This window comes from Schistocerca gregaria, chromosome 7 (assembly GCF_023897955.1).
Source record: "Schistocerca gregaria isolate iqSchGreg1 chromosome 7, iqSchGreg1.2, whole genome shotgun sequence".
Taxonomy (NCBI): domain Eukaryota; kingdom Metazoa; phylum Arthropoda; class Insecta; order Orthoptera; family Acrididae; genus Schistocerca; species Schistocerca gregaria.
Window position 1 is genome coordinate 200,212,660 of NC_064926.1, and position 72,089 is coordinate 200,284,748.

At 39.7% G+C, this 72,089-nt stretch overlaps 1 protein-coding gene across 1 annotated transcript; it reads right to left on the reverse strand.

Moving 5' to 3' along the window:
* Nucleotides 1-12,022: 12,022 nt before the first annotated feature.
* LOC126281355 (asparagine--tRNA ligase, cytoplasmic) lies at nt 12,023-47,234 on the reverse strand. The gene is made up of 11 exons (XM_049980264.1): nt 46,151-47,234; nt 45,933-46,029; nt 45,699-45,847; nt 44,058-44,319; nt 40,148-40,305; nt 33,742-34,034; nt 31,606-31,734; nt 31,314-31,449; nt 21,421-21,534; nt 17,827-17,999; nt 12,023-13,253 (listed from the first exon to the last, which is right to left on the reverse strand). The coding sequence occupies exons 2-11, from the start codon at nt 45,970-45,972 to the stop codon at nt 13,031-13,033; spliced, it is 1,677 nt and encodes a 558-aa protein (XP_049836221.1). The 5' UTR covers nt 45,973-46,029; nt 46,151-47,234; the 3' UTR covers nt 12,023-13,030.
* Between the last annotated feature and the right edge of the window lie 24,855 nt (nt 47,235-72,089).

The following is a 72,089-nucleotide window of genomic DNA, read 5'->3' on the forward strand; positions in this document are numbered from 1 at the left end:
ACCACTGAAGCACTTCTTCCTCAAACATGGTAGAAGTGCTCCAAATGGTCAGTCACCTCATGCTGAATCTTGAAATAATTTACACTCAGTTTGGAAACTAGTTAAAGGCAGTTTGTGGTAGACAAGGTCTGCAGGAAGATGGTGGCAAAATGTCTCTCACAGAGAATTCAAGTTTGTGTGTTCTACTTATTATTTATTCTCAGGAGTTTGGCAAGCAAGCCCATCCAGTCAAATTTGCACATCTTGTCCGGTGCAGTCCCCAACAATCAGTCTTTCCTTCTCATCCCTATGGTAAGTCTCCCTTGACCTGCGGTTCCGAACAATTTTTCAGAACTCTGCCCCTTTTCCTAAACCTCACCATTCCTTTTCCATAATCCTGCTTCCTTCCCTTTCAACCCTTCTGCCAGAAGTAACCAATGGCTCCGAAAGATTGCAAACTTTATTACTTTTTACATGTGTGTTTTCCTGTTGCTGCTGCTGCTTAGTGAGGTAGATATTTTTACCCATCCAGTTACATTATATTTTCAAAAATTGATTATTTTCGTTGAGTTATATGATTACTTTGGAATTCACACTTAACTGGTGGGCAGAGGGTTCCAATCACTTTCCAATTAGTTCTTGATGGTTCCACTCTCGAATAGCACATGGTAGAAATGAACATAAAAATCTTTTTGAGCATAATCATATTTTACTACAGGTATTATTTCTCCCAATGTAAGGTGGAAGTCAAGAAAATATTTTCACATTAGGAAAGTTGGTAATAGAAATTTCACGAAAAAATCCTGGTGGAACAAAAACACTTTTTTTTACTGATTGCAAAACCAACTCTTGCATATATCTGTGACACACACTCCCCTATTTCATGATCATACGGAACAACCTACCTTTCTTTGAACTTTTCCAATGTCCTCTGTCAGTCCTGTCTAACAAGGATACCATACCACACTCTAATATTCCAGAAGAGGACAGTTAAGTGTAGTGTTGGCAGGCTATTTAGTAGATTTGATGCAGCTTCCAAGTTTACTGCCAATATAGCAGTCTTTGGTTCACCTTCCTAGCATGTGTTGGTTTCAATTTAAGTTGTTCATAATTGGAATGTAATGGGTTGGGTTGTTTTTGGGTTACAATATGGTCCACTCCATGTATGATGTGTCACTTAGCTGATATGTGTGCAAAAGATTACCTTACAAATATTTTTCAGTTGCTTTTCTTGAAGCTAATTGCAGTAATGGAACTGCTCTGCAGTACCATCAGACTGTTCAGTGTACCTTCTTCACTACTTTTGCAGTGGAAGCTCCAATCTATTCAAGCTCCGAAATGATTTAAAACATTCTGTGACAACACTTCTGTATTGTAATCACAATGTCTTCACTGTACAATCAATTTTACAATTACGAGTGACACAGAGATTTTATAAAATTGGTAGCTCACAATATATCATAACCTGTACTACTGTTCTACTTTGACATTAGAGAGAGAGAGAGAGAGAGAGAGAGGGGAGGGGGAGGGAGAGGGAGAGGGAGAGGGAGAGGGAGAGGGAGAGGGAGAGGGAGAGGGAGAGGGAGAGGGAGAGGGAGAGGGAGAGGGAGAGGGAGAGGGAGAGGGAGAGGGAGAGGGAGAGGGAGAGGGAGAGGGAGAGGGAGAGGGAGAGGGAGAGGGAGAGGGAGAGGGAGAGGGAGAGGGAGAGGGAGAGGGAGAGGGAGAGGGAGAGGGAGAGGGAGAACATAAAAATCTTTTTGAGCATAATCATATTTTACTACAGGTATTATTTCTCCCAATGTAAGGTGGAAGTCAAGAAAATATTTTCACATTAGGAAAGTTGGTAATAGAAATTTCACGAAAAAATCCTGGTGGAACAAAAACACTTTTTTTTACTGATTGCAAAACCAACTCTTGCATATATCTGTGACACACACTCCCCTATTTCATGATCATACGGAACAACCTACCTTTCTTTGAACTTTTCCAATGTCCTCTGTCAGTCCTGTCTAACAAGGATACCATACCACACTCTAATATTCCAGAAGAGGACAGTTAAGTGTAGTGTTGGCAGGCTATTTAGTAGATTTGATGCAGCTTCCAAGTTTACTGCCAATATAGCAGTCTTTGGTTCACCTTCCTAGCATGTGTTGGTTTCAATTTAAGTTGTTCATAATTGGAATGTAATGGGTTGGGTTGTTTTTGGGTTACAATATGGTCCACTCCATGTATGATGTGTCACTTAGCTGATATGTGTGCAAAAGATTACCTTACAAATATTTTTCAGTTGCTTTTCTTGAAGCTAATTGCAGTAATGGAACTGCTCTGCAGTACCATCAGACTGTTCAGTGTACCTTCTTCACTACTTTTGCAGTGGAAGCTCCAATCTATTCAAGCTCCGAAATGATTTAAAACATTCTGTGACAACACTTCTGTATTGTAATCACAATGTCTTCACTGTACAATCAATTTTACAATTACGAGTGACACAGAGATTTTATAAAATTGGTAGCTCACAATATATCATAACCTGTACTACTGTTCTACTTTGACATTAGAGAGAGAGAGAGAGAGAGAGAGAGGGGAGGGGGAGGGAGAGGGAGAGGGAGAGAGGGAGAGGGAGAGAGGGAGAGGGAGAGAGGGGGAGAGGGAGAGGGAGAGAGGGAGAGGGAGAGGGAGAGGGAGAGGGAGAGGGAGAGGGAGAGAGAGGGGGGAGTGAGTTAGTTCTCATTTACTCTTCATTTGTTCTCCCTTTTCCCCATGACTTTCAAGGTACCGCCATGCTGCAATGCCAAAGCCTAAGAGGGTCTTCATAGCAGGTGGAGACTTGCATTTGCCATAGCACCTTGTCAATATGATGAGATGACTTCTTTTTCAACAATCTGTAACTACCTAAACAACATTTTCGATTTTCACAAACATCTTTCGCCAGCCTAAGTGGTTACAGGTGGAACATGCTTTTCTGCAGAATCACCGTGTTACACACAGCAGTTGAATCGACAACCTTTAAATTTATTCAATTTATCATGTAACCAATATTTAATGTTTTTTGTGCTCTACTGAAGGGCTTCACTTTTTACTGTTAGGATCAGTTGCCACTTTTGTCGCCATACAGATATCTTGTCTAATCAATTTGCAATTCATTTGGACCCTCTAATCACTTTACTAGATAATTGACAATAGCATTATCTTCAAAAAATCCTGGAGGGCTGCTCCAACTGTCTCTTAAATCTTTTACAGTGAAACCTCCACGTATATCATTGTTGAAGAGATGAAGAACTCTGAACACTGTATGTAGGAAAATATTATAAAGACGACGACTTCCAATTCATAAGCACGAAACTTGAGTCAAATTTTACTGAGGATGTATTACAGAAAACACAGTAAACGGTACAAATTAAAAAAAATAAAATTAAAAAAAGCATTAAGTGCAAAAAATTACTGTAATAATTAAATTGTAAAATGCAACTTTAGTCAAATTTTCACGAAATCTATGAATTGACAACTTGACATCACACACCTATCATTTTTTGTGATAGTTAAACAAGCATGTTTTCTACCTATTTCTTCTGGATTGCAACAGATCTACTTCTTGCTCCAAATTAGAAAGTTGTGGTACTGTTGTGTCTTCAAGTTTACGGGCAGTCATAAACCTGAATGTTTCAATGCCTTCAGCTGCCTTAGTGTATGTGAGAGGCACAGGGTTGTCTTCTGTGTCACTATCACTTTCATTTTCATTTTCCATGCTTCAGTCACCAGACAATTCCTCAACACTCAGCATTCTTGTGGTTGTCACACTATCATCTAAGATCACAAAGTCTTCAAAACGACCGAATTATTACCTGCTAATTCACAGAACTCCTGCAATTTATGTCCAACTTCTTCCAAAGGAGCAACCATCTTGATCACACGGTTTGATAGTTTCAGCACTCACTTTGCTCCATGAATACATATTCCAGTTTATAGCTTGGTAAACATTTAGCTTCAACTGTGAGTGAAATGGGCTTCCTGGCTTTCTTTGACCCATGGCATCAAAGGCCTTTCATTCCAGAGCTGTCCTGTATTTAACCTTAAAGATACATATTACACCCACATCCAGACATTGCAGGTGACTGGTGCAACTGATGGCCACTTTTACATTTTTCAGAAATTAAATATGCGGGGGATGTGCTACAAATCTATCTACAAACTACTGCACTCTCATTGCAGCACTCCCCATTTTGGCATCAAATTCTCTAAGAAAATGTAAAAATATTTTGTTAGTCATCCATGACTTGGTACTGTCCGTGTACTTGCATTGAGAGAGAGAAATGTGCTTGAAGCATTTTGGAAGTTTAGGCTTCTCGATGACCAATTACTTTAATTTCTTGTTGCCATTGACATTTGTGTACAACAAAATGTTAAGGCACTACTCACTTTTTGTACTGCCATGGAAATTTTCACCATGAAAAGAAATGTCATGTCCAGCATTAAATTAAAGAATATGCTGTTTTTGTCAACATTAAAAATGTTTAGCAGCTCATAGGCAGGTTTTACAGTATTTCTACCTTAGACAGTCTGCATCCCCTGAGCTACAGTGTGCTGGTATTAGGACTGTTGATAAAATATTGATACTTTTTGCAAAAACTAATATCAGTGATATTCTTTGAAATTGTAGCAGAACATAATTTTACTTTCACTGTGTAAAGGAATCTTAGTACTTTTTGAGCTTTCATCACATCAGTCTCTCTCTCTGACTGTGTGAATCAAGTACAGATGGCACAAAGAAGTAGTCCGATTGCCCTAGTGGGTGGCAGTGTGAATGGAATAATAGGATATCCAATGTGAAGAAATAGCACACCATTTGCATTAAAAACAATTTTTAATGCAACTAGTGTGCCATTTCTTCACATTGGCATTCTCCAAAAACAGTTGCTGAAACTGATGAACAAAAATCTAAATGACAAGATTGGTCTTTGCAGTGAGTGGAGACGTGTGAGGGAAATGCTGACATAATCAGCACTCACTGCTACCAACAGAAACTGCAGCATCGAACTTCACCATGCAATTTTGACACTACAACTGCTAGTTTGCTGGCATTTGCAGGGGGGGAACAAGGAAGTCGGCATGAAGTGTTCCAGATAAATCCGATGTGTGACAAAACTGAACAACAGACCCATCGGACACCTTTTATTGTGTCACTTCCGTGCATCGTTTTCATTTCAGTTCTTGCTCTAAGAAGGATAAGCAGGCTGCTACCTTGTTGATGTAAAGAATGTTTAATGATAAATCAATACTTAAATATACAGCTCTAAAACTGGCAGCATATTTACAATGTGCGGCCAATATTTTTTTTGCCGGTACATCGATATTTTTCCAGCAATATATTGATAATTTATTTCGATTTATCAGGGGCCAATAATGATACTTTTTTTTTAAACACGGATAGATTGGATTCCCAATATTTTTAAAAATATCACCAGTCCTAGCTTTTATACACCTTCACTCTGCCCACATTCTGCTTAGCACACAATGCCATGCCAGTGTCAAAATTCATCAATACAACCACTGGAAGCCTTAAAATTTTCAACCCCTAATTGTAAAGCTATTCGTACTGCCTTCTCCTTCAAAGTAGTTTCATTTATGGGGATATTTGTAGCATGTTCTTGTTAAAGCCACATTTTAATATTTGCACCATTTGTCCTAGGTTGAAGGAAATTCAAACTGTATGCAGATGAAACCACATTTCTCAGTGTTGAGAGGGGCTAATTGAAGTGATGCTTCATAGGCACAGAATTTGTTTGTAAATTGGTTGTGAGGGACAGTGTTAAAAACCATTTTAAATTACAAATATGGAATTAACCTGAGACTCCCAGTCAATAGCACTAATTATGTTGTGTGAATAAAGAGCCAACTTGCCTCTTAAAAAATGTACTGTCCAGATATGACACTAAGTACCATCTCCGTTTTCCTACATGCAGTCCAGCAAACTTTAAAGAGTGTTGCATGCCAGGTTGTGGTGATAAATAATTGCTAAGAAAAAATTCGGTACATAGTGTCATTTTTGAGTTAATTACCATTTAAGTTCACCATTCAGGCCATTGCACACAGGTTCAAATACACCAATATATACACTCCTGGAAATGGAAAAAAGAACACATTGACACCGGTGTGTCAGACCCACCATACTTGCTCTGGACACTGCGAGAGGGCTGTACAAGCAATGATCACACGCATGGCACAGCGGACACACCAGGAACCGCGGTGTTGGCCGTCGAATGGCACTAGCTGCGCAGCATTTGTGCACCGCCGCCGTCAGTGTCAGCCAGTTTTCCGTGGCATACGGAGCTCCATCGCAGTCTTTAACACTGGTAGCATGCCGCGACAGCGTGGACGTGAACCGTATGTGCAGTTGACGGACTTTGAGCGAGGGCGTATAGTGGGCATGCGGGAGGCTGGGTGGACGTACCGCCGAATTGCTCAACACGTGGGGCGTGAGGTCTCCACAGTACATCGATGTTGTCGCCAGTGGTCGGCGGAAGGTGCACGTGCCTGTCGACCTGGGACCGGACCGCAGCGACGCACGGATGCACGCCAAGACCGTAGGATCCTACGCAGTGCAGTAGGGGACCGCACTGCCACTTCCCAGCAAATTAGGGACATTGTTGCTCCTGGGGTATCGGCGAGGACCATTCGCAACCGTCTCCATGAAGCTGGGCTACGGTCCCGCACACCGTTAGGCCGTCTTCCGCTCACGCCCCAACATCGTGCAGCCCGCCTCCAGTGGTGTCGCGACAGGCGTGAATGGAGGGACGAATGGAGACGTGTCGTCTTCAGCGATGAGAGTCGCTTCTGCCTTGGTGCCAATGATGGTCGTATGCGTGTTTGCCGTCGTGCAGGTGAGCGCCACAATCAGGACTGCATATGACCAAGGCACACAGGACCAACACCCGGCATCATGGTGTGGGGAGCGATCTACACTGCCCGTACACCTCTGGTGATCGTCGAGGGGACACTGAATAGTGCACGGTACATCCAAACCATCATCGAACCCATCATTCTACCATTCCTAGACCGGCAAGGGAACTTGCTGTTCCAACAGGACAATGCACGTCCGCTTGTATCCCGTGCCACCCAACGTGCTCTAGAAGGTGTAAGTCAACTACCCAGGCCAGCAAGATCTCCGGATCTGTCCCCCGCTGAGCATGTTTGGGACTGGATGAAGCGTCGTCTCACGCGGTCTGCACGTCCAGCACGAACGCTGGTCCAACTGAGGCGCCAGGTGGAAATGGCATGGCAAGCCGTTCCACAGGACTACATCCAGCATCTCTACGATCGTCTCCATGGGAGAACAGCAGCCTGGATTGCTGCGAAAGGTGGATATACACTGTACTAGTGCCGACATTGTGCATGCCCTGTTGCCTGTGTCTATGTGCCTGTGGTTCTGTCAGTGTGATCATGTGATGTATCTGACCCCAGGAATGTGTCAATAAAGTTTCCCCTTCCTGGGACAATGAATTCACGGTGTTCTTATTTCAATTTCCAGGAGTGTATGTCTGCTTGTGACTGTGTATGTGCGGATGGATATGCGCGTGCGCACGTGTGTGTGTGTGTGTGTGTGTGTGTGTGTGTGTGTGTGTGTGTGTGTGTGTGTGCGTGCGTGCGTGCGTGTGTGTGCGTGCGTGCGTGCGTGTGCGCGCACGCACGCACGCACGCACGAGTGTACACCTGTCCTTTTTTCCCCCTAAGGTAAGTCTTTCCACTCCCGGGATTGGAATGACTCCTTACCCTCTCCCTTAAAACCCACATCCTTTCGTCTTTCCCTCTTTCCTGATGAAGCAACCGTTGGTTGCGAAAGCTTGAATTTTGTGTGTATGTTTGTGTATCTATCAACCTGACAGTGCTTTCGTTTGGTAAGTCACATCATCTTTGATTTTAAATGTATATAGTTAGTGTAACTTGTTCTCACAGCATAGATGATAGCATATGAGATTGACAATCTTAAATTGATATGGCCAAATGAGCCTTTCATTTCCACCACTACCGTATCACAAATTATGTCTACTGAACTGTGGAATGTCATGCTGCCAATAGAGGATATGGCAGTGGAACCTATTATGAAAAAAATAAATCTTCCAATTTCATTTACCGAGGTTTTGGCACCTCAAAAGATGTCTTCACCAGAATGAAAATTTAAAAGTCTTAAGTTACATTGCCAGAAGCCAATAGTCTAAGTCCTGAGCAAACATGCTCAAGTCAAAAATCAAAAGCATTCCAGCCTCTGGTACATACACCTTGCAAGGTGTATCAGACTTTTAAATATTCATTCTGATGAAGACATCTTTAGGTGTTGAAAACTAGGCAACTGTATTAAATAACTATTTACAGCCAGTTGGCTGTGTGATTTCTCCACTGAGAAATAAATCTTCCCTTTTTTATGGACTGGCATGGATACTTTAAGCATGATCCTGGATTTTATTACACTCTGTTCATTGTATATTTAACATGGAAGTAAACCTTGCACTATGTATTCCTCCACATTTGTTGTTACCTCATTGGAGTCTCCTAAACAACACCTTGTCAAGTACAGTTGCATGTGATCTTCACGCAGTTCACACATCACCTTACTGGCACACTGAACTTGCAACTGTGCTGCCCTCCCCACTCTGGGATCCATACCATGCAATGATTACACTGCAGCTAGAGCATTAGCAGAGCTTAACAGCTGAACAACAGAAGTCAAATACCCTGCACATCTGAGCCAGCACAGGATGCCTCTCCTATTGGGGCAGCAGCTGCCTAGTCCAGAGAAGTACAGAGGGTGGGCGTGCTTGTCATTGGGAGGTCCAATGTTAGGCAGATGATGGAGCCTCTCATGGAAATAGCAGGCAAGGCGGGAAAGAATGCCAGTGTGCACTTGGTATATCTCTGGGGTCTCATCTGTGATTTGGAGGAGGCCCTGCTGGCAGTTATTGAATGCATTGGGTCCAACTGGCTGCCCACAGTGACACATGTTGGCAAAAATGATATCTGTCACTTGGGTTCTGAGGGCATCCTTGGCTCCTTTCAGTAGATGGCTGGATTTGGTGAAGGCAATGAGCATCACCTGCTGGGTGCAGGCTAAGCTATATGTATATATCACAGTCTTGGTTGTGGTCCTTTGGTTTGGAGCAGAGTGCGACAGTATTTGATGTGAATTTCTCTACTACTGCTACCAAGTGCAGTATTGTAAGGTTCCCCTTAACACGTTAGGTATGCACTACATGCAGGAAGGGGCTCCTACGATAGGTTAGGGAAACTCTCCCTTGGGATCAAAGGTGATTCACATGATAAATTAGCCACAATGTCCTTAGAGAATATTCGTATTTGCAGAGCGGAGAGAGAAAAGAATAATATGATTTCAGTAAACTGCAGGAGCATCCAATCAAATGTCCTCAAATTAGCATAACTTACTGGAGGTCAAATGCACAGATAGTATTAGGAACAGAAAGACAGTTGGAACCAGATGTTAATGACAACAAAATCCTAAGTTCAGAATGGAATATTTATTGTAATAATGGGTTAGTCATCACGGGTGGTAGAGTGTGTATTGCAGAAAAAGACTTTGAAAAAAATCTAGCAACGTTATCAATACTGTTAACAATTTTCCTTATGCCGTTGTAATAGGGAGTGACTTCAACTTGGCAGGTATAGATTGGGAGTGTCATGCTATCAAAACTGGTGCCAGAGATAGGGAATTCATGTGACATTGTTCTGGACGTCTTGCCTGAAAATTACTTTGAGCACATATTTCGAGAACCAGCTTGTGAGGGGTAATGTCATTGACCTGGCAACAAACAGACCTGAACTTATTCCACCAGTTAATGGCGAGAAAGGTATCAGTGGTCATAAGGCTGTAATGGCATCTATGACAACTTGTACTACAAAGAATGTTAAGAAAGGAAGTAAAATATTTTCACTTAGCACGAGTGACAGGAAACAAATTTCAGAGTCAGCATAAAATATTCAGTGATAACAATGAAGATGTGGAGAACAAATGGAAAAAATTCAAAGGCATTATGCTCTACACAAGTGTGTTTCGAGTAAGATCTTAAGAGATGGGAAAGACCCACCATGTTTAATAGCCATGTTAGAAAATTGCTACATAAACAAAGATAACTTCATATCAGATTCAAGGAAAGTAAAAACTTGGCTGACAAACAAAAGCTGAACGAAGCAAAAATGAGCGTAAAGAGAGGAATGAGAGAAGGGGTCAATGATTTTGAAAGTAAAATTTTGTCAACTAGTCTGAGTAAAAATATACAGTAATGGGGTTTTGGTTATATGTAAAATAAATAAGTGGTCAAAATCATGTATTCATTCATTCAGTGAACATACTGCACTGAAACAGAAAATAACAGATGGAGGGCTGAAATACTGAATTCGGTCTTCCAAAATTGTTGCACCACAGAAGACTGTAATACAGTCCCTTCTTTCAATCGTCGTATCATTGTCGAAATGGCAGATATTGAGATAACTGATTGCAGAACAGAAAAACAAATGCAATCGCTTAGTAAGGAAAAGGCATCAGGACCAGATGAGATACCAATAAGATTCTACAAAGATTATGCGAAAGAACTTGCTCCCTTCTTTTAGTAATTTATTATAGATCATTGGGCAATTAAGGGTACCTAACAACTGGAAGAAAACCCAGGTCAGGTCATTCTCATTTTTAAGAAGTACTGGAGGACATATGCACACAACTATAGACCCATGTTGTTGACATCAAATTGTTTTAGACTTTTTTGAAAACGGAAATGTTATAAAAATCAATATGGATTCCCTGAACAGAGATCCTGCGAAACTCAGCTCGCTCCGTTCCTTCATGAGAGCCACAGCACTGCACACAATGATGCTCACGTCAATGTCGCGTTCTTTAGGAAGGCATCTGACACCACACTGCTATTCAGTGAAAAAAAAATACAAGCTTATCAAGTATTGGAGCAGATTTGTGACTGGATTCAAGACTTCCTTGCAGACAGAACTCAACACATTGCTCTTAATGGAACAAAACTGACAGAAGTGAATGTAATTTCTGGAATACTCCAAAAAAGTATAATTGCACCGTTACTGTTTACGATGTATATAAATGATCTAGTAGAAAGCACTGGATGCTCTTTAAGGCTGTTTGCAGATGATGCAATTGTCTATAACACACTAGTAACAAGAGAAGATAGTAACAATTTGTGTAATGAACTCCAGAGAATTAGTGAATTGCACAGGTTCTGACAGTTGACCCTGGACATAAATAAATGTAGCACACTGTGCATTCATAGGAAAAGAAATCCACTACTGGACAGCTACACTATTGACGACAAACTGCTGGAAACATTATCTACTGTAAATTATCTATGAGCAACTATCCAGAGCGACCTTAAGTAGAATGATTACTTAAAGCAAAAAGTTGGGAAAGTACATGCCAGGATGGTTCATAGGAAGAATCTTAAGGAAATGTAACTCACACACAAAGGGAGTGGCTTACAAGGCCTTATTCGACTGATTCTTGAGCACTGTTCATCCATCTGGGGTCACTACCAGACCGTCAGGTGGCTTGCGGAGTATGGATGTAGATGTAGATGTAGAAGAGCTCGAGAAGATCCAAAGAAAAGCAGTATGTTTTGTCGCAGGATCACTTAGCTGGCACGAGTGTGTTACAGAGATGCCCAACAAACTTCATTGGCAGATGCATTGTGCATCAGCGAGATTTACAGAAATTTCAAGAGAACACTCCAGGAAGAGTCAGACAACATCTTACAACCCCCCCCCCCCCCCCCACAATTTTCTCAGTGAAACAGAGACCACAACACTCTCTTTGTGTACTGTCAAATCTGAGTCATCATCTTTCTTGTTCAAGGTGAGAATTCTGTTCAAGTTGCCCAATTTAGTAGCTGCTTTGACAAGAAAATGGTGATTCATACAATTTCATATTGAGGGTACTTAACCAAAATAGGAGGTGGAAGATGTAATAACTGATTCATGTTCACAATAATGAGACAAATTAACACATGAAGTGAAACAATTTAAAGTCATTTAATAAACATTTTTATTATTGCCATAAAGCACATTTTTTGATTTTGGTGCAATTTGCATTGAAGCTGCTGTCAACAAGCCTTCACAATCCTTTCAGTTTTACACCTCCCTTAATAACATCCCACATTTGTCAGCTCTGTTACAAATGTTACTTAATCACATCACCCTAAGAGAGCTTTTATTTTCATCTTGGTATGGTTGTACCTGAATAAAACACTTTAATCACGGAAAATTATTTTCACCAATGTTATAGTTTCTGTATAAGTTGTTGATAAGATCTGATGTTCCTTCTACACAAAACACAGTACAGTTAAAAGCACTACTGCAGAACTGCAACAGATGTAAACAGTAACAGCCATTGTAACAATAATTACAGAATTCAGCCAGAAATTATAACCACTTTTTTCCAGCATTCACTCCTTGTGCTCATTAAAATTTCAGACATTCTGTTTTGTATTGAACTTTTTCACTTACAAATGCTATGTCAGACCACTTTAAAAAACAGATTCACACTCCTGTGACCCTGAACTGCCTCAATGCACAAAACTGCCTATGTTACATGCAACAGTGAAACTGCAAAGCCCATTATCACAAGCTGGTTTTTCAATTGCAGTACACTTTGCCAGAAAAAAAGTACATTTTATGGATGAAACCTTGCATAGATTTAACAACACACCAAGACGAGAAATAATTGCCCTGAAGAACATCAAGAGCTTGCAAGGAAAGTAAGTAGGAATGAGGCATGAACTAACTGTATGCTATAAGAATTCTGTAATAGCTTTACTGTTCACTGTCAATTATTTCTTCTGATGCCAAAGAACTTCACTTTCAAGGCCAGTTCAGAGCAATCATGTGTTTAATTACAGCCACAAAAGTTCTTAGCCCTTGAAACTCCTATTGCTTTCTTTTTATAACACAATGTAACTATAATCCAAGTAACTATGAACAGTTAACAATGTGTGGAATGACCAACTGTGAAAGGCCCATATAAATTAGAAATAGTTTATGGCTTACAGCGCTCAAGAAATCTTGGATAAAGGCAAACTTCACGAATATGTTGTCTTGCAAGTAACCAGCACAGGAACCGTTCAAGACCTAACCCATAACCACCATGTGGGCAGCTGCCATACTGTCGTTGATCAGTATACCAATAGTATGGTGTAGGGTCAATTCCTTCACGGGCATAACCCTGCAGAAGAGGTTCCAACTGCCAAATACGCATGGATCTGTGAACAGAATATTAACAGAATTTTTTTAAAAAAATACAAGATTTCATATTACAAATGCTTTTCTGTATCACAAAATTAGAAGACAATAGTAAATTTAGAAATAACTATAATGAAAGCAAAATAACTGCCATTTATGACCAACTGATTTTCAGTTTTAATCCATTGATCGATGTTTTTAAACATTGTGGATAGAGAATTAATTAAAATTAAGAAACAACGTAACACTAGCATATTACATACACTAGGGCAACCTCCCCCCCCCCCCCCCCTTTCTCTCTCTTTCTTTCTGTCAAGAGAATGTTTATTAAAATTTAATATTTTGTAATCTTTCATATGCATGATGCATTTTCTATTGGTTTATGCTCAATTTCAATCCTTGTCCTATACAATCCCTTATATATACATGTGTGTGTGTGTGTGTGTGTGTGTGTGTGTGTGTTCACAATCTTCGAACAGTCAACTGCAACATAGGCATAATTAACTACTCTTAAGTCTGAACCTCGTTTAAATTCCCCTATTGTATGTGTTCAGTGATATTATCTTGTACATCTATTTGATCAGCAGTTTTAGAGGACTAAACCTCATGCTACACTCACCCTGTTTGCAGATAGTCATCAGTTTTTTCATATCTACTGACAGAAATATAATAATAATTTAGCTACCTTACTTCTTCATTAGATTGTTTTTGGTGAACAGTGCTATGCCCTTGATTTGGTCATAATGGGAAAACTCTAAATGTGTGCCCTAATCTTAGAAGGCCTTCTAAGATTAGGGCACTACTTGGCTCTGTAAAAGATGATCTGGGGCTTAGGAAACCCGGTGTATACAAAATTCCGTGTCAGTGTGGGAAAACTTACATTGGTCGTTTGATTCGCACAGTTCATGACAGGTGTGTGGAACACCGACGCCATACGAGGCTACAACAGCCGGAAAAATCGGCAGTAGCAGAACACTGTTTAAATGAGGGACACGGCATGAAATATGACGAAACGGTGGTAGTTGCCAACATTTCCAGTTTTTGGAATAGTGCTTATAAAGAGGCAATTGAAATTAGGTTGGCGGATAATTTAATCAATAGGGACAATGGGTTTCCTCTTAGCAGGACGTGGAATCCGGTACTATCCCGCATCAAAATTGAACGTTCTTCCGTGCGACCATGAGTGCGATATATCGTTGCCGCAAAGTTCTACCAGGGGCGGCGCCCCTTCCCTGTCTTGGAGGGCAGCAACTGTGACGGGCGGAGCACGTGCCACGTACTGCACGGTGGGCTATATAGGACGTCGTTTTGCAGCCAGGCGTTAGTTCTCAGTGGGACTCATCAGCAAGCAGCATTCTCCTGAAGATGGGGACCAGTTGGATCGCCGAAATATAGAGTCAAGTTGATTTTAGGATCCGGCAGCAAACCCGAAGAGATTTTCAATGAATCTAAAAGTGATTGAAATAGAATAAAGAGGGATGAAAGAGTAACCTTGTCAAGGATGTATGGTCGACGATCTATTCTCCAGTGGGAGTAGCCCCATCCCCCAACCACTCTGCACCTGCTATGGAAATACAGCAAAACCTTGAAACTTAGAATGAAAACCACTTTCATAGAGAAAACTGAGAAGCAAGTGAACCATCCATGAATGTGGCTGTCTGTGACAACCACAATATGGGGGTGGCCCCATTTCACGAAACTATGGGTTAATCTGGTATGACCAATGCCGAGATGTCTTAGGACTGTGGATTCCTTCTGGGCATAGGGGAAAGAAGACCGCCATGCTGCAGGAACCATGTTTATTGTGTGGAATTTATTAGATAGGGCAGTAGCCCACCAGATGATGTTCCATTTCTGAGTGAGCAGAGATCTCAGATGCATCAATAAATCTGCATCTGGGATTGGCAAACTGAATGGGGAGCAAGTAAACACTCCTCTAGCCAAATGGTTGACCAATTCATTCCATGGGATACCCACATGACTTGGCATCCAAAGATTAGAAAGAAGGTCATCAATAGCAGAGATCAAAGTGTGGCAAGAACAGCATTGGTCAATAGCCTGGAGACTGCTCATTGAGCCATTACATATTAAATCATGGTCAATGGAGGGCTTTGCTAAAGCTGTCAGCTCTGCCACAAACACAACACATGTTCCCAGCAGCGAACAGCGTTCCATAGCGGCAGTTGATGTAAATGCATATCTCTTCTGATCCACATTTTTAGTCAGCGTAAAAGACAGTAGCATCACAGAACACTTGAAGAAATGGACCTAACAGGTGCCAAAAGGTCATGGGGGCAACTGAAACTTTAGGGCCTTGGAAGTGACTGGTCCTAATACGTGGCCTGGGCACCACCCAAAGCGGTGTGTGCAAGGAAAAATGGGTAGCACAGTCCACGGAAGGGTGATGGATATCTTGGCAGATGGAAGCTACATGCATTCCAACTGGTAATCCCAACTGATGGCAGGTATGAAGAGGACAACAGCCCTCGTATGCTAAGACAATGGCATAGGTGGTATGATCAGGGAATTGTCAAATGCCAATTGCATAGCAGACCAAGAGCTAGTACTATTTAAACTGAAGAGGGAAGATCACTGCTTTGGCAAGGAGACTGCCTATGGAACTGGTCCAAAAGACACCAGTGGCCAGTCACTGATGGACTGGGTCTAACAGTTTCAAAACTGAAGGAGCCAGCAAACCATAAACCTGGCAACCATTGTCCAATTGGGACGAAATGAGGGCCCATTAGATATGTATAACAGTAGCAAGATCCAAAACCCAAAATGTGTGCGCAAGGAAGCACTCAGCACGAGCTTCTGCATGTAGGTAGTCTTCAGGTGATGAATATGGGTCAGCCAAGTCCCCTTTTATCACAAAGGAGGCCCAACAAAAAGGACTACACTACAATGTCCAGCTGCTGGACACCTATGTAGAGTTCTGGGTCAGGATGGGACGTGGTAGGACAGCAGAAATGCATGACCCACTTTTTGTAGGTGAGAATTGGAAACCATGGGAAAGAGCAGAGGCCCACCAGATGGCACATTGGAGCTAGCGTTTAGCTGGCTATACTGCAATAGCAATGTTGCAATACCAGTCCTACATAGACGATACAGTAAATGTAAGCTACTGAGTGAATAATTGTATATATAAGAATTCATTTTTGACATGCTATCATGATTATAGCAAATAAACAATTGCATAACAATGTAGATATAATCATAACAAAGCAAATGCTTTTGATAATGAAGTTTTTGATAATGGAGCAAAGAAATACAGAAAATAAGCATTTGGTGGTGATCTGTATCTTGAAAACAATACAGTGCATAGTTTACAAAATAAGTAATAAACTGAGATTCCAACTTCTCACTATACATTTCATAATGACAATCATGGACGAAGTAACCAATATTCGTAGCTTTTCATTCACCATTTTACGGCGACTGGTGCAATTTCATCTAGATTCCCATTGTTACTGTAGTCTGAATTAGTGCCACAACCATCTTCATAGTTGTCATCACAAACACAAACCGAATGAATGTCTTTGCCCAAAACTGTGTACAAGAATATGCTTAGAGCCGTAACACTATGCACCTTTTCTAACAGGATTGTGTGTTCGTCCACTGCTTTGTAATGTAAATCTGTACTTTTCAGCACAATTTTTAGTGACATTTTCCCACCCCTGAAAAATTCACTTTCTTTTATGGACACTGATAACTTTGCTATGGTAGGATACCCTTTCCTGCTCCTGTAAGCATAAATATGCCTGCAAATTGCACTAGTCGTGAAGAATTTCAGTTTGTGACAGGGTGAGGCTGCTCTCTCTTATTTCAGGGGATGCTAAAAATAAATTATCTGATCCAGAAAGGTTGGAATCATAATGGCTCACATCTATGTCTTTGAACTTTTGGAATAACACACCTTTGCTTACTGTTCTTGCACTAATTGCAACAGTTTTTGATGTTCATTTCATGTTACCGGTAGAACTGACAGCAACCCTTGAATACTTGCATATTCTTTTTCCTTTTTGTAAAAATCACAAGTTCTCGATAGTAACTTCAGTGGCTTGCTGTCTAGTGGCACACCTTGATGCAAAGGAAGAACGAAGTTTTTTCGAGTATCAGAATTTTCTAAACCACAGTGAAACAAAGCACAGGACAATGCAAGCACATTGTAGAAACCATATACAACACACATTGTTGATGTTCACATCAAACAGAGCTGGCAATGCAGGAGCTTTGACGTCATGACCAGTAATGCTTACCAGGCTGGGATTGGTTCACACCACATGGCTAGCACCTTGTGCTTCTCATTCTTAACTTGTTAAGCTGTGCTGCCAACTTGAAATGCATTTGTCAAGTGCAACTTTTCAGCAGCTTGGGTATACACAATTTGCATCCTAAAAATAAGTACTGGCCAGCAGTTGTGTCTCATAATTTACGTTGGTGTGTTTCTGTGTTTGATATATTGTAGCATGCATCAGGACAAGATATGAAAGTTCAAGACGAAATTCCCAAGCAACATGCTACGAAGGTAACAGACAGAAACTGTGTCTATAGTTTACTTTTGAGAGACAATATGATAGCATTAATACTCACCCGCCAATGACTTCACCCACACCTGGCAGCAAAATATCAACAGACTCTGTCAGTCTGTTGTCTTCTGGGCACAACGACATATAAAATGATTTGATGTGAGCTGGGAAGCGTGTCAGCATTATAGGTTTCCCAATTGCATCTGTCATGCGCCGCTCAGGCATTTCAGGGATGTCCTAGTGCCAACAATAAATGACAGCAACATAAAATTCCAGGTAACCAACTTTGTTATGCTGATTCACATATAGCATATTTTTAAGTAAACTTTATAGTGCATTCTATTCTTGGCACTCCACAAATTATATAAAAGAATAGTGTTTCAATCCACTTACTGTTCTGTGGAATTATGCAGTAAACTAACGTAACAATGATCTGGTTAGACTATCTGGATAAAAAGGATAATGCAGGAATTCATGAAATGAAGTATGGATTTTGCTGCCACTTTATAATTATATATATACATATACCAAGCAGGAAAGCGCCGGCAGACAGGCACATGAACAGAACACACAAACACACACACAGAATTACGAGCTTTCGCAACTGGCAGTTGCTTCGTCAGGAAAGAGGGAGGGAGAGGGAAAAATGAAAGGATGTGGGTTTTAAGGGAGAGGGTAAGGAGTCATTCCAATCCCGGGAGCGGAAAGACTTCCCTTAGGGGAAAAAAAGGACAGGTGTACACTCGCACGCACACACACACACACACACACACACACACACACACACACACACACATATCCATCCGCACATACACAGACACAAGCAGACATATTTAAAGGCAAAGAGTTAAGGGCAGAGATGTCAGTCGAGGCAGAAGTACAGAGGCAAAGAAGTTGTTGAAAGACAGTTGAGGTATGAGCGGCGGCAACTTGAAATTAGCGGAGGTTGAGGCCTAGCGGATATTGAGAAGAGAGGATATACTGAAGGGCGAGTTCCCATCTCCAGAGTTCGGATAGGTTGGTGTTGGTGGGAAGTATCCAGATAACTCGGACGGTGTAACACTGTGCCAAGATGTGCTGGCCGTGCATCAAGGCATGTTTAGCCACAGGGTGATCCTCATTACCAACAAACACTGTCTGCCTGTGTCCATTCATGCGAATGGACAGTTTGTTGCTGGTCATTCCCACATAGAAAGCATCACAGTGCAGGCAGGTCAGTTGGTAAATCACGTGGGTGCTTTCACATGTAGCTCTCCCTTTGATCGTGTACACCTGTGTCTGTGTATGTGCGGATGGATATGTGTGTGTGTGTGTGTGTGTGCGCGCGAGTGTACACCTGTCCTTTTTTTCCCCTAAGGGAAGTCTTTCCGCTCCCGGGATTGGAATGACTCCTTACCCTCTCCCTTAAAACCCACATCCTTTCATTTTTCCCTCTCCTTCCCTCTTTCCTGACGAAGCAACTGCCAGTTGCGAAAGCTCGTAATTCTGTGTGTGTGTTTGTGTGTTTTGTTCATGTGCCTGTCTGCCGGCGCTTTCCCGCTTGGTAAGTCTTGGAATCTTTGTTTTTAATATATTTTTCCCATGTGGAAGTTTCTTTCTGTTTTATTTATATATACACACACACACACACACACACATGAAATCAAGTATGGATTTTGCTGCCACTTTAAAATTATATATAATATCCTTTCGTCTTTCCCTCTCCTTGCCTCTTTCCTGAAGAAGCAACAGTCGGTTGCGAAAGCTAGAAATTCTCTGTGTGTGTTTTATTTTTGTGCCTATCTACCGGCGCTTTCCCGCTTGGTAAGTCTTGGAATCTTTATATATATCCTAAGTTCAGCACAGGATCAACTAGCTCATCTCAAACCAACATTTTTTCGACTTTTTTCACACCTTTATCTCTCCCTATATATATATATATATATATATATATATATATATATATATATATATATATATATATATATATATATGTATATATATATATATATATATATATATATATATTCACTTTAACCTCATATTACCCTTTCCACCTAAAAACCAATGGCCAGCTTCACACATCTGTCCACATCAAACCCACCAACAAGCAACAGTACCTCCATTATGACAGCTGCCACCCATTCCATATCAAACGGTCCCTTCCCTACAGCCTAGGCCTTCGTGGCAAACGAATCTGCTCCAGTCCTGAATCCCAGGACCATTACACCAACAACCTGAAAACAGCTTTCGCATCCCGCAACTACCCTCCCAACCTGGTACAGAAGCAGATAACCAGAGCCACTTCCTCATCCCCTCAAACCCAGAACCTCTCACAGAAGAACCCCAAAAGTGCACCACTTGTGACAGGATACTTCCCGGGACTGGATCAGACTCTGAATGTAGCTCTCCAGCAGGGATACGACTTCCTAAAATCCTTCCCCGAATTGAGATCCATCATTCATGAAATCCTCCCCACTCCACCAAGAGTGTCTTTCCGCCGTCCACCTAACCTTCGTAACCTCTTGGTTCATCCCTATGAAATCCCCAAACCACCTTCCCTACCCTCTGGCTCCTACCATTGCAACCGCCCTCGGTGTAAAACCTGTCCTATGCACCCTCCCACCACCACCTACTCAAGTCCTGTAACCCGGAAGGTGTACACGATCAAAGGCAGAGCCACGTGTGGAAGCACCCATGTGATTTACCAACTGACCTGCCTACACTGTGACGCTTTCTATGTGGGAATGACCAGCAACAAACTGTCCATTCGCATGAATGGACACAGGCAGACAGTGTTTGTTGGTAATGAGGATCACCCTGTGGCTAAACATGCCTTGGTGCACGGCCAGCACATCTTGGCACAGTGTTACACCGTCCGAGTTATCTGGATACTTCCTACCAACACCAACCTATCCGAACTCCGGAGATGGGAACTTGCCCTTCAATATATCCTCTCTTCTCGTTATCCACCAGGCCTCAATCTCCGCTAATTTCAAGTTGCCGCCACTCATACCTCACCTGTCTTTCAACAACATCTTTGCCTCCACACTTCCGCCTCGACTTACATCTCTGCCCTTACTCTTTGCCTTTAAATATGTCTGCTTGTGTCTGTGTATGTATGTATGGATGGATATGTCTGTCTGTCTGTGTGTGTGTGTGTGTGTGTGTGTGTGTGTGTGTGTGTGGGCGCGCGCGAGTATATACCTATCCTTTTTTCCCCCCTAAGGTAAGTCTTTCCGCTCCCGGGATTGGAATGATTCCTTACCCTCTCCCTTAAAACCCACATCCTTTCATCTTTCCTTTTCCTTCCCTCTTTCCTGACGAAGCAGCCGCCGGTTGAGAAAGCTTGAAATTCTGTGTGTGTGTTTGTGTGTTTCATTCTTTGTGCCTATCTACCGGCGCTTTCCCGCTTGGTAAGTCATGGAATCTTTGTTTTTAATATATTTTTCCCATGTGGAAGTTTCTTTCTATTTAAGTCTGAATAGAACACAGCACAAAATGTTAACAGTGTAACTTAAGGAACCACACACAAAAATTAGATACAGGATAAGCAATGAATAAGAAACATTGTTATAACACCATACATTTCCATGCTGAGCTCAATTCACATGCTATTCTGAGTAATACCTGAAATTACATATTAAAGGGATTATTAAATTTTTATTACATTACTTACCTCTCCAAATTCATAAAAACTGCCATCTTCTTTTTTAATGTTATTTTTACGTAGATATTCAATGGCTTCACCGTAATCCATGCGCAGAAAAGGTCGCGACGGGGGCTTGAAATCCTGTAACAAATTATAATGATCAGAATTAAGAACAAAATTATTAATCAAAAAGAACCGCAGCTGTTGTGTTAAGATTAGGCGATGGTTATCATATACCACCTCAGTTTATGTCTAGGTCCCTTATTTTCTGATTTACATTGCTGACTTTCCTGCTATGTGTCTGAAAAGTTAGCAATGACAGACACTAGTAACATTCTGTCTACAAATCTCCACTGTTTACACGTCAACTCTCCTTCAGCCAACCGAATCAGCATCTACTTCATTCAATTTAGTCTAGTCTTAAAGTGCGAGAGAAATTCACAGTAATATTTAGTAACCAGCAGCTTCAGGGAGTAGAAAGAGCCAAGTTAATGCGATTTAGATGGGGAATGCTACATACTTCAGACATTTATAAACATATTCACTGCTTTTGTATTAAGAATGCTCTCTCTCTCTCATTGGTTACTAGATGATGCACTTCATTATGCAAAAAGAATTAACTTTTGCAGGAACTCTTCCTTTCCCAAAAGAAAGGGGTGATTAGAACCATTTGTAGAACATGTCCGAAAACCTCTTGCAAAAAATTATTTGTGTTGGTGGTGCTAATCACAAGTACACATTCCCTCTGCCTAATTCTTTGTTATGAAGGACCACACTCCCGACCAAAGTAACACAAAAGTTGCACATGCGAGACACTAGACATAAGGGCAACATACACTGCAAATTAAAAAGATCTGTCATTGGTTCAAAGAGGTGTTATGCAGGTTGTTGCCAAAATTTTCAACTAGCTTTCTATATACTAAAAATCTCAAGAGTCAGGGATTCAGTTTTTAAACTTTAATTTTTGATAGAGGGCTTATTTTTTCTTTTCTACTGACGAGTTTCTGAATGTGAACATACCGAATGAGTGACTACCTAAAACAGTTTTCACAATTCCCATGTGCTGATGGAAGAAGTGTGTGTGCCATTGTCATCATTGAGTCACTGCGTAGTCTGTGTATGAATGATCATCGTAATCTGGACTGACAGTGCAGTATATGACAATTGGGCCAGTTAAACTATTCTGACCATGTCACCTTGTAGGGGTGAGGGTGCTTTTTTGTGTGTGTGTGTGTGTGTGTGTGTGTGTGTGTGTGTGTGTGTGTGTGTGTGTGTGTGTGTGTGTGTGTGTATTTTAATTGCTGGGATAAGGGAATAGACAGTGAGGTCACCAGTCCCTTGACTAGCAAAATACACAAAGCAATCACTCATATAAATACATCAGCTACATCACTGCAATTTCATAACCACTTCTACAACCCTTTAGATCACATAACATCAACAGATACAAAGAAAGTAAATTGGAAAAAGAAAACACTACATGGCAAGCACCCGTATCATCTAACACAGCCACACATCGACCAAGACGCATCCAACACATGGCTAAGAAAAGGCAATATATACAGTGAGACGGAAGGATTCACGATTGCAATTCAGGATCAAACAATAAACACAAGATATTACAGCAAGCATATTATTAAAGATCCCAATACTACAACAGATAAATGCAGACTTTGCAAACAACTACAGTGAAACCTCTTTATAACGTTCCTCCATATAATGTTTTCCTCTATGTTACGTCCGTTTTTTTCGGTCCCGACTAAAGGCCCATATAAACAATGTTAAATTTTCCTCTTTACTACGACTCTTCTACATTACAGTTTCCTCCATGTAACACTCATATTTTTGGAACCCTGGTCAATTATTTACCTCTTTATAACATTTAAGTGACTGGATGTAGACGCATCGTTTTCCGTTATGTGGTTTCAGTTTGCACTGGCTCAGAAAGCTCGTGCTCAGCGTATTTCATATGTCAGCGGCAAAACCTGGTCACGTGACATGTGACGCACATTCTGCTTGCGATCTTTTTGGCGCCATTTCAGTCGATGCTTTGTATTAGTGCTTAGTAGCGTGTTGTCTGAGCTGAGCAGCAAATAGTTCGTGTGCCTAGTAAGTGTGTGTCTTCGATATAACGTTTTTTTTTAAAGCTTTCATCAGTGGACATGGGTGAAAAGCAGAAGAATATTTCTCTGGAAGAGAAGGTTTCTATTATTAAAAAAGTGGAGGCATCTCCTGGCGTGAGTTGCGTGGAGCTAGCGAAGCAATTGGGACTGGCCCCTTCAACACTCAACACTATTATGAAAAACAGATCGTCGATAATGGAAGGGTTTGAGAATTGTGGAAATTCGAAACGTATGCGTTTGAAACAATCGACTTACGACGAAATGGAGAAAGTTTCATTAACTTGGTTTCAGCAAGCACATGCTGCAAACATTCCTATAAACGAAACTATTTTGAAGGAGAAGGCACTTCAAATATCACTTCAGTTAGGAATGGACAATTTTATGGCATCCAATGGAGGGATTGATAAATTTCGACAGCGTCATGGTGTTGTGTACAAATCAGAATGTGGAGAAAGTAAAAGTGTAGACAAACCAACTGTAGCTCAAATTGATACAGACTCTTCCCTAATCTGATACAGGGCTACAAACTGCGTGTTTTTCAATTTAATGCCGGATAAGACATTTACTTTACGTGGGGAAAATTGCCATGGCGGTAAGAAGAGCAAGGAACGTCTTACCGTTTTGTTGTGTACAAACGCTGATGGCAGTGAAAAACTGAAACCTTTGGTTATCGGGAAGCCAAAAAATCCGAGGTCCTTCAAAAACATTTCCATGTTTCCGTGCAAATATACAAACAATGCCAAGGCATGGATGGCGAGTGAAATATTTCTACGTTTTCTAAGAGAATTTGACGCCAAAATGGGGAGTGCTGCAAGAAAAGTGCTGCTGTTTGTGGATAGATGTGCGGCACATCCACCAGACGTACCCTTTCTGAGAAATGTTAAAGTAATTTTCCTGCCACCCAACTGCACCAGCCGTCTGCAACCTATGGACTTAGGCATAATACACGCCCTTAAGGTTAAATATAGGACAGCCCTTGTAAAAAAGGCCTTGAATTTGATGGACCAAAGAAAACCGGGAAGCCAGCAAAGATCACAACTGAAACTGAACATTTTACAGGCAATAAATTTAATTATGTACTCGTGGATGGAAGTAAGTGCTGAAACTATTAAAAACTGTTTCACAGAAGCGGGATTCTGTGAGAATGAGATGGCAGCCCTCGTGGAAGAAGTTGCAAGTGATTTGCAAGAGTTTCACCAATTAATAGGCAGTGATTCTGTAACTTTTGAGGACTTTGTGGCTGTGGATGACAACGTGGCAACCACAGGAGTACAAAGTATTGAGGAGCTGACTGCAGAGAGAAGCTTGGAGAGTAATAGTGAAAGTGACAGTGACAAGGAAGATGACCCTGTGTCCTCATATACTAAGGCAGCTGAAGCCTTTGAAACATTCAGGAGGTACATGATGGCCCATAGACTTGAGGACAGAACAGTAGTTTAACTTGCTCATTTGGAGCAAGAAATGATTGCCATAGAGTCTAGGAGAAACAGAAAACAAGCAAGCCTGCTTGAATATTTAATAAAATCATAAGTATGTTATTTCAGATTGCTTAGGTTCCTAGAGTTTTGTGAAAATTTAAGTTTCATTTGATAATTTAATTATTGAAGTAATTTTTTTTAATCTGTCCCATTTACTGTGTTTTTATGTAATATGTTCAGTAAATATAAACAAAATTTGGCTCATATTCTATAATTGGGTCAACTGAAGAATGGGATACCATCTGTCATCTTTGGAGAATGATGTGAAATAAGAATCTGTTATAACTTTTTACTGTACAAACTGATCCATTTACTTTCACCCATCCACCTACTGAGCCCCACGTTTTAATTTAAAAAAACTAATGAGTTGATACATTGATCATTTGCAATGAATATCATATGTTGTGAAAATTTAAAATGTCATCTATGGCACCATTTGTCAAAGCTGATTAGTGGTATCCTGATCTTCAGTAATGCCCTATAATTATTATTTGGAAGCCTTCCTCTTTATACTGTTTTCCTCTATACAGTGTTCAGAATTTGTGGTCCCTTGAAAAACGTTATATAGAGGTTTCACTGTAATAGAAACAGTAGATCACATCACAGGCGGATGTACAATACTAGCAAATATAGAATACCCCAGAAGACATGACAATGTAGCAAAAATAATACATCAACAACTTGCCGTACAACATGAACTAATAAAACAACACGTTCCCACATACAAGTATTCACCACAAAATGTACTGGAGAATGATGAATATAAATTAGACTGGAACAGAACCATTATAACAGATAAAACAACACCACATAACAAACCTGACATCATACTCACCAATAAAGAGAAGAAATTAACACAACTAATCGAAATATCCATACCCAATACAACAAGTATACAGAAGAAGACAGGAGAAAAAATTGAAAAATACATCCAACTGGCTGAGGAAGTCAAGGACATGTGACATCAGGATAAAGTTGACATTATACCAATTATAATATTAACTACAGGAGTCATACCACACAATATCCACCAGTACATCAACGCAATACAGCTACATCCAAACTTATATTACAACTACAGAAATCTGTAATTATTGATACATGTTCAATTACCCGAAAGTTCCTAAATGCAATGTAACATATACCGTACAGTGAAAAAGAAGTCACTCTTGATCAAGGTCCGTGTCACTTTCCATTTTTAACCAGACATAATGTCCGAGACAGGAAAGAGAAATAATAATAATAATAATAATAATAATAATAATAATATGTTATCAAGGATACGTAAAGTGTTATAGTGCCAAACAGTGCATTACGCCTTATGAAGGTCAGGATGGTCAGAAAGACTGCAATGAGATGTTGGCATTTACAAAAGCGCTGTCTAATTGTGGTTTCCAACCTAACCAGATGGTCTGTTGCAGATTGTTCCTTCCAGAAAACACTGATAGGTAGAAGAAACATTGGTGACACTAATGGTTGGCAGCTGTCTGTCAGTGGAAATGGGATATTGCCTAGTTCAAGGATTGGGACGATGACAGTATCTCACCACCATGAAGGTAAAACACTTTCTAGTCGAGTACGGTTGAAGATAGTGAATAAATTGAGTCTAAGTAACAATCACATGTTGCATCATCTGATTATGAATCAAATCAAGGCCTGGGGCTGCATGTATGACACATCAAGAGCCTGAAACAGTTACTAGTCATGTGAAGATTCCTTACATAATTCAGTGTGATGGGGGGTAAAGGGTAAGGGGAGGTCTTCAACAAATCTTTTATGCATTCAACAGGTAGTCAAGTATGCGGAGGACGTGAAAGCAGTCGCAAAGTGCATCATGAGGCATTTGATAGAATCTATGTATTTGTAAAAACACTACCATGAATGAAGAGACCCAGAACAGTTGCTGATCTTTGCCTGCCTAGTACACTATGAAGTTGAGTCTTGATGCAGATCCACTTAAAACTGGTGACACGTGAAAGATGTCACTTCAAACACCGTAGAGCACTTTGAGGATCCTGAATAGATGCTGCAATATCTTCAATTCACCATGGCACCAGCCAGTCGCAGAGGGGTCTTTAGAAAGGGGAATAGCAATTCTAGGGGCGAGGGTTAGAGTGTCAGACGTATCCCACAACCTCACTGATCCAATCAGAGTGATGAAGGTGATAGAGGCATAAAACTGCCAGCTGGCATTTCGAAGAGCCCAACTTCGTAACTGCTCAAACAGTGGTGACAAGGAAGTGACAGGATCAGTGTAACAAGGTGCCTGTCACAAAGATTTTCATGTAACGACCACTGTAACATTGCCAAGAGATTAGTGGAAGAGATTGTAAGGTTAATAGCCAAATATGCAATATGGATGACACTGAAGTGAGTATGAGTACTAACACAGAGGAACAGAGATCAAGATCAGAAACAAGCTGAACAGTCAGAACCTTATTGGCCCTGTGAGAGTTCCTGGAGGGGTCTATACTTTCGTTGGCACAGATGTCAGCAAGTGAATTCCATTCTGTACCAAATGGAAAACGGACAGAGGGACCAATCAGCAAGGTCGGGAGGTGTCAGCTCAGGCAATTACACTTCCCTGGGCCTGGCCTTTATCAGGGGGTACGTGCGTGCGTTACTTTTTCTACCTAGGCTGGAGAATTACTTGTTATCCCATCACTGGCTACACGTGCGAACGCGTGGGTCAGCCTTCAGACACACACAGGGAGGAAAGAAGAATAGGAAAAAAAAGGGAGAGAGCGGAAGAGAAAGGACAGACTGTCTCAAATGCCGAGGTGGAGACCATAGGGTGGACAAGAAGGCAGGGAGAAGAAGGCAAGGTAAAAAGTAAGGAAGACAGTGAGGGAGGGAGGGAGAAGGACAAAGAAAGGAAACAAACAAATGAAGGAGGAAACCAGAATAAGCGAAAAACCAAAACGACAACAAGTGTAAGTCGTTGAACTGTCCGTCTCCGGACACTGGCGCAAACTACCCCCTTGAGGGGGAGGAACTCCTTTTAGTCGCCTCTTACGACAGGCAGGAATACCTCGGTCCTATTCTTACCGCGGACCCGCTAGGGGTGCAAACAGAGTGGAACACTGCAGCACAGGAAAGAAATGGCTTCAGGCCTCATGGCAGCAGCAGACACACTCCCAAAAGAATCGTGAGTCCTGTGCATCCATGTGTGTATATCGCCACCCCTCCCCTTTCCACAATAACAAGAAGCCTGTTGAGTATCTAATTACAACTAAATATAACCTAATCTTGACAAGTTTCAGATTAAGGCAAACAAAGCTCATCTGCATTTATGGTACACATAAACAATACAGTGAAACCTCTTTATAACGCTCCTCCATATAATGTTTTCCTCTATGTTACGTCCGTTTTTTTCGATCCCGACTAAAGGCCCATATAAACAATGTTAAATTTTCCTATTTACTGTGATTCCTCTACATTACAGTTTCCTCCATGTAACACTCATATTTTTGGAACCCTGGTCAATTATTTACCTCTTTATAACATTTAAGTGACTGGATGTAGACGCATCGTTTTCCGTTATGTGGTTTCACAGTTTGCACTGGCTCGGAAAGCCCGCGCTCAGCGTATTTCATATGTCAGCGGCAAAACCTGGTCACGTGACATGTGACACACATTCTGCTTGCGATCTTTTGGCACTATTTCAGTCGATGCTTTGTATTAGTGCTTAGTAGCGTGTTGTGTGAGCTGAACAGCAAATAGTTCGTGTGCCTAGTAAGTGTGTGTCTTCGATATAACGTTTTTTTTAAAGCTTTCATCAGTGGACATGGGTGAAAAGCGGAAGAATATTTCTCTGGAAGAGAAGGTTTCTATTATTAAAAAAGTGGAGGCATCTCCTGGAGTGAGTTGCGTGCAGCTGGCGAAGCAATTGGGACTGGCCCCTTCAACACTCAACACTATTATGAAAAACAGATCGTCGATAATGGAAGGGTTTGAGAACTGTGGAAATTCTAAACGTATGTGTTTGAAACAATCAACTTACGACAAAATGGAGAAAGTTTTATTAACTTGGTTTCAGCAAGCACGTGCTGCAAACATTCCTATAAACGGAACTATTTTGAAGGAGAAGGCGCTTCAAATATCACTTCAGTTAGGAATGGACAATTTTAAGGCGTCCAATGGATGGATTGATAAATTTCGACAGCGTCATGGTGTTGTGTACAAATCGGAATGTGGAGAAAGTAAAAGTGTGGACGAACCAACTGTAGCTCAATGGATAGAGACTCTCCCTAATCTGATACAGGGCTACAAACTGTGTGACATTTATAACCCTGACGAAACCGGCATGTTTTTCAATTTAATGCCAGATAAGACACACACTTTTCGTGGGGAAAATTGCCATGGCGGTAAGAAGAGCAAGGAACGTCTTACCGTTTTGTTATGTACAAACGCTAATGGCAGTGAAAAACTAAAGCCTTTGGTTATCGGGAAGCCAAAAAATCCGAGGTCCTTCAAAAACATTTCCACGATTCCATGCAAATATACAAACAATGCCAAGGCATGGATGGCGAGTGAAATATTTCTACGTTTTCTAAGAGAATTTGACGCCAAAATGGGGAGTGCTGCAAGAAAAGTGCTGCTGTTTGTGGATAGATGTGCGGCACATCCACCAGACGTACCCTTTCTGAGAAATGTTAAAGTAATTTTCCTGCCACCCAACTGCACCAGCCGTCTGCAACCTATGGACTTAGGCATAATACACGCCCTTAAGGTTAAATATAGGACAGCCCTTGTAAAAAAGGCCTTGAATTTGATGGACCAAAGAAAACCGGGAAGCCAGCAAAGATCACAACTGAAACTGAACATTTTACAGGCAATAAATTTAATTATGTACTCGTGGATGGAAGTAAGTGCTGAAACTATTAAAAACTGTTTCACAAAAGTGGGATTCTGTGAGAATGAGATGGCAGCTCCCGTGTAAGAAGTTGCAAGTGATTTGTAAGAGTTTCACCAATTAATAGGCAGTGATTCTGTAACTTTTGAGGACTTTGTGGCTGTGGATGACAACGTGGCAACCACAGGAGTACAAAGTATTGAGGAGCTGACGGCAGAGAGAAGCTTGGAGAGTAATAGTGAAAGTGACAGTGACAAGGAAGATGACCCTGTGCCCTCATATACTAAGGCAGCTGAAGCCTTTGAAACATCCAGGAGGTACATGATGGCCCATAGACTTGAGGACGGAACAGTAGTTCAACTTGCTCATTTGGAGCAAGAAATGATTGCCATAGTCTAGGAGAAACAGAAAACAAGCAAGCCTGCTTGAATATCTAAAAAAAAATCATAAGTATGTTATTTCAGATTGCTTAGGTTCCTAGAGTTTTGTGCAAATTTAAGTTTTATTTGATAATTTAATTATTGAAGTAATTTTTTTAAATCTGTCCCATTTACTGTGTTTTTATGTAATATGTTCAGTAAATATAAACAAAATTTGGCTCATATTCTATAATTGGGTCAACTGAAGAATGGGATACCATCTGTCATCTTTGGAGAATGATGTGAATCTTAAGAATCTGTTATAACTTTTTACTGTACAAACTGATCCATTTACTTTCACCCATCCACCTACTGAGCCCCATGTTTTAATTTAAAAAAACTAATCAGTTGATACATTGATCATTTGCAATGAATATCATATGTTGTGAAAATTTAAAATGTCGTCTATGGCACCATTTGTCAAAGCTGATTAGTGGTATCCTGATCTTCAGTAATGCCCTATAATTATTATTTGGAAGCCTTCCTCTTTATACTGTTTTCCTCTATACAGTGTTCAGAATTTGTGGTCCCTTGAAAAACATTATATAGAAGTTTCACTGTACATTATTTTATACATATTTATGAATTCAAACACTTTTTCAAAACTTTGTGAGAAGCACTTATAAATGTGCTCTGGTTGTAAACTCTCTCGGAGATGCAACCTTCATTATGTACTTTACTTCTCATTCTGTGTGTGTGTGTCCCAATATACTAATAAACACACCTAGCAGAATTCAGAAAAAACCTGACAAATCATAAAAGCTTTTTTGTAAAATGCCCTACAAACAATCCATGCAGCATCCCAAGTACAAGATAGATAAGCTTTCAGTGATTATATGCTGTTGGTGTGCAGTTTGTGGTTATATGATGTAATAATAAATGATATGAAATAGTAATTTTAAATGAGACAGGGAGAAGCAGCACAGCAATGAAGCATATTCAAACAGAATGCGAGCTCAGTCATTGTAAGGGAAGACAATGGTCAATAAAGATGAAATAGCCAGTGAACTTCTCTTATTTCTTCTCCCTCTATGTATATACTTACAGGATTGAGATCACTGACAATTTGTCCTACAGGTGAATCCAACACCCTTTGCACAACATCACATACAAGATCCTCCAATCTCTCTAAAAGATCCTCAAATGTTATAAAAGGACATTCTGCCTCAATGTGGGTATATCTGAAACAAAATATGCCTGTTTATCTGCAAGAAGTTGACTTTCACCTCTAACTTCATTCTTCACTATATAGTCTAATGTCAAGATTGTAATAGTTACAAAAAATCTAGTTTTCAGGTCAGCGAATATTTCAGAACATATCTATTTTTAACACTCACTCCGCTAAGTGCCTCCTTGTGCGACTCTGTTCAGCACGATAGCTCTCTGCTATACAGTAAACATCCCCCAGAGAAGGCAAACAAGTCTCCAGGTACAGCTGAGAACTCTGTGTTAAATATGCCTCTTCACTGTAAGACAGTATAAAAGAAATTAAAATCAATAATTTCCGACAATTAAGGAAATTACGGGATGGAAACAATGAACAAAAATGAAGAAAAACCATTCGTGTGCAAAAGAAGAAAGGTGATAGTGCATCAATTTCAGTACTTTACACATAGCAGTGCAACAAACACCTGCTACAATAAATTGTAATCCAATTCTCCATCTTTATTCTCACTCATTTTTTCCCTAAATATAGTAACACAATGAGAAATTGTGTTGTTGTTCTCTTGATTTTTTAATTTTTTGGGTGTCCTGACTTAAAACATGTCATGCAGGTGTCCTGATTTTGAATGTATCATTACACTCATTTAATTTAACAGCTACCATTTCTCCCAACTGTGAACACATTGTTTCCTATTCAGATAACTTGACATTATACAGACGAAATAAAAAAAAAAAAAATAGTTTCCTTTCATTCTGTTTTCATGGTAAAATAATTATTTTTAGTGTAGTATTGCTTGGCATTATACAGTACTTAATGCTATTTTGTTGAAAATTGAGATTTTGAGAACTGTGGCTGTAATACTACAAGTTTTATAATTGAAAGAGCAACCAGCCAAACTATAGTTTAAAATGGTTTGTTTGAATTGGCAGTTGACCCTAAATAACGAGAAGTGTGAGGTCATCCACATGAGAGCTAAAAGGAATCCGTTTAACTTCAGCAATACAATAAATCAGTCAAATCCAAAAGCTATAAATTCAGCTAAATACCTAGGAATTAAAATTACGAACAACTTAAGTTGGAAGGAACACACAGAAAATGTTGTAGGGAAGGCTAACCACAGGCTGCGTTTTATTGGCAGGACACTTAGAAAATGTAACAGAGCTACTAAGGAGACTGCATACACTACACTTGTCCATCCTCTTTCAGAATGCTGATGTGCGGTGTGGGATCCTTACCAGATAGCATTGACAGACTACATCGAAAAAGTTCAAAGAAGGGCAGCAAGTTTTGTATTATTGTGAAATAGGGAGAGTGTGTCACAGGATTTGGGGTGGACATCACTAAAACAAAGGGATTTTTCGTTGCAACGAAATATTCTCACGAAATTCCAATCATCAACTTTCTCCTCTGAATGCGAAAATATTTTGTTGACACCGACCTACATAGAGAGAAATGATCACCATGATAAAATAAGGGAAATCAGAGCTCGTACGGAAAGATATAGGTGTTTGTTCTTTCTGCACACTATACAAGATTGGAATAATAGAAAATTGGGAAGATGGTTCGATGAACCCTCTGCCAGGTAACTTAAATGTGATTTACAGAGTATACATGTAGATGTTGAATCAAACCACGACTGGTTTCAGATTTCTTACAAATCCACCTTCAGATGGTTGTTACAGGTTTTGTTATTTTCTTGCTGGGGCCTAATTTTGTATTTGTTATTGGTTTGCTGCACTAGGAGAGAGAATTTTTGCGTTTGTTGTTTGGTAAAATTTACTAGAGAGATACTTCTTATGACCTCTGTCAAACCATTTATAAAAGTTTTACAGTTATTAAAATGTGAAATGAGGTGAAGATTCTGGATGACAAAATCCCATTGTGTTTTTGTTACACAGAATCATACGGCATCCAAAGTTTTCGCCGCATTTCATACTTTAAAACCTTTACTTTGATAGAGGTCACAAAAAATTAAATCTCTAGTAAATTTTACCAAATAGTGAACAGAAACTTTTGTCTACCCCAGTGCAAGCAAGTGAATAGGAAGTGAGGCCCCAGCAAGAAAGCAATGAAACCTGTAACAACCATCTGAAGCTGGATTTGTTAGGAATCCAAAACCAGTCATGGTTTGATTCAAATAAACCTTTTGAAACCATGCTTGTGGCTGGCTGCTGTTTCAACTAAAATGACATAGCATTTAGTTTTGTCAACTACATCAGATACCAGGGGTCATATTTTCCCTACAAAATTAGAGAACTTTCTAGAGTCATTACCCACAACTTGAGACCTACAACCTGAATATACTTACCCAAAATAGTCAAGCTTAAACAAAGTTGAACCACCCTCAACTTGTGTTTGTACAAGAGTGGGTGGAGTGACTTCACAGTAGCCCCTGTCTGCATAATGGTCACGGAATGCCTTCAGCACTGCGGATCGTGCACGCAGCACTGCTGATGTGTTCTCACCACGAATCATAATGTGCCTGTTGTCTAACTGTACATCCGGTAAGGCTTCTTCATTGAGGACAGCATCTGCTCCTCCTGCAGGGGCTGTGCCAATTAGCTCCCAATAGTCGACATGAAGTTCAACACCCCCAGGTGCCTGCAATGTAGGTAAAAATTACTAACAATATCACTAAAAATTAGACAATTTGCCAAAGTACCCTGCTCATTAATAAGAACTCTTTATCAGCATAGAAATAAAGAAATCTATACTGTTAAATAAAACTTTATATAGGAGAGGAAACAACTTAACTTTATAACAAAAAGCAAAATGTTAGCAATATCCCCCCCACCTCCCTCTCTCTCACACACGCTTACTCACAATTTTGACTGGCTGATTTATTATTGAGGTTAAATAGACCAAACCATAAGGCCTCATCTTCCTTTAATAATCAAAGCCTCAATGACTCCACATGGAGAAATGGTGGACAGCCAATTTGATTGTTTCAGTTTCATCTGAGGCACAGAACCAGGTAAAAAGATGAGGAAATAATAAAAATAATAATAAATACAAAACAATGATAAGTTGTAAAATATAGTATTGCAATGGAGGTGACCTGCCTCAAAACAGCCAGAGGTTCTCTAGGGCTTGTCTTGTGATGGGAAATCAGCTTCTGAATCTGACTAGCAGCCCTCCAGTTACTGTACAAGAAGGCAAAAGAAGGCAGAGTGCTGAAGTCACAGAATGGGATCCTTTCGGTTTCCGGTCATGTACTGTACTGCTAGACAACAAGGTCCGACTAGGTAATGTCAAAAGGTATCATGCCACGAGTTGTTATACATGTTCTTTTAGTCTATGAAGACACAGATGAGATGTTGATGATGGTGCCTGGTAGATAGTGTCCAGCATGTCATGCTTGAATAATTGCAGTAAATACAGAAGTTATGACTTATAGGAACAATGAGATCATAGCTGTCAAAGCATATGGGATTCCAGTGACTTATCAGAAAATGGGTCACACTCAGGACAATTCTCTGTGGGACTTCATTCTTCTGTGTATGGAGGGTACTGTAGGATGCACCAAATGAAACATGAAATAATTGGAGAGGGAGAAAATTCTGATTAAAACCCAGGAAGGAGTCTCATACAGTGTGGTAATGCCATAATAATAATTTCATGTGGCTCAGGGGCCTGATGCAAGTCTTTGAATACGACACTACTTCTGCTACCTGTGTGTCCATAACATACCCCAGCTACCCAACCAAGAAAAAGGAACTTACAGTTTAATGTGGGATCCAAACCACATGTCGTTTCTGGTGACTCCTAACATTGTTGAGAGGTGAAGGTCAGTTTAAAACATACTGAAAAATCTGTGCACCAACCAGGATTTCATTCAGTGACCTTTCAATTTCCAGGCATATGACTTACCACTAGGCTACGAGGTCCAACAGAGTACGGCCATAAGGTGTCATGCCATGAATTATCATAGGTGTTCTTTCAGTCAATGAAGACATAGATGAGTTGTTGGCAATGGACAAAAGCTACCCTTATATTAAGTAGTCAATTGTGGACCGGTGCTCCAAAAATCAGCACAGGGAGCTGGACTAAAGTCTCCCCCCCCAAGACCTAAAGACATCAACAGAGCCACTGGTTCACCATTCATTTAAGCAACTCATACTGGAAACCAATGGATCTATACTGTCCATTCCATTTCGTTTTCGATCTGGTTTGTGGACTGGGTCCTTTGCAGCCAGAGTCAATGGATTAATACAAACTTTTTGTTTGTTTATCTTGATTCTCCTCACATAGTTTCATCTGTAATTGATGGTATTAGTGTGAATATGACTGGGAAGATGAACATACCATTCTGAGGTCCAAAGTCCACACTTGCTGACACTGGTGGAGCACAGAGCAGTATTAGTATGGGCTGTATGACCCAAGGGAAATTAACACTCTGCTGGAGGAAGAGGGGGGGGGGGGGGTGGATAGGACCCTTTTCAACACGGGATGAGGAAATGAGTTCCCTGATGCAGATACAGCAAGAACAAAGAGGGAGGGAATCTTGTTCCCCTCACAAACCAACCACAGTCTAACAGTGAGGGAAATATGGGTGTTTTCACTCCTGCTAGAAGTGGAGAATCATTCATCATGTTTGAAAACATTGTTATTGTTTGAACTGGATGGATATATCCCTGATTTTTTTGTTACATCAAAATATAAAGATTATAAACATGATCAAAAGTTTAGAACTTCTATACCTTTCTTTCCTTCTTTAAAATTGAATACTTTGAAGATCAATCACAGGGAATATTGCTCTCCACCATTGATACATAATGGCAGTTATGTTTTACAGAATGTTCTCATGCAACAACTGTCCACACAGGAGGAGTAATTTGTGTAGTGTGAAAACCTCTATCAAAAATGGAAACATTTGGGGTTTTATATTGCGGCTGTATACTACAAGGCACGTTTTTTAAAGTAAATACACAACAAAAGGTTAATTCAAAAATGTAAATTTATTTTCAGAAAGTACATACTTCACTGTGTTTTTCGACATAGTTGCCAACTTTGTTCAAACATGTGTCATACCTCTCAACCAATTTTAAAATACCCTCTTCATAAAAACTTGCCGCCTGCTCCGATAACCAAGAGTTCAATGCCGTTTTCATGTCTTTATAATCATTATTGTAACGGTTGCTACTGAGGTGATGTTTGAGGTGGAGGAACAGATGGTAATCGCTCGGCGCAAGCTCAGCACTGTAGGGTGGGTGGTGTAAAACTTCCCAGACAAAACTGTCCAATAAATCGTGGGTCTCATCTGCAGTGTGAGGTCTTGTTTTGTCATGGAGAAGGACAATTCCCTTTGTCAGCATGCCGCATCTTTTGTTTTGAATCACTTTGCGAAGCTTTCTCAGAGTTTGGCAGTATGCTTCTGCATTTATAGTGGTTCCTTGTTGCATTAAGTCAAGCAACAAAACACCATGCCTATCCCAAAACATCAACGCCGCAAATTTGTGCTGGGACAGAGTCTGTTAGGCCTTCACCTTTACAGGCAAGTGTGTGTGTCTCCATTCCATGATCAGTTGCTTCGATTTGGGCACGATATGCAAAACCCATGTTTCGTCTCCAGTTACAATCTGACTCAAGAAGCCGCCACCTTCGTGATAACGAATCAAGAACTTCATCGCACATGCAAATCTTTGGTTTTTGTGGTCCTCTGTTAGAAGTTTCAGAACCCAATAGGAGCACAGTTTCCTAAACTTTAGGTGTTCAGAAACAATGTTGTAAAGCTCTGATCTCGACACATCAGGAAATTCGTTTGCGAGACCTGTAATTGTGAAGAGCCTGTTCTCAGGAATCCTTGCTTCAACTGAATTTTCGTACTAACTTACGTACTTTGCTTTCACTCATAACAGTATCTCCATACACTTTGCAAATCTGTTGATGAATTTCTGCAGCAGACAGGCTCCATGCTGACAAAACCTCATATGCGATGGGCGATTTGATAGTCTTAAAAATTTTGAAAGCACAGAACAGAACCGTACAGGTTAGCTACAGAGCTGAAACTGAGCACAGTTGTTCCTGAGGCATGCCGGTACATGACGCACATGCTCATTGTGGTATGCACGTGAACTACTAGTGTCTACATCAAAATGGACCTTACTTAAAAAACATGCCTCGTACCTCTTCAGGTAACATGACCCCCTTTGAAAGCCGAAATAAAATCACCAGTATCAAATCTGTTATGTATTGGTACCCAATGGATATGGGGTCAAATTGGTCATCTAATTGCACAAGGTTTGTACTCAGTTTTTTATCGGTCTGAAACGCGAGGTTGCAATGGAAATTTACACCCTGTACAACACTGAGGTTCTTTTGAGGAGAGAAGATTCCAGGATGGGGAGAGCAGAGAAAGGGAAGAGACTGTAAGTGTGTTGGTGGAATAAAGGGAGTATTTAGCATTGGGGTGGGAGCAGGAAAGGGGATAGGTAGGAGGAATACGGACTAGCTAATGGTGAAGCCAAGAGGGTTACAGGAATGAAAGGTATGTTGTAGGGAGAGTTTCTACCTGAGCAATTTAAGAAAGCTGATGTTGGTAGGGAGGACCCACATGGTGCAGGCTGTGTTGAAGTTGTTTAAGTGACGCACAGTTTCACATTACTGTTACTTTTGTACATACTTCTCTACAAATTTAAACCGCTGAAGTCTAGATCAGTGCCAGCGGCAGTCACAACAGCACTTACTTCGTTCTCAGAATTTAGAAATGCATCCGTTCATGTAACCAATGGGATGAGTCTTTGATGTAACCAACGAGAGGCAATAATAGGTGAAATTGAAACCATTGTCTTGTTTGCTGTTTTTCTGTGTATTACTGAGTTTCAAGAGAAACATTTTGTGATTATGGCAGCAAATTGGACTGATTTAGTTCTGCAGGGTACTGCCATTCATTGGTGCTAGTCTCATGGATTAATTGCAGAGAAACGAAAATGTATCAGATGTGGTGGTGAACTGACTATGATCAATGTTTTATAATTAAATCATGGAAGAAGGTAGGTGGCTCAATGTTTATTAATAATAGTCGCACATTTGATTTGCACAAAAACATTGATCCCCATACCTTCTCCCACGATTTAATTAAAAAAAAAAAACATTGATCCACCTACCTCCTCTCATGATTTTATTAAAAACACTGGTCCACTTACTCAATGTGCTTGCACAGATTGATTGCTTAGCAACAAAGAGTAGAGAAATATTTCACTGCTTTTTCGAATATATCATGGGATGCAATACTGTCCTTGGTTAGCAGATACTAGCACAGTTTCAATAGCTATGAATGGAACAAGAAGCAATTAAATTTATAATCCTCATTTACAGCAATGTTTCACATTGCCTTCCAAACATATTAGTTTGAAACACATCGTCTGCCTGCTGCTCTCTCATTGGCTGTGTAACACAAACAGCTGACACACCTTTTGTTCCTGTCATACCTCATGGCAAGTGCCAACAACATGTAAGTACATCACTGGCCCTATTTTAGACATTTACCAATTTAAATACATATCTCATTGTTTAGCCAGGACTTGAAAGCCTGCAGCAAACATTTCCTGTGGCAGATGTTGAAGCCAACAAGTGAGCTCTTAAAATGTCCCAAACAGATGAAAATTAGTAGGTGTTCAGTCAGGGATGTACCAAGCATTCCCAATAATTTGTTTCCAATCACACTAGTGTTTGCCTTGCTGCGTAGGCAGGCATTATTGTTCAGAAGAATCAAATCTGCTCTCAGTGGGGTGGTGTGGGGTGGGGTGGGGTGGGGTGTGGGGCAGTTGCTGGAAGAATATGGCCTACATAGATGCCTAAGAGCAGTACAGCAGGTTGCAGCATTAACAGTAACATCATGACATCGTAGATTTTTTTTTTTTTTTTTTTTTTTTTTTTTTTTTTTTTTTTTTTTTTTTTTTACAAAGGATACTTCCATTCCATACAGAATTACTTTGATTCAGTGGAAAAACTTTATGAAAATTCAGCCACTTGTGTACCTAGTTTTGTGAGAACAATTTACCTAGGGTACATGCAAGTTTGACTGTTACTGAATGATCTTCACAGACAATTTCTTCCAAATGTTACAATGTGACTTTATTTAAATTCTCCAGAGGGTCATCAGTACACACTGTGATTCTTTCACGCCCTTTGTCAAATTTCTGAATCCAACTGAACACAGCTTTCCATGAAACACAGTTCTCACCATTTAACTATGGAAGAACTATGTAGATAATCCCTTGGCTTACAAAATGTTTGCATAACTGCACGCCTCCATTGACTGCAGAATCCTAGTATTGGCTATCTTCTGTGCTCACACTTAAAATCATGTCAGTGGAATTGATTTCACCATACCACTATTATATTTCTGAGAAAAAGCACATGATTGATTATCATCACAAAAGCAATTTTAACACATCTTCGCTGTTGTCACTGCAATAACTTATTTGCAGAAATTTTAAATGACTGAATAATTTTTACATTCACTGTATACGTGTTGTCTTTGCTGTGAAGGAACAGAGTAAACATTGGCAAGTTGCAGTTCTAACATTGCCCCACATAGCAGTCTACATACAAAATATTCCTTATAGGTAGCTGGATTAGGTAGAAACAGAGCACAACTAAATATTATTTGTAGCAAGTAAGTCTGTAGTACTCAAATGATTAGTAACTCAAGAAATGATGAGTTTTTATTATTAAGTTTGTTAACATACAACACTGAATGTGTAACTCACCGTTTTACCCTCAGGAACCTTCTTGACTGTTCCAAATAACTGGACCGATGACTCTGTAGTCAAGACAATAGCCTCATATGTCTGACACAACAGGTCATTCAGAACACACTGTAGAAAGCCAGACCCGTCACGCAGAGTGATGAACATCAAGGCCTTCCCTGGGCAAAGTAAAATGGTATGGAACATAAGGAAAGGTTGTCATTTATTAGAGAAAATATTGTTGTATCACTTTATACCACTACCTGACAAACACGCCAAATTGATAACAGGCTTAACTTTATTTGAGAACAGTTCACTGTGTTCTATGAATAGTTTACAAGATAAAGATAAGTCGTATATTAATACAAAATCCAACTCAGTGCCAGCAGTGCTGAAGTTGACAGAGGGGAAAGAAAGCAGGGGGAACGATAACAGACATTATATCCATACCCTAAAGCTGCGGTTTCAATACTGTCAATTCAACTACAAATGAAAGTGCATAGTCCAAATTGAAGGGGTAATCAGTACAGCAACCACCAATGTAAATTATGACCTATGCGACATACTAAGCTTGACTGCTCCAGGCCTGAAACAGTATGAAAAATTAAAGTGCGAAACAACATTACAAGATTACTGTAATGGGGCAAGTGAGTAACAGAATTACAGAACTCCCTTATTTCAGCTCTCATGAATTAGAGCATTTATTATAACGGCAAACTGAAAAAAGCTTCTAGGTTATAGGGATAACCACGAACCTTGTCTTTTAGCTTACATTTATAAAAAAACAATTTACTTTGGCACAAAAACAACAACAAGTATGACCCAGTGAAAGTTATGAAAAGGAAGTCTAGATGTTAACGTCCATCAAAAATCAATAAACATTCAGCAGCAGTTTACAGTACTACCAAAAATTGCTGAATCAAAATAATTAAAGTGATTCAATTTGTTTAAAAAATTAGGTAGAACTCCAGGAGACAAGCTCTGAATATAAGTTAACTAACTGTAACTTCACAGAATTAACATCATTAAAAGAAAGAGCGTCAGGACTGTACATGCAAAACCGTGTCATAAATACAACTTCCCAGAGCTGTGTCTTGGGGCACCTACGCGCAGTATTTCAGTAAAGGAACCAAACTGTGCCTTAAACCAACTAAATTTGGATCTTTAGTAAAGGACCCAAATTTTAGTCCCAGTCCTAAATGCAGAGTTATAGATTCATTCTGTTCCACAACACCTCTCAGTTTACACTGAGCACCTTCCTCTGCTTGAAGTGGTCATTATACTTTGTCTCTCATGCAAAAGGCATATCTTTGTAACAGAAGCTAGACCCTTCCTAAAAGACTATTTTCTTGATCTCTCACCCCTCTCTCTCTCTAATAATCTGGACTCTAATCTGATAGTGTTACCTCTCCCATCTTACTCTAAAACCTTAACTGAGATGACAATGATCTGCAGCTGTTACCAACACTGATTCCATTTTTAATCTACTTTCCTTTATAAATAAATAACACCACCAGATAAATTCTGAAATGTGTGATTTCTGTAACAGAGAAACATCCACTGAGGAAATTGGTGCATTTGGCACAATCATCAACATTGAAAAATATCAGGGGCCCATTATGAAACATTCACCACTAACATGAACTGCACTGCCTTCACAATCTGGATGCTTGTGTGTTATTATGGAGATGAACTATATCTGAGCTCGTACACCACAAGACTTCCATATGAATGAACCAGAAACTTAGTAATCCATCACACTTTAAAACTAGTTTATTTAAACAGCCACTGGGCTGCACACAGTCTGCCCTACCCCTACTAAGTACCAATTTTCACATTATCAGCAAAGAAACAATATTACAAATGCTCATGGAGGCATAACTGAAGTCACTTCTGACCAGAAATTGTAACAGGGTATGTGTATGAACAACTGTTGCAGACATGCAACTGACTAAAATGCCACAGTAAGTCCTGTACAGTGAAGCTTCAAAATAAGATAAATATATGGACAAAGTTCAATGAAAGCTCAAACCCTCTATTCAGTAAAAAAGAAGCTGGAACAGAAAAGGTAACTGGCAGCAGCATACAAGGCTCACATGTATATCAGGAATGCTAAATAAAAAACTGCTTAAATTCAGTACTGAGTTCAAAAAAATGAAGGTAAGAAATATCCAAAATTTTAACACTCCGCTGAATTTAAATAACTTCCACCACCTGTGCATACTTCTTTGTTCTGTCAGTTCTGCCTCCAAGGACTGTTACATGATAAAGATGAGTCAAAAGGAATCTAAAAAATCTCATTTGTTTTCATTAACTTCAGTTTATTGGTAGAATACTGGGGAAATGCAAGTACACATAGGAGATTACTTACAAATAATGCATGCAACACATCATAGAATATTGATCAAGTGTGAGAGACCGGTAAAAAACAGGGTATTAAATGCATACAGAGAAGGCCAGACTCTAAGACAAAAACTATCCTGAGAAAGTCCACTTACAAAGCTTCATGAAGCAGTTTTAAATGATAACTCCAGGAATATATTACAACCCCCTACATATCATTCGCATAGGGACTGGGACGACAAGATTATATCAATAGCAGTATGCACAGAGGCACTGCATATGAAAATGGAACGTGGAAATACAGAAGCATCTGATTCCACCCGTCTGCTTTGATCCATGACATCACAAAATATGGCGGAAACGACCATACACTAAGACCCAATATGGCGCCTATGACGTTACATAAACATGACCACAAACACGTAAATACATTGAAAAACCAGCGCGCGCGCGCACGCGCCCACACTCTCTCTCTCACACACACACACACACACACACACACACACACACACACACACACACACACACACACACACACAAATTCCACAAAAAACCTAATGAAACTAACGGGAGAATCGTGGGAAATTGGGGTTTTTTTGGGTGGGGACAATGTAAATATAAACAAATTTAGACACACACACACACCACCATACCAAACCACACAAAATGACAAAAAAACCAACTACACAAAACTCTCCAAATTCCACTAAACACAATATCCTCTGGAATCTGACACTTCCCTTGACCTATATAGGTCAACAGAAACTACTGATACCAAACCATAAAACCCAAAACTACAACTACGACCACAATCATCACTACCTCAAAAAAAACATGACAAACCAACAAAATTGGAATCTAACATTTCCCTTGGCCTGTTATCCTTACGACATCTCCACATACAGCCATCCCTGGTCAGAGGTGCCAGAACTTTAGTAAGCTTCATTTCTTCACAACATACTGAACACTTCATGACTTCACCCAGAAATCTGAATAGTTGAAGAAATTTTATTGGAGACAACACACTGTCCCCCTTCATCACTGACAACCAAAAACTGTAGAACTTGTCAGTCGTATTCATACTGACCAAAGACATAAAAGAAGCAATTTACCAAAATTCACACATGACGAACAGGAAAAAATTACAATAACATCGAAATGATAAAACCAAAATTGTTAAGTCACTGATAAATATTCTGCTGAAAGCACAGTCCCAATACCACACACGTGCAATGCTATCTTGCATAACCAGCGACCACAACAATACGCCATCTATAAACATGCAACACATGCAAACTAAACCAGAAACATCACCTAACACACCACCAGAGAGAGCCACCGATCACATCAAAACATCACCTACAAACACGCCACTCTCACAAACCAATACTTCGGTCGACTTAGTAACTGGCACAATGGGATGTACCCTCTCCCATGCACTTCACAGTGGTTCGCACACTATAGATGCAGATATAAATAAATGGCACATTCTGGTATCAGACATTCACAGTAAGTGTAAAACTCACTGTACAGCAATTGGAACTGTAGTTACTATGTTCCGAAAGGAAATGCCCCCTTAAAACATTACCTTGCCTGCGCAAACGATGCACCCAGCCATAAATTTTTACTCTTGTGTCACAACTCGAAGGTGCAGATTTTATTTTTATCTGTTTGGCCTTTGGTAGACTCTCATCTTGTTTAATTACAATTTTCTTGGCTTCTTCTAAATTTTTTGCTCTTTTTTCGGCATCTTCTTCTTCTTTCTTAGCAGCGTCTGCTTTCTTGTAATTTTCCCTTGTCCATATTTTCTGTACCTTTTTCAGTTGTGATTTGGCTGCTGGTTCATACCTCTGAAATTTATGATCCTAGATGTAGATTATTACTATTTTAATGGGAAAATGAGGACAAGTTTACATTACAACTCCTGGTTTACTCTAACAGTCTGTCATTGCTGAACTATTAATCCTGTCCACAGCAATAATATCTCGTCAATCTTAATTTCTACTACAGTTCATTCTGACAATGCTATGACAGTTCAGTGAAACATGTTTATCTGTACAACACAGTAAACTTTTTGGTATATATAATACATATATTTTGTTGTGACAGGTCTGCTTTGCAAACTATTACACTCCATCTTCAAAGGAATTTCAACAATTAGATATTATTCAAAAAATTACAGTTCTCACTGTGACAGAATGAAGGAGACTGGTAAAAAATGTCTGAAATTGTGTGGACATGCATTTTAAAATAGCTAAAGCTTTTCTTAATTGTTTATATAAATCCACTGTTTTATAAATGATTTCACACATCACACTGTGAGAATGAGCTTTATGCTGAGGAAACCATATTGATAACAATAGGTGAAAATTTACCAGGTGTTCAAAATTACAACAGAGGAAGAGTTGAAATTACTAAATACTACTATCTGACCAAACAGCTGTCGATTAACAAAACAAAAACAGATAAACTTTATTTTAATCTCAGACAAACTAGGCCTAAGGCAGAGGATAAGAATGACAGAAGAGGGTCACAGGATGGACTAACCTGCAAACTTTCCAGAGTAATTGTTTTATTACATAAATTAAAATAATTGCCAGTAAGTATTTGACACTATAGGTGACTACTCTTATTATATGTTGTTCTACTTGCACTGGCAGTATAGAATACTGGTGGGGGAGGAAGGGGTGGGAATGCATCAGCCTAGTAACATTCTCCAATGGCACAGAAGAAAGTTACTAAATGTATTCTAGGTTTATCTACCAGAGAAACTTTCAGAAACCAGTTCAGATCATTTAAACTGTCAAAAAAAAAAAAAAAATAGCTCACTTGGCTCCCTTACACAGGCGAAAAAAGCTGTAGAAACTTTGCTAAAAGAACATGAATTTTATTTATGTTGTCGAAACAATGAAAAGTTAGTCAAGAAATGTGCTATGAATATGTGTACATAGAGGTAAAACTGTATGTAATAATCATTCCATTAAATTTATGCATTTATATATACATTGGTATATTAGCTGTATGTACCTCACATTTCTTTGTGTATTTCTCAGCTGCAAATGAGTGTGCACGTAATATGTATGTAATTAACAATGGATGTAATTTGCTTTAAGCACATACACCATTTACTCCAAATGAACTTATTTTCACATAAAGCTGTTGCCATGTCCAATATTGTATAAAACCATACCGAACGGTTAATAATACACATTATAAAGGTTTCACTCACCTGATCATCAGTTTTGGAATCAACATAGATTACTGGAAACGGTTCACGTCCTGCGTGTCGCATTGCTTGCAGAATAGTTTTAAAAGGTTTACTTTCTGTTCCATCTCCGGACTCGTCGTTTCCACTCTTTTCAGAGGTGAAAATTTCACCTAGGACACGTCACAATAATAAATGTAACATTCCGATAAAATTTGGAAGCATTATCTATATATATTTCAGTTAAACAATAAAAACCTATAGCCAATTTTCCGACGTCGGCTGTCACCTCCGGCATTTTCAGTAACAAGATGTATCAGCGACGGTCAAAGCGTGGTAGCGTGGCCGGCGTCGTCTGCAATGGTTTTAACACAGATAACAGTAACGTCAAACTGCACAAGGAAGAAGCATGATGCAACTCCACAGTAGCAATGAAGAAGGAAACATGATGCAACTCCAAGGTAAACGTGACGTACCTACGAGTTTCGTCACTGTATCTGAAAACGGGGCGAAATACGTCCTAAATAACTGTCAACACAAACACTACAGTAAAAACATTCATACACTGCTCGACACTTAACCTACAACACTTGCATTCATCATCAATATGCGCTTCTGCGCCATCTCAAAGAAATTGCTCATCGTGGCAGTAACCTTTGACATTGGTGGATAATACTTTTTATTTCTCTAGCATGAAATTTGAATTACCGTCGGATTATTTAACATAAACGCCATTCCAGCAGTCAAATGTCTAAAAATGTATAATAACTGTGCTATTCATGTTAAGACAGGGATGCATGCATTTTTTTAGAGTTAAATGCTCGGATTTTAATGAATGCAATTCTCTTTCAAACAAAATATTTTAATTCAGTTCTGTCCAGCATATAAAATAACTCTGTCCTTCGAACTCACGCTCCAGTACATGATGCGTTTGAACGGGAAATAATGAGGAATACCGATACTAATTATTTCCTATTCAAATTTCTTTTCTTATTCCCTGCATCATTAAAAATGCATTCAAGACCCAAAACTGCAGCACAGAGGTGGAGAAAGGTCACCCGAATGTGTACAGTTTATCAGTTCAAGTGAACACTCAGTGATTCGCAGGACGTCACGATGTTGTACGAATGGGTGTACTTCCATCTTTAGGTATGCAATACTAGCGTAAACTAAGTTGACACTCAACGCGTAGTCTGATGGGACCGACCTTAGAGGCTTTCTTCATTTACTGTCTACACATTAAGTTCACTCTTAAGTGGTAGCTGTCGGGAACGATAGGAGGCGTGTCTTGCTCCTGCATTATAGCTGCAAGGGGAGGGGGAGTGGCAATTGAAATTATCGCATGGCATTATTGGCTGGGAGAACCTGATGGGGCTGTTTCCTCGTCTTCTGCAAATCTTTCTAGAATACGCCACATAGACGAATATGAGACGAAATGATTATGGCAGCATAAACACGCAGTCCACGAGCGAAGAAAATCTCTGACATAACCCGTAATCGAAGTCGCAACCCTCCGATCCAGAGGCACCCTCTTATAATCGCAGCACTGGCACCTTCACTCATGTTTTGTGCTTATACGAAATCGTAGGTGACGCACTCTGAAACATCGACAGTGCTTGGAGACAACATAATATATCAAAACCAAGTCTACATCTACAGTCAAGCTCTGCAAACCACTGTGAAGTGCGTGGCAGAGGCTATGACCCATTGTACCAGTTACTAGGGCTTTTTCCCGTACCAATCACGTATGACGCGCAGGAAGAGCGATTGTTTAAATCTCTCTATCGACCTTGTAATTAGTCTGATATTGTCCTTACCATCCTTAATGGTGTGATATGCAGGGGGTTGTTGTATATTCCAGTTACTGCCGTTTTCTCCGCTACTATTAGCACCAGTAAAAAGGGTAATCTAATCGTGGCAGAACTATAGAGTGAGATGGACAATTTGCCACATCGGCCATGACTTATCGAGTATTGCCTTATTGTTTTAACCACCCAATAAATCAACACGTAAAATTCATAAGCTACAGCAGCTTGTGTCACTTGCGCCTTAAACTGGACCTGGGTGCGGTACACGCAAGAAGAAGATGGATATCCACCTAAACTACGATTAAATCAAGCTTCAGGGTAACACAAAGAAAAAGAAAGAAGAAATTCGAGAAACTGATGCTGATCTGAACCATACAAACACACAGAAGAAAGAAGATATCAAGATGGCAATCACTGAAACAGTGAACCTATTGTGTTTGTTACTAATGCTGTCTCAGTGCGGAGTGCGGTGTGTTTGACGTGTTTCTCAAACACAGACCTTTTGATAGATGTCAAATTTGACAAGTTGGCGGACGTTGTCTGTGTTGATGTTTCGTTGCGTATGTCCTGTGAGAAAGACTTTTTTCATCGCACCCGGACTTTCTAAAATTCTGGAAACTACGATCTAAAGAGTATATGGATAAAAACAAATGAAAGCTTGCAATTACCAACACGGCAGAGGTATTGTGTTTTTCACAGTCGCATATCTTGCAGTAAGACGTAACAAGTGTGTCAATATTGTATGTAAAACATACAAGAGGGAATGGAATACAGTAAAACAAATCGAAGCTCTCCAGTTCTTCCACAGACGATGTATATGTTCTCACACTGTGTAGTTTTACTGAGCTTCTTTTAGATTTTTATTAGTATATTTATCTTTCAAGTTCAACCACTCCGTAGATCAGCGTCTTGTTTTGTTTTTCTTCTTTACACACAGTGCTGGAATCAATGTGAGAGATTCTCTGTCTATATTAAAAATCATGCCAACTTGTTTTAAAATACTTCGTGATAGCATCGACAGTAGCTTCATAAGTCTGGTTAAATTTGGAAAACTCTTCTTGTGTGTCTGCTCGCCTGTTTGACAAACTTATGAATAGGAAACAGCTAATTTGGCAAACAGGTCTGATCATTACCAGGGTACTTTGAACTTCACCTACATTGGATGTGAGGAGTCTTGCAGCACTAAACCGGGCACGAAGAGAGCAGCGCTAAAAAAAAGTGTGTTCGTAGGTGTGCCGCATGGTTTCAGTGTGAGCACATACGTCAATAAAAATGCAACACGAAACTCTAAAATTTACAAGTGCTGCATTCATAGTTCTTTTTTTTTCAACAGAAAGGAAAAATTTTAAAGAAACATCGTCAGTGTGTGACGTCAATATTGAAAATTCAAAAGTTATTTGGCGTAAATTGATGGAAAGTTTGGAAATTTTTGTCGCAAGTCGTCTGAAAACTCTGAACGTTTGGTCAGTTTCATTGAAGCAGATATACAGAAACAGGACACAAATTGTAGAAATGTCATGTGCTTCAAAGAGAGAATAGCAATAACACTGCGTTTTTCAGTACTGGAAAGCGTATTTCTTCGAATTTTCTAAGAAAAGCATGTAAGTGTTTGTTCCTGAAATGTAGAAGGCTGTTAATGATGCACTGAAGAAACAGATATAAGCAAGTAAATTATATTCTTTGTTTTAAATTTCCTTTATTGCCAATACAGCTTAGGAGCGGTCATTTTCGTTTACACATCAGCCCCCAAAATACGGTTGTTTTGAAAGCTGTCTCTTGTGCAGTTTGGCACCTGACTGGTGGAAGTGAGGTTTAGAAAAAATCGAAAGATAGTAACAACATGTAGGAAAAAGCAATGATAATACAGTTTACGTTAATAGAATTTACGATCAAAGCTAAATACATAGTGAACGTTCTTTTCAAAGGTAAACTCTCAATGCTCATGAGAACTGAAGGAATAGGAAAAGTATCTCCAGACGTCTCAGATTACATACATTTATTTGTTCCAGAAAATATATATATGCAAACGAGTAAAATAATATCCAAAACGATCAAATAGCACGTTTTTATATTATCCTTCGATTCTTGGTTTCTTGCTAAATGCAAAATGATGTCGAAAATTATTTTTCTCATCGAATAATTCAGAGTTTTTCACTTTTGAAATAATATTCGTTAAGACACTCTTATCTATTTACATTCCTATTAACAAATAATGCGTGCTTTTTATCTGTGAAACATAAATACCTTTTTGCTTTCAGATATTTCGTCTCTCTTGTAGGAAAGCACTAGCAGGAAAGATACAAGAACCTTGACCAACCTTTCCAGTGTGTAACGAAAACAAAATAAACAACACAATTATGAATAAGAAGATACAAAAGCACGAAATCCAGTTCCTTGTTTCCGCGCATGTTCATTGTGCAATATACTCGGAAGTTTAAAAGTTGAGTTCATTTGGGGGAGGAGACCAAACAGTGAGGTCATTGGTCTCATCGGTGTAGGGAAGGATGGGGAAGGAAGCCGATTGTGCCCTTTCAAAGGAACTATCCTAGTATTTGCCTAAAGCGATTTAGGGAAATGATGGAAAACCTAAATCAGGATGGCTGGGAGCGAGACTGAACAGCCGTCCTCCCGAATGCGAGTCCAATGCGCTAAGCACTGCGCCATCTCATTCCGTCGGAAATTTAGAATTCTAACTTAACGCAATCTGTAGTTTGTTGAAGTCATAGACATACTCGCGAAGCAGTTGGCTGCCTATTTATGTACAGGCATGAAAAGCATACGCACTCTAAGAAGCTGACTGTGAACAGAAAGTCATTTGTGCAAAAAGGGCTTAAGCGAGCGATGCTTTCACTGCATGTGATCAGTGATCTCGAAAACTGAATGTGTGTGCACCCTTCCATCTTTTCCCTCCTGCCCACATTTTCTCAGTGATGTGTGGAGCAGCCTCATTGAACGCTTCCCTCACACAAGCTCAGCTTACCTATTGAAGGATGATGTTTTCCCTGTTCTTCTCTAACCCTGAATCAGATCAGAAGGAGGCTATTTCCTGGTAACAGATTGAGTGTTTGTCGAGCTTGGTTTCTATCGTACGTCGCAGTTAGCCACACTCATGTACAGTAATAGACCAGAACACACTGCTCCCTGCTCTTCCACGAATCATTTTCCAAAAATTAAAAAAAGGAAGTATTCATAAAATGAATACATGGTCATATATCGAAGGATGCATCCCACACATTTCGCCTAGTTGTCAGGAATAAGGAGGGGCACAGGGGACAGGTGCTTGAATCTTATTGCTTCCAGGGATGGGGAGGGGGGGGTGTGGAGGAACCCTGAGTGGGCAAGAAGTTCAAAATGGTTCAAATGGCTCTGAGCACTATGCGACTTAATTGCTGTGGTCATCAGTCCCCTAGAACTTAGAACTACTTAAACCTAACTAACCTAAGGACATCACACACATCCATGCCCGAGGCAGGATTCGAACCTGCGACCTTAGTGGTCGCGCGGTTCCAGACTGAAGCGCCTTTAACCGCTCGGCCATTCCGGCTGGCCGCAAGAAGTCTAGCCTGGTACTCGAAGCCAAAGCTGCCTAGAATCGGCAGTGCCTCAGTTGGGTGGGCAGACCAATGAGGAAAGGAGGGGTGGGGGTATAAACTACCTTCCACAGTGGTTTAGTAACAATATTAATAAAAAATATTCATATTTCATTCCAGTAAATCACCACAATCTTGCAAGACAAAAATAATCCAATGAAAGTTAGTTATATCAAACATCAGTCTCTACTTATCTTTCTTTTCGATTTTTTTCAGTGGCCCAGGGCCTGAAATTCATTTACAAGAACTGTTCAGATTGTTGGCCCAGGTTGTGACTTTTAAAACACTCAAACACCAATATTCTTTTACAGTTACTGATTTATTTCGCCATTGTTCTTGAATCCAGACGTATTATTTGTCTTACTTTTCATCACATTGTTCTTCAGATCAGATTCATATCTTTAATACACGATATAACTTTACAAAACAGAGACAAAAAACTTAGCTGTGTCGAGCCATAACTATATCAACACCATTATACAGACTGCAATCCTTAAGTATTCCTGATATTGAACTCAACTGATACAAAACACAGATTGTTTCACATAGTATCCACTTACAACCAAACGCTCTCATATACTAGAGACAATTTTCAAAGAAATAACATTAATCTATAACGTGACATTAAAGCTGGGTTCACACATACAACGAAAGTGTCGCCACAGCTAGAGGCACACTGCAGTTGCAATGCAGAAACAGGTTTGAATTCCCAGTTTTTAGCGGCGCAGTTTAAGAGACGGACCTTTTGTTATGCCTCAAAAAGTTTCATTTGATTGTACTTTGTTGGGACACTTTACTTCCGCCACTGCTCTCTGGTGGCAGTATTTCGAAATATGAGCATTCTGCCACACTTACCATGCAGTAATTGCTGCTGTATGCCATTCTATTGCTGTGCGTTTTCATTTTATTACTGAAAAAAGTGGAAATAATGGTTGGCAGGTTCACTTACGAAGTTTCTAAGACTACAAGAACTTCCATCTCTGGTTGATTCTCTGCAGCAGTGTGTGTGTGTGTGTGTGTGTGTGTGTGTGTGTGTGTGTGTGTGTGTGTGTGTGTGTGTTTTTTTAATATTTGGAAACCAAAGACATATCCCACAATCTTAAAAGATTTTTGAATAAAGAAATAAATAAACTTAATACTTGTAATCAAAAAAGCAAGTCGTATAATGTTTATGATTTGTGAGACCAACAATTGTGTAAATTGTGGATTACATTCAGGAAATAGCTCCTCAGTGTGATTTAACAGCTGTTAAACTACTATAAAAACTAATTCTTGAAAATGCCCATATTAATCAATACAATAAGATTCTTAAATCTTGGAATAGTGGTATGTCAGCAGATGATATTTACATTTCAGTCGTTGGTTATTTTGCTATTGCAGACAGTATTTTCGTCTTCAAGTGTTATTTCTTTTATAAATGTGTTTGTGGCCCCCCACTCATATGAATTCAATTAATGCCACACTGAAAGCTGTGCAGCTATGTGGAATTTATGGCATCATGTGTGAACAGTAGCACATGATGTCACTACAGAAAGCCATAGATTGTAGAATCACATTAGTCATGTGTGTTAACTAGGCTAAAATGTAGAGGTTCATTCATTATTGTAAAAATAATTTTATCTGACATTGTCTTAGTTAAATGTATATATTTTAGTATAAACATCATACCAAATATTTTCAAAACTATCTAACACAATAAAGAAATAGTAGTAATGTATATAGGCAATAAAAAATAACTCCACAGTGCAAGCCAAGAATTATGCAAATAATGACAAAAAGTTGTATCAAAAGATTTATTTACAGTGAGACCAGGAGGGATAGAGTCAATACGGAAGAGAGAAAATTACCCTTGTGTTGTTACAATTACTCCCGTCACACAATTTAATGTGTAGCATATGTGTGACATTTTGTGAGCATACTCCCACTACTTTGAAAAATATAGTCACCCGTATAGTAAAACAGAAGTTTTTTTGTATGTGCAATTCTCGAATTTTCCATGAATATAATACAAGTATGTGATAAAACTTTTCATGTTATTTGTGTTATAACAAAATTGAATCATAATTTTTGTAAAGCTGTTGCTTCATTAGTTTTGTCATAAAGTACAAGTAAAGTGTAAAATATACTTTTAACAAGAGTCTTGAGCTTTTCACAACATGATGTACATAATGTTTTCTATGTTTGGTAAATGACAAGTAAGTTTAAATACACCAAAGTTTTCCAGAAATTATCTTCTAATGGATATGCAACATATCAGTAATAAAACATAAATTTACTCATAAGTTACAAACTGACAATATTTCCTTTCTTTAGTGAAGCAAATGTTTTTCAAATACACTTTTATATTTTTTAACAAGGCAAAGCCCATATTACTAATAAAGATTTGCATTGTATTAGGATACATATGTATAGTAAAACTGTAAATGTAACTAAGCATATCATAAAACATATGTAATATGAGAAAAATATGGAGCAATTATTTTTTGTTGCCCACTAATTCCAGTCTTTGTGTGCAGTGACAGCATTTAGTTGAATGTTTATTAGACAGTTTAGTATGCTAAATAAATTAATGTATAGATTTATGAAAATCGTAATGAATATGAGAATTTGTCTGTCTGTACACTTTAAAGATATTTGTCAAAACAACCTTGAAAGAAAATGCCAAAGTATCTTATAAGATCCTATAAGTTTAATGGTACTATTTTGTTTGCAGTTCACAAGTTCAATCCTGCTTTTTCAACATAAGACTTTTTACTTATGTTTCCACTTGACGTCCATTCATCACAGTGTTCATTCATTTACCAGTCACATCTTTTGGTTTCATGTCATGTTCATTTTCATTTATCCACAGTCTGTTTTGCAGTATAGTCTTCTTCTCCAAGTTACATACCCATAGAACTAAAACATTATTATTCCTGTAATACTATTTCAGTACTGATTTATGTAATTACATGTAAGTTGGAGGGCAGCTATGAGTTCATAAAACATTCACACAGATAAATTAAGCACAACGTCTATGGCCAAAAATGTGAGCAAGATGTATACAACTAATCTGTATAAAATGTATATTTAATAATATAAGCAAGCAGTTAACATTTTGAGATACACAAGTAATACATTGAGTACAAGCTGACCCTAAACTCAGAGTCTTACTCTGCTATGCAACGAAAGTCCTATGCTAAATCCTAAATTCTAATGAAATAATAAGGAAATTAAGGGATTAGTAGAGGCATTTCACTCCACTATATAGACAAAAAATCCCCTCCCCCCATGAACCATGGACCTTGCCGTGGGTGGGGAGTCTTGCATGCCTTAACGATACAGATAGCTGTACCGTAGGTTCAACCACAGCGGAGGGGTATCTGTTGAGAGGCCAGAGAAACGTGTGGTTCCTGAAGAGGGGCAGCAGCCTTTTCAGTAGTTGCAGGGGCAACAGTCTGGATGAGTGACTGATCTGGCCTTGTAACATTAACCAAAATGGCCTTGCTGTTCTGGTACTGCGAACGGCTGGAAGCAAGGGGAAACTATGGCGGTTATTTTTCTCGAGGGCATGCAGCTTTACTGTATGATTAAATGATGCTGGGGTCCTCTTGGGTAAAATATTCCAGTGGTAAAATAGTCCCCCATTCGGATCTCTGAGAGGGGACTACTCAAGAGGATGTTGTTATCAGGAGAAAGAAAACTGGCGTTCTACAGATCGGAGTGTGGAATGTCAGATCCCTTAATCGGGCAGATAGGTTAGCAAATTAAAAAAAGAAACGATAAGTTAAAGTTAGATATAGTGGGAATTAGTGAATTTCGGTGGAAGGAGGTGAATACAGGGTTATAAACACAAAATCAAATAGGGGTAATGCAGGAGTAGGTTTAATAATGAATAGGAAAATAGGAATGCGGGTAAGCTACTACTACAAACAGCATAGTGAACGCATTATTGTGGCCAAGATAGATACGAAGCTCACACCTACTACAGTAGTACAAGTTTATATGCCAACTAGCTCTGCAGATGACGAAGAAATTGATGAAATGTATGATGAGATAAAAGAAATTATTCAGGTACTGAAGAGAGACGAAAATTTAATAGTCATGGGTGACTGGAATTCATCAGTAGGAAAAGGGAGAGAAGGAAACATAGTAGGTGAATATGGACTGGGGCTAAGAAATGAAAGAGGAAGCCGCCTGGTAGAATTTTGCACAGAGCATAACTTAATCATAGCTAATACTTGGTTTAAGAATCATAAAAGAAGGCTGTATACAGGGAAGAACCCTGGAGATACGAAAAGGTATCAGATAGATTATATAATGGTAAGACAGGGATTTAGGAACCAGGTTTTAATTTCTAAGACACTTCCAGGGGCAGATGTGGACTCTGACCACGATCTATTGGTTATGAACTGTAGATTAAAACTGAAGAAACTGCAAAAAAGGTGGGAATTTAAGGAGATGGGACCTGGATAAACTGAAAGAACCAGAGATTGTACAGAGTTTCAGCGAGAGCATAAGGGAACAATTGACAGGAATGAGGGAAAGAAATACAGTAGAAGAAGAATGGGTAGCTTTGAGGGATGAAATAGTGAAGCAGCAGATGATCAAATAGGTAAAATGACGAGAGCTAGTAGAAACCCTTGGATAACAGAAGAAATATTGAATTTAATTGATGAAAGGAGAAAATATAAAAATGCAGTAAATGAAGCAGGCAAAAAGGAATACAAACGTCCCAAAAATGATATTGACAAGAAGTGCAAAATGGCTAAGCAGAGATGGCTAAGGGACAAACTGTAAGGATGTAGAGGCTTACCTTACTAGGGGTAACATAGCTACTGCCTACAGAAAAATTCAAGAGACCTTTGGAGAAAGGAGAACCACTTGCATGAATATCAAGAGCTTTGATGGAAACCCAGTTCTGAGCAAAGAAGGGAAAGCAGAAAGGTGGAAGGAGAATATAGAGGGCCTATACAAGAGCGATGTACTTGAGGACAATATTATGGAAATGGAAGAGAATGTAGGTGAAGATGAAATGGGAGATATGACACTGCGTGAAGAGTTTGACAGAGCACTGAAAGACCTGAGTCGAAGCAAGGCCCTTGGAGTAAACAACATTCCATTAGAACTACTGACAACCTTGGGACAGCCAGTCCTGACAAAACTCTACCATCTGGTGAGCAAGATGTATGAGACAGGCGAAATACCCTCAGACTTCAAGAAGAATATAATAATCCCAATGCCAAAGGAAGCAGGTGTTGACAGGTGTGAAAATTACCGCTGCCTGCCAGACTTTGGAATGATCTCCCACTCGACCACAGGTGAGGGGCCAACCTCAGTGCAGACCATAGCAGTGTGCTGTGTATGATGTGCTCGACATTCCCTCACATCCAGGTGTCCAACCCCCCACAGTGATGCCCCTTGGCAGCAGCCTCAAACTGTGTGACGGAAGCCAACACAGCCTGGAGCTGTGAGTGAAGGGTCACCAACTCAGCTCGCATCTGCACACAGCAATCACAGTTCCTATCCATTACTGCAGTCGCTCCTGTTTGAAGTTCGTAAAAATATATAACAAACGAATGGTGTACTCGGCTTATTAGGCTTCTCACAGCCAAGATTTAGTAAGTCATGACTTAAAAGAAAACTTTAGGAAATTAAGACATCGCTCTCTTGTCAAAGCTTATATTTTTCTGCTTATAACAACATAATTTTCAGTTTTTTAATAATATGCAGTTTGTTAGATTTATGCATGGCATTACAAGATTTGTTAACTGAGTTTTCTTTTTGAGTCCACTCTCGCTCCAAGATTTACATATTGTCGCAGCACGCCCAAGATGCTTCTTGGGTAGCATTCAGGACTTTATGTAGACAAAGACTATATCGACGTCAAAAGTGCGCAATATCTTACTAATGCATGAAGTATTGGGCAGCCATGTATTGTAGATACAATTTGTTTTATTAAATTAGACTTTCATTGCAAGAAATTTACTTGACAATAGTTCAATATGTAGTGAGAAAGGTGCACATTCAAGTGTGCAAGAATAGGTACTGCTTTCCAGCCAAGTTCCTGGATAGGTTCTTTAGTGAAATCATAAATATACATATGGCGCCTGCAAAGGATCTTACTTGTTGGCAACTGTGATGGTCACTCCCAGGATGCAGTTTATAACACTTTCTTTGTGTCACCAGATGTATAAAATTACATTTTGTGGACTAATACTGGTATTTGCTTCAGATACTTTTTCTTAGGGTGGATCATTATTATCTTTTATGAAATTAACACATCGTGGTTCAGATCCCCATCTGGTCATCCCTATTTAAGTTTTCTGTTATTTCCTTAAATCGATTGAGGCAAATGCTGGATATTTCCTTTGTAAGGGCATATTCGACTTCGTTCCCTATCCTTGACAATTTTAGTTTATGCTTCGCTCCTAATGACTTCATCATAAGTGGAATGTTTAACCCTAATCTTCCTTCATACCCCCCCTCCCCCAAAGCTGACCACTGAATACAAGTGTCTCACTGAAGTTAGGTGGTCGCACTTCTTCGTGTTTACCAGTAATCACTCGTAAACCATAAAAATCATTCATTGGTCTTTTCAACATGAAAAATAATTCTCGTTGGAAAGATCCTACTTGAAATGAGAAAAATGTTTCCTTCTATGCATTTGCCCTGTACGTGGTATAAATGTTTACAGATGCCACTGCTTCCTGCAAAACACTATTAAATTCAAAGAGAACAAGATGTCACAAATGTCAGACATTTCGCCACCTCGCGCTCCATTTTCTGACACTTAAACAACGTTCTTCATAACCTTAAACTATGTCACATCTAGTACGTCAGCGCAAGAACAATTCTAGAACCAAAAAATAAAAAAATGGCTGTTATTAAGTATATACAGGAACCTGTGTGACAATACACTAAACAAAATCGCCATGAACTAATGCATCAACATACCATTTTCAGAAAATTTTTGTCTGTAATGGTAGAATACATATTTACGTTTCTTCACATTACATGCTGTTTGAGCTATGATCACAACACTGTTGCTTATGCAGGTATGTCAGGCAAAATGCTGGTTTCATAGTAGAGGTTCTTTCGTTTGCCACTAGACCGCTAATACATACTTCAGTTCAGCAACTGAAATGGAAAGCAATAGCGTACACATAAATTTCCATAACCAACCACGATTCCAGCTCGTGCAGCTTGCCGTTAGTATCTGGTGCATGGCGATGCAGTTGAACAAGGAAATGAATGTTTTGAAAAAGCTGTAATACACCTCCACAGAGTCAGGATATTCATGCAGTATGGAGTGCTCCTCTTTATGACAATATCATGCGCCAGGCATATGTGTAGTTTGGTGATCTGTTAGAATGATTCTAGCTTCCTAGGCTTAAGGTCTGGTTCGAATTACATTTCAAGCGACCATGAACAGACCCTCTTCATCTCCAGTAATGCCAATTCAACAACTTAGGTTTGGACTGTGGTCGCAACTCCACATTAAACATGATGTCCCTCTGCTCTCAACCAGATGAGAGGCAGTAGACTTTTTGCCATGACAGAGGAGGATGTCATGATTAGTAAAAAATGTGTCACCTGTAAGTTTTCTTAAACGATGAACTTTACTTTATTAATGAACCAGCCATAATGTAAGGTTACACAGCACTTTTTTCTTATTGTTTTTGTACGTAAGATGTTAAAAACATTGATGGTGTACTGGGATTTGAACTCAGATCTCTCCTTTCACGGCATTTGACCCCTTCAGGGCGATACATTTCTATTGTTTAGTTGTTTCCCAAAAATTCAAAACTTCTTTAGGTCTCCATAATAAGTACATGCCTGGGTTCGAATTGTGATGCAGCATAAAAATTTTCATCATGTCATTTCAAGCTGTAGCATACCCACACAAAACAACAAGTGAAAAATAATTAAGGTTTTTGATGTGTCTCTGTGTGTTGTCAGCAATAACGGTTGGTGTCATTCATATGTGCTACTCCTAGCTACTGGTGTAAAAGAATGCGATAGTTGACATCTCTTTGCATTTAGTCATCAGTGATGATATGTGCGGATTTGACTCCCAGTCTGCACAGGACTATTCATCAAGTTTTTTCCAGTTCGAACGTATGCACTTCCAACTACTAGTGAAACACACCAAATTTAATGACTGTTCATGGTTAGAAAGCAATGATAATAGGTACCAGGTTCGAATTCCAAAAAAGGCAAAACGTTTTCGTCTCGTTTCACAACTGATGAAAAATTTTGATATCTAATATCTGATTGCGTTTAGTTAACAATTGATTAAGCACTGGGTTAGGGAGCCCATCCAACCAGAAACTTTACAGATGTCATTTCAAGTTTAAATAGGTGCAAGCTTTGTTATTTGTGACTAAAAGCATAATTAAAATCTTACATGGTTAATAAACAGGTTGCTGAATGGAAGTCATGGACCTGAACAAAAACTTTTCGCTATGTACCGTAATTTCATGTTGAGACTTGCTTTTTGAAATGTTATTTATTTTAATATTGTGTATTGTTAAAGACTGTGCTAATAATGTGCTTCCTACAATTTTCATTATCATGGTGTTAATTTACAATCAGGACTGATTGCCATAAAGAGCGAAGTTCTCTTGTGGTCTCTTGCAATAATCATTTTGTATAGTCAAATTACTCTATTGAAAAGAGATTAGACGAATAAAATTGCAGCGCTGTTGTGTTGCATGGGTTGCATTCAGATCAGGCAGAATGCAATTCAGATCGTTTGGATACTTTTGAGTATGATAGTACATCATATCCATTGAAGTTGATGGGTAAGCACAACAGAGTCTGCAACCTCTGTATTCCACCCCAGTTAGTTAGCAAACTATAACTTTCATCAGTTTCCTCATACAATACTGCAATTCATCTTCATCAGATATGGATGGAAGAGTGACGCTAGGGCATGTGGTATGTGAGAATTCTATGTATCATCCCCCTCACAGCCTACCAGAGGGACGAGAAGACATTCGAGGTCTACATACATGACAAACGATACTCGCACCTTGTGTGAAAAATTCGTAAACCTTAAGAAATTTTTCCACAGTAGGCACCTCTACGTGTACATAATTCTGAGAAGAGCAGTTCCTCTAATACTCTGTCAATTTTTCTTTCTTATAAAAGGAACTTACACACTGGTAACAAATATGTAGTGTGAATAATTGATGGCACATGTTTTGGTGTTGTTTGGAACCATCATAGGTGAACATAAATGGACTGGTTTCCCAAAGGCCTGCATGACACTGTTGTCTAAGTTTATAAAATGTATAAGTTCTCAATGTTTCTAATATCTGGTCTTAATAGCTCTTCCAGTTTTCCACTATACTTTTGCTGTCACCATCCTTGTGAATTCTGTAGTAGCCATCTTGCTGCACATTGTACTGCAGCACTTTCACGCCTCAGAGGGCACTGTGCATCTTCTGAGAAATGGGAATAGCAGATTGGCACTCCATTTTCATTTACATATGACTTTGTCCTACAGCCTATGCCTATACATCATGCTTTACCATTAGACTTATGTTTCATACATTTATCGAAATGTTTTGTTGCCTTCTGTCATTTGATTATCTACAGATTCCTTCAGTAAGAGATATGCTTTGCATTATCAAACCACAGATATGATGGAATCACCATAACAGAAAATGGAGTTCCAGTCTGCTATTCAGATTTCTCTGTATGTTCACAACGCCCTCTGAGTGGTGAAAGTGCTGCAGTACAACGTACAGCAAAATGGCTAGCACAGAATTAACAAGGATGGTGATGACAACAGTATGGTGGACCACTGGAAGGACTATTAAGACCAGATATTAGAAACATTGAGCACTTCTCCAGGCAACAGTGAACACAGCTGTGTCATGCATTCTGTATCACTGCTAATAAGTGGTTTGTGCCACTAACTGCATTAAGGAAAAAAGATATGCTGAGAGCTAAAATCATTTCATCGCTATCACTAAAGAGGAAATAATAATAAAGTTATGATTATTGATGCCAGTTCTGATAAACATCTGGCGATAGTGTTAGTTGGTAATTTAAGTGTTGGAAATGAATATGTACTGCAAGTTGTGAACAAGATCTTCGAGTGCTTTGAATTCCTCCATTCAGTCACAACTGAGAGGGAATGGTGACAGTAAAATATTCATGTTTTCACAAATTCAGCTGTGCCCAGTTGCTCTAAATATTCCAGAAAGAAATATTGCTGAAGTAATCACAATGCTGCAATTGGAAGACCATGCACTTGACAACATTAATGAGAAGAAGGAGTTTCTACTGTTGTTGCTGATACTAATGCTTACTCCTTGTTTGGGTAGATTAAATCTAAAAATGTTTGTAAACTGTTTTCTGAAATTTATAAGAAATTTATGAAGTGTGTCATAATTTGAATGAAATTAAATACTAGTAATTTCTTAAACAACTGTTACCCCCTTTATGTGACATTTCACAAAGCTTTCAGAAATTATCTCAAGTATTTAAGAATGATTCTTATATTTTTAAGTATTAACATTGTACTATACCTTATGATGTGAATGCTCAATGCCAAAATGATGGCTCACCCACCTTCACTTAAACTGAACTGCAGAGGTTGTAAAAAGGAGCATTGAAACAAAAAATTAACGGATTACATGCTTTTACACTCACATAGTAAAATCATCATCCACATTTTTCAAGCAATAGTAACCCCAAGGTGGGTATTCACTTTATCTGGAACGTAGGATGAGTATAAAACGATGTTTTCACAAAATTTGCTAAATGAAGTTGTATAAAATATTCTGGAACCAATTATTTCTGAATATGTGACAATGCTGTGAGGTGACTCAGCAGAAAGGGTTAAAGATGTGGAAAACTTGTTCTCGACATTTTCGATACTACCTTTTTCATGTGAAATTTGAACTTCATAGTGATTCTGTTGCATATACATGTTCAGCAACTGGCAAATTTTTCGACTGCTGTCACATCCATATTTGTACTCTCATGCAATAACATGAGGCATTAAATGATTATTAGTGAGTGAATGATTATTTGGAAAGTGATTTGCAAACAGGAACTGGGGGAAGTTAGTCAATTTGGAACTCTACAGTCTATTGTAAGTTTCGTATGCCATAAAATTTTACTAGGTTGACACTCAATTTTATTAAAATTGTGAAAATTTAATATATGAAGTTAATTAACCACTGAAATGGTAACCATAACTAACATCTCAATATTAATAAAAGATCCAAGTGAATATATGCAATGAACATATGGGAACAGTTAAGGGTCAGTTGCCACTCCCTGCTCCAAGTGCCTATCGGCTGCAGATCTTCCTGCATTTCGCTGCAATTTTCTAATGTTGCAATTTCTCTGTATACTACAGCATCATCCGCTGCATGGAACTTCCGACACTATCTACTAGGTCATTTATATATATTGTGAAAAGCAATGGTCCCATAACACTCCCCTGTGGCACGCCAGAGGTTACTTTAACGTCTGTAGACGTCTCTCCATTGATAACAACAGATGGTTCAGATGGCTCTGAGCACTATGGGACTTAACTACTCTGGTCATCAGTCCCCTAGAACTTAGAACTACTTAAACCTAACTAACCTAAGGACATCACACACATCCATGCTCGAGGCAGGATTCGAACCTGCGACCGTAGCAGTCGCGTGGTTCCGGACTGCGCGCCTAGAACCGCTAGACCACCGCGGCCGGCTGATAACAACAACAAACAACTACTCGTACATAACTCATCTATAATTCTCTACACATAAACTTGCTAATTGTAAACGTCAAAAATAGCGCATTGCATAGCCTACAGACAGGCGAATCACTCGTAAATAATGCAATACATTTACATCCAGATAGCCAAACAACTGGTAAATTGTCAAAATCCGTCTAAAACACTCTGCTTCCTAGTCGTCAACTGTCTAAATCATACACCACTCTCTATTTAAACAATTAGAGGTAGCACTACCACCATATGTGTTCGCCACTTAGTCCATAGTCCAACTGACTTAGTTCATATCAATGCCACTAGAGGACGCTGTAGTGACATCAGGTGGTGACACAATTACCGTAATCTAATACGGGGCCACCTAGTGGCTCCTCCATGAGCTCCAGACCACAAGTGGTTAGTACATTTCGGCTCCACCAGAGGACGCCACCATGACACCAGTTGATGATGCAAGTACAGTTATCCATGATGGAGGCAGACAATATGTTCTCCACGAGGTCAAGTACTCAGTACCACCAGCAGAGGGCGCTGTCGTCCGTTTCCTGGCGTAAACCAAGATGGTTAGGGAAAATGGTAGCAAAACGACTCAGACTTCTCTGGGCTGCTGGGGAGAGTAAGGATTGACTGTACTCTATTTATTTTGAAAGAACTTATTTAACGATAGAGTATATCTATCACAATGATTTAAAAGATCCACCCCGATGTGCCTGGGGCCATGTTCCACAGAACACAGACAAGCAACCAAATGGTAATTTCAGTACACAATAGCAAACTGCTCCTAAATAATTCTTCACGCTGGTGTGTAGACACGCTCAGTACTCGTAAACTGTCCAAACAGCACATAGCATGGCCTACAGAGCCGCTCGCGAAATAATACAATCAACGCGTGCAAGCAGAGTCCACCGCCCCCTGTCCAGTAGAGTACACAGGAGGTAGCGATAAGTGACGCATCAGTCAGATGTCAAACCGCGCACAGCCCCTGCTCGCCTTCCGCAAGCACGAGGTGGCGGCACCCCCATTCATACGTAACACTTGAGAAATTCCTATCCGATAGACACTGCGAGACTTGCATAGGCTGACAGCCACGAGTCAATCATATTTCATGCACTCTCATATCTCGAAACGAGCCACCTTTCCCGAAATTAGCTTCTGCAGTAAAATTCCAACGTGGATTTAGTCACCCCCTACACATTGTGTAACTGCTCCCATTTCTACAGCTTCGCGCACGTGATCGCTCCAGTTTAAGTCTGAACGTGGGACAAGTCGGAGAAAGACATATCCACTACCTTCAGCAACCTCTGTAGAAACAGAACGACCTGAATTACTGCAACAGGACCCTGTTTTGACCATTCGATGGAAATGCATGCAATTTCGTACATTCCCCAAACTAGATACGATTACTACAGATCCACGTCCATTCAAATCAATCAGCCCAGCAGATAAAAATTACGAAGTATAAAAGCTCATACGAATTAGAAGTCACCAAGGCACCGATGCGGGCGCAATGACACATAGCTGCGGTCGGCCTCCAGCATGGTGAAACACATTTCACAATACTTCCCACAATAGCATAGCGTGCAGCCATCCAAGGATTCCTAGCGGTGGGGCCCCTTCCTCACTGACTCTCATCTCAAACTGCTTCTCCTACTGCTGCTGTATGTATGACACGACTCTAACAGACACTGCCGAGGCCACTTTAAAGTTTGATCACCTACACTCCAGGCCAGGGGCCTCCAAACTTTTTAGTCCGCGAGCCACATTGACTCCTCCACGAAGTCATAAGGGCCAAGATCTACCTAATGGGATCACCCCATGGTCACCGTAATGTAAGGCTAAAGGAAAGATGAAATCGCAAAAATCTAACGCACTACGATTTTTATTTAATTACAAAATTTTGATTGGTGGACGTACCTGACCGAAATTCTGGCATATTTTATTCTGGCGAATTTCACCGACAAAAAAGTATGTCACTGCACATTCTTCGCGAAAGCGTCCTGCAAAGTTAACGAAATCCCAAAATCAGTGTTAGCAACACTATTACTGCAAGGCGTAACAGAGGTAGAGTATGTCAAAGCCGGAGCATATATTTGGTAGTTCTGTTGCGTGATTGTGTCTATGTTGCGAGTTTTTAGGTGTTTTATGCGCTGTACTAGTAGGTGAGACAACGAAGTGTGGGACAATTCAAAGGCTGAATTCGAAAAGACAAGGGAAATCTGAAACTCGAAATACGTATAGCACGATTTGAGTATTTTTTCACAGTATTTTTTAATGGAACTACAGTGTAATTGTAAGTATTTAATTTAGTAATTAAAGTACCTTACAAAGAAATTCATTACATTTTGTTTCGGCAGACTATTCCCTAGTTTTATTAGTATTAAATAGTACAATTTTATTTTCAGGTTACAATCTTTTGTGAAGTTCTGTACAAATATGGGAAAGAAACGAAAGGTTGACAGTGAATGCAGAATTTTTAAAGACCAGTAAGGATGTCAATATTTCGTGGTGCAGTCAATCAACAAACCAATGTGTATTATTTGCAATGAAGCAATATCAGTCTTCAAGGAATACAATATAAAACGTCATTATGAGGCTAAGCACTCTCAGAATTACTCCAAGTTTACAGGATGCGAACGATTTGAAATGTGTGAGTCTCTGAAACTCCAGCTAAAAACCCAACAGTCGCTGTTTAAGAAAGTAATTTCTGAACAACATGCAGCAACTCGTGCTATTTTTCGTGTGCCTCATTTAGTAGCGAAACATTGTAAGCCATTCACCGACGGTGAATTAATTAAGAACTACATTATTGCAACAGCAGAAGAAATGTGTCCAGAAAAAGTTAATTTATTTAAAAACATAAGTTTGTCGGCAAACACTGTGGCTCGAAGAATAGATGACATTGCACAAAATATATCAGCACAACTGCGTGACAAAAATCAAGATGAAGACTGGTTCTCTTTGGCCTTGGATGAGTCAACAGCTGTATCAGATACTGCTCAAGTACTACTTTTTAGTCGAGGGATTGACAAAAATTATGAAGTGTATAAGAGCTCCTTGATGTTCACAGTATTCACGGGACGACCACTGGCGAAGATATTTTTAAATGTATTACAACTGATGGCGGCAAAAACATGTGTGGGGAAAAATAAAGGTGTTTTTGCTCTCCTTTCTAAGGCCGTAGAAAATGACGGTGGCTCAAGACCATTACTAGTGCATTGTATTATTCACCAACAGTCTTTGTGTGGAAAACGTTTAGATATGTCAGAAGTTTTAAAGCCAGTTATTTCAGTTGTTAATTATATCAGATCCCATGCACTCAGTCATCGCCAGTTCCGCGAGTTTCTTGAAGATATTGAGGAACGCGACTTGCCACATTATACTGCAGTGCGCTGGCTTAGCTGCGGTAAAGTTCTGACCCGTTTTTTTGAACTCCGGACAGTAATTGAAATTTTTTTGAATGAAAGGAATCGGCCTCAGTCTGAGTTACGGAACGGTGAGTGGTTATGGAAGCTAGCATGTTATACAGACTTAACTAAACATATGAATGACCTTAATTTAAAATTGCAAGGTGAAAACCAGCTTTTGCCTGATTGTACACGCATGTTAAGTCCTTTCGATAAAAGATTGCCTTGTTTCAATCTCAGTTGAACAAAGTATGCTCCACGCATTTTAATACATGCCAAACATTAAGTCAGCAATCTGAGATTCCGTTTCCTGTAACTTTCGCAATTGAAGCTTTGGGCGCTTTAAAGATTAATTTTGAGTCACGTTTTTGAGATATCGATGCAAATTCAAACGATATCAATATATTTCTAAATCCCTTTGACGTAAATATAGAAGCGTTACCCGCAGAACTTCAGTTTCAAATTATTGATTGGCAATGTAGCGACTTTTTTAAAGAAAAACATTAAAAGTCAACATTACTGGAATTTTATAAGTGTCTTCCATCCACACAGTTTCCAAATTTACATATATTTCCTCATGGATTTTTTTCCGCTTTTGGCACTACATACTTGTGTGAAAAAACTTTCTCCAAAATGAAAGATGCAAAAAGTATTTACAGATCAAAATTTAGTGATGAGCATTTGAAGTCGCTGATGATTATCTCTATCAGTAAACTTGATTCCGCGTGACCGCTACGGTCGCAGGTTCGAATCCTTCCTCAGCCATGGATGTGTGTAATGTCCTTAGGTTAGTTAGGTTTAAGTAGTTGTAAAATCTAGGGGACTGATGACCACAGAAGTTAAGTCCCATAGTCCTCAGAGCCATTTGAGCCAAACTTGATCCACAACTGGAGGTAATTATGAAAGGAAAGTTACAGCTACATATAAGTCACTAATTATCACTAAGATGTTAAATTTCTTTACTTGAATACTCTAAAACTGTAAGTTTTCAAGATGTAAATTAATTAATTATTTTTATACATCAGTTACATCTAAAATATCCAATATCATTATGTACACCAGGTATTGTATTGTCTTTAAATTGCCTTTAAATAAAAATTATTTTGTACGATTTACTTGCCATGTGAATTTTGCAAAGTAATAAAAAAAAGTGAAACCTCGCTTAAGAAGCATTTTCCATAATGGTTGATTACTAAGGCTAGTCGCCGAAGTGGCGTCCATTTGAAAGACTTGCACCAGACTCGTGAGCAGAATAAAATGCAAAGAATTTTTTTACTTAAAATGTTTTCGCCAAACTAATCTGTTAACCGTTCTTTTTTTTCACTATCGCACGGAGAATAGTCTGTGGTTAGCCTTTCGCTTTGTAAAGATAGAGATCCAACAATGTCGCGGTGTACTGGTAGCGATAGGCCTCGAAACTCAGTTGTTGGCAGTATAGATACCACCTCAAATATTTGGCGGGCCGGATACCGGGGACGTCCGGACAGCCAACGCGGGCCGGTTTGGTGACCCCTGCTCTAGGCGAATCATCGTATGACACGCTCCCTCTGGTCCTGTTTAGTTGTCTCAAGCACTGTTTTCTAACAAACTTTTGTAGAAAGCCAAACATTTCGTTTTTCTGCCACGAGTTCCATGCCTGCCTCATGTTCTAAACTAACAGTAAGACGCCCAGATACACGGCCTATCACAGAAAACTAGACATGACGCTGTATAAATCATTTTGTTACTGCACCTACCATAACACGCCAAGCATCTGCTTATTTTAAATAAAAACCCACTTACAACATAACGAAAGTAGAAGACTTTCACAGCGTTGGCGTAGGTCTCCAAACTGATACCTGAAAGCGAATGCCGACCTATACATTTAGACTCGTCTCTCACACAGACGGAATAGCTGACGACTACGAGGCCCCTTTCGTCTCATTCCTCATATTGCACTCATGTACCCGATCACAGTTTCGCTGCTGCTAGCAACCCCCAGAAGTTACCGTCCATCCACGGAAACTTTTTCCCCAGCTCAAACAAACCATATCAGTCAATCATTATCTGCTAACCAATGCAGGGATGGTATGGAAAAGACACTATCCATGTACTCTAATAATAAACATGAAACTTGATAATGCGAACAATTTTACACTAACTTCAACACCGGCCAGTCATGTGACAGCACGTTTCCTCAATTTCAGTATCATAGCTAAACCACGCATTCTCTACTTTGCGAGTGACATCGCGGACATGGATAGATGACAACTCAGTACGCCCATTAACAGTTAATTCAGGAACACTTAAATCATCAAAGTATACCAGACAGCACTCTACACATTTCTAAGACCTCGAGTATAGTACTTAATTTATGATCCATCTCTCTGTGTATGGGAGTCACAGACCATTCCACCCGTCTTAGGGTAATAGACCAACCTCACACAGTCATTGACCAACCCAACATGCAGCACCGTAAGAGAATTAATCTCCAATCGATCAGAAGAACAGCGCTGCACTCCACGTCTCGTGAATGAATATAGCTTTCCAAGTCCCAACCCATCCAAGTGCACGAGATTTCTCGAGATGTGACCATGTCGAGGAGCTTAGCACTTCTTGTCGATGTATATTAACAGATTTCAAAGTGCCGTAATGTAATAGCATACAGTTAAGAAGAACAAGAAAACACTTATTTTTATATGCGATGGAGTTCGAGACGAATTGAGTTGGACTTTCGCCATCAGCTGGTGTCACGGTGTCGTCCTCATACGGCGACGAAATGTACTAAGCCAGTTGGGGTCTGGAGCTCGTGGTGAAGCCACTAGGTGGCCCCATCTTAGATTACGGTACTTGCGTCATCACCTGACGTCACTACAGAGTCCTCTAGTGGCATCGATATATGAACTGAGTCACTAGGGCTATGGACTCAGTGCCCCGCTTGGTGGTGGTGCTGGCTCTAATTGTTTAAATAAAGAGTGGAGTATGATTTAGACAAAAAAATGGCTCTGAGCACAATGGGACTCAACTGCTGTGGTCATTAGTCCCCTAGAACTTATAACTACTTAAACCTAACTAACCTAAGGACATCACACACATCCATGCCCGAGGCAGGATTCGAACCTGCGACCGTAGCAGTCGCACGGTTCCGGACTGCGCGCCTAGAACCGTTAGAACACCGCGGCCGGCTGATTTAGACAGTTGACGATTAGGAAGCAGAGTGTTTTAGATGGATTTTGACAATTTTCCAGTTGTTTGGCTATTGGGCGTAAATGTATTTCATTATTTACGAGCGGTTCGCCTGTCTGTCGGCTATGCAATGCGTTATTTTTGACGGTTTACAATTAGCAAGCGTTTGTGTAGAGCGTTATAGATGAGCTATGTGGGAGTAGTTTGCAGGTCTGTATCATGTGAGGCATTTCAGAGCGTGTGTTCTGTGATAGATATACTCCATCCGTATCTCATTTAGCACTGGCAAAAATTAATTGACTCATCTGCAATAACCTCCGAGACAAACACCAGCCTTGCGTAGCCCTTAATGACTACTTCCCAGATGCACTCAAGCAAACATCATCCCACACAACCTCAGCCTAAAAGGAAACTGGCGATACAACCCATTTATTCATCTTTATAGGGAATCCATTAACCCATAATGCTTCAATTCATCTCTTAAGTAACACAGTAAAGCCACAAACTTATAATACCATCCTCACCCGGAGGGAATACTTATACCACGTATAAAATTTACCTCAAACAATAGAATTACGAATATTCCTTCGTTGTACTACCACACACTGTACAGTATCACTCGGATGACAGCAAAAACTCCTTTGCTGGAAAAGACTACCACATATGAAATTCATCATCGTTCCTTCCCTACTGCGAGTACACGTCCGTTCGCCCTTGCCACAGTCTCCTCCAGCGTCTCGCCCTGTGTATCTGATAATTATTGCTCAGTCCATCCACCAGTGGTCTTCTGATTGTGTCTGGGCTTGGCTGGCCTGATCTCGATTCCGGGAGGACGACCTGGTACACCATCGTTCGTACGCCTTTCCCCCGAGATCGACTGCTGTTCGCATGGGTACTTTGTTAAATACGGGTCCTGTGCTCCTCAAGGTTCCCGTAACTTTTTCAGTTTCTGAAATGCTATCTGTTTCTGGAATGCTATCTGTTACCGTTACGCTGAGACTTCAAGAAGAATATAATAATCCCAATCCCAAAGAAAGCAGGTGTTGACAGATTTGAAAATTACCGAACTATCAGTTTAATAAGTCACAGCTGCAAAATACTAACGCGAATTAAACTGATAGAAGCCGACCTCGGGGAAGATCAGTTTGGATTTCGTAGAAATGATGGAACGCATGAGGCAATACTGACCCTACGACTTATCTTAGAAGAAAGATTAAGGAAAGGCAAACCTACGTTTCTAGCATTTGCAGACTTAGAGAAAGCTTTTGACAATGTAGATTGGAATACTCTCTTTCAAATTCTGAAGGTGGCAGGGGTAAAATACAGAGAGCGAAAGGCTATTTACAATTTGTGCGGAAAGCAGATGGCAGTTATAAGAGTCGGGGTACGAAAGGGAAGCAGTGGTTGGGAAGGGAGTGAGACAGGGTTGTAGCCTATCCCCGATGTTATTCAATCTGTATATTGAGCATGCAGTAAAGGAAACAAAAGAAAAGTTCGGAGTAGGTGTTAAAATCCATGGAGAAGAAATAAAAATTTTGAGGTTCGCCGACGACATCGTAATTCTGTCAGAGACAGCAAAGGAGTTGGAAGAGCAGGTGAACGGAATGGACAGTGTCTTGAAAGGAGGGTATAAGATGAACATCAATAAAAGCAAAACGACGATAATGGAATGTAGTCGAATTAAGTCGGGTGATGCTGAGGGAATTAGATTAGGAAATGAGACACTTGAAGTAGTAAAGGTGTTTTGCTGTTTGGGGAGCTAAATAACTGAGGATGGTCGAAGTAGAGAGGATATAAAATGTAGACTGGCAATGGCAAAGAAAGCGTTTCTGAAGAAGATAAATTTGTTAACATCGAGTATAGATTTATACGTCAGGAAGTCGTTTCTGAAAGTATTGGTATGGAGTGTAGCCGTGCATGGAGGTGAAACGTGGACGATAAATAGCTTAGACAAGAAGAGAATGGAAGCTTTCGAAATGTGGTGCTACAGAAGAATGCTGAAGATTAGATGGGTAGATCACGTAACTAATGAGGAAGTATTGAATAAGATTGGGGAGAAGAGAAGTTTGTGGCACAACTTGACTAGAAGAAGGGATCGGTTGGTAGGACATGTTCTGAGACATCAAGGGATCACAAATTTAGTATTGGAGGTCAGCGTGGAGAGTAAAAATAGTAGAGGGAGACCAGGAGACGAATACACTAAGCAGATTCAGGATGTAGGCTGCAGTAGGTACTGGGAGATAAAGAAGATTGCACAGGATAGAGTAGCATGCAAAGCTGCATCAAACCAGTCTCAGGACTGAAGACCACAACAACAACATCTGTTACGGTAATTTTTTTGATTCCATAACGATACCTATGTTCCCTGTTATTATTTCGCCAGTTCTAAAATGGCTGGTGCGTTTCATTCTCGTTTCGCTCTCGCCTCCGCGTGCGGTCCCATCTATTGCTTTCGCTACGGCTGCAACTGCGGCCGCGACTCCCATGTCCATGGGAATATGATCCGCTCTTCTGTGCGCCACCACCTGCGTCGAACTTGCTGTTCCTGTAACATGGTTCTAAATCCCTCTGTGTCATATTTACATCTTCCTGCAACGATGATGTGGCGCAAGTTCGTTGGTAACTTCATAATGAAAATATTCTGCCGGGCCGCGAGTATCGCACAAGAACTGATTTTTATGTAGCATATCTTCGAATAACTGAGCTGGGCTTGAAAGGCCTAAATGATG

Bases quoted from the DNA above. Each gene is read 5' to 3' on its own strand.
- LOC126281355 (XM_049980264.1), bottom strand. From the start codon at position 45,972: ATGCCGGAGGTGACAGCCGACGTCGGAAAATTGGCTATAG. The intron at 31,450-31,605 runs GTGAGTGTTAAA...ATTTTGTTTCAG, and splicing joins ACAAGGAGGCACTTAGCGGA to ATATACCCACATTGAGGCAG. The intron at 21,535-31,313 runs GTAAGTATATAC...AATTTGTTACAG, and splicing joins TTGTCAGTGATCTCAATCCT to GATTTCAAGCCCCCGTCGCG.